Genomic DNA, 72,089 nt, shown 5'->3' with positions numbered 1-72,089 from the left:
TTCTTTGGAACCTAAACCGATTGGGGTCCCTTCATATTGGCGATGACTTCTTTGGACACCTAAATAGGTTGGTTTCACCTTCAATCCTTTCTCTCAACCATGTGTGCAACCACTTTGTCATTGTCCTTTTTCTTGAGCTTGTAATGATTGCTCTTGGTCCTTATCTTTTAGTTGGACTTGGTGTAGAAGTTAGAGGTCTTATTTGATAAGCTCATCTTCTTCTTCTTCTCCTTAGTCTCCTTCTTGACTTGCTTGCATTAGAAGGACTCTTGGCATTTTTGATGAGACTTGAAGCATGTCACGGTAGATCGCTCCACAAGCTTGTTCACCATATTGTCACAGTTATCTTGAGAATGTTGGACATGATTCTTGCCCTTTAATCTTGCTAAGTCTTTCTTATCTTCTCCACTTCTTTCTTAAGCTCGTGGTTCTTTTGTGCAATGAGATCATTACATGATTCTACAATAACATTCTCAACATATGTCTCATTACAAAAAGGTGTGCTAGATAGATCAATTAAATCATCACAAAAAGTGAAAGCATTTATCTTAGAATTAAAATTAAAGAGAGATATAGATTGCTTCAAAAGGACCTTAGGTTGAGATTCAATGCCCTCAAGTTTTACCTTAAGCTCTTCATGCTCCTTGTTTAGTAATTAAAATTTACTTAATAATTGTTTATAATTAGAAACAAAGGAAGCATAAATGTCATTAAGGGAATTAAATTTCTTAAGTTCTTTAGCTTGTTTCTTTAAGACCCTTTGTTGCTCATTAATCAATTTAAGAAGTTCTTAAGAGGGTGAATCCTCATCGGATTCATCGTCAGTTACATCACTTTTCATACCTTTGGTAATAAGGTACTTGTATGATGACGACTTGTGTGATGATGACCTTGAGAAAGCGGTTCTCTTGAAAAAGTGAATGGCGAAGCTCTCATCACTTGAGATTAAATCTTCATCTTCACTCACCTATCTTCCTATGATTGTAAATTTTTTTATCTCTTCCCCTTGTCTCCCTCTTATTCTTTGTCTTCTTCTCCTTCTTGATATGATTAATTGTGTTGACCAAGTTTTCATGGAGATTGGATAATCAATCTTAGTATTGATCCTCTTACAGTATTTCTCTAATCTTGAGATGAGCTTGGTGATCTTGGGATCTATTTCTTCATCACTTAAGGTGTTTTTCTCATATTCTTCATCGCTTTCTTCATCTTCATCACCATCATTTTCACTTGAAATTGACTCTTGCTCTTGCACTTTCATCTTCTCTTTCATATATAGGCTATGAGATTGCTTGCTTGTGAAGGCAAGGTTCTTGGCACTGGATGAGGATGGACCTTCAAATTTTATATTTATGTTCATCTCATGAGCGGTGATCTTGCCGAGAACTTAGCTTTGAGTCATCTTGCTAATGTTGTTGTTGTTGTAGATGATGGACACAATCAACTTGTACTTTGTAACAAGAGTTTAAAGTGTTCTTCTCACCACTTGATCGTCTCTAATTGGCATCAAACCTAGCATATTGATCTTATTGACAAGAATATTAAAGCGTGAGTACATGTCATTAGTACTTTCATGGGAAAGTTGTGTAATGCTATTGAGCTCAGAGACTAGCACATGATATTTGTCATTATGCACATCATTTGTGCCTTCATGTATTTCAATGAGGTTAGTCTAAATATCATGAACATTAGTGAGAGAATATACTCGATTAAATGCATTAATGCTTAGAGATGATAAAATGATACTCTTCGCTAAAGCATCGAATTGCTTTTCCTTAATTGTGGGACATTTCTTCATCCCCTCTTTGGTGACTCTCCAAGCAGTTAAGCCTTTGGCTTTCAAATAACAAGTCATTAGAATTTTCCAAAGGGAAAAGTAAGTGTTGTCAAAACATAGAGCAGTACCGGTATCCATTCCTACCCTGGACATCACAACTCTTTAGGATGTTAAGCCTATTAAGAGCATGAGGTTCTAAAACTAAATGTAGGGTTGAGAAAACTGGCTCTGATACCAATTGTAGGGATCGGTGACGTCCTAAGAGAGGATGGTGAATTAGGACATCTAAAACTAATCGGCTCTAAATGCTTCACAAGATAAACCTACATCGATTTCTATCTAAATATGCTCTTGGTTCATCTAGTGTATCTACTATACGGTTCAAAAAGTTTGCAATCTATAGACAATCATAGCAAACTATTGTAGAAAGGCCAACATGCAAAGATAGATTATAAGTATGTAAATGCAAAAATATAAATAAGATAGAGAGAGCAAACTCGGCACAAGAGATTTTTTTCCCGTGGTATCATGGTATAAACGCCACCCCTAGTCCACTTGGAACAGCCACCTAGTCTATAGCTTCGGGACTGCACCGATCACAGCCCTTAAGCCACCTATGCCTTAAGTAGGTTAAGACACCAAGCCACCAAGACAATGTCTCATCATAAACCTCTCTTCCAGTCATTTGCCACCGTCTTCACTTCGGAGCTTGACCCACCAAGGCAAAGGTCTGCACGTCCCCGTACAAGAATCTTGTTGCCACTTCACACCAAGTCTAAGGGTCAACAAGCATGAGCCACCAAGCCTCATGGTGCGGCAAGTCACTAAGACTCTAAGGTGCCGACGTGCCACTTGGTATAATGTATGATCACTTCTTGATCCTCTCTCTAGGCAATAACATATAGTAACAACTCTATCTAAGCCTATTAGCACTAATCATTCCCTAATCTTATACTTAATTACTTTGGATGATCACTTTTAGCACTTTGGTGGCTTGAATATCTTCTCAATTGTCTATGAGCTTCCCGGGACTCCAGCACACTCAAATGGCCGAGTGGGGGGGTATTTACAACCTCAAACACATGAACTAGCCATTACTCCAATAGCTTAAATAGACTGTGAACACTGGATGATCCAGTGTTAACAATAGTACAAACACCTGACTATCTGGTATGTGCAATAATAGAAACTAGCCTTTGAAACTAGTCGTTGGACCCGCACTCAAACTCATTGTGAACACTGGATGTTCCGGTGTAACCTTGAACTCCATCACCGGACTATCCAGTGTGTATACTTTAGCCGACTAAGCCTCTTCTCATTGTGAATTTGTCCGGTATGTATAATTTTCTGATCACCAAACCATCTGGTGTATACAACTCCTGTCTTCACTGAAAACCTTCTGGAAAATGCTCCGGTGAAACCTCAGATGTAAACTCTTCTTCATCGCCGGACTATCCGGTGTGTATAACTCCTCTGTTACACCTTCGGCAAATGCTCCGGTGTGTACATCACCTCAACTCCGGACCATATGGTGTGTTCTTTAATCTTTTCTTCTGTGTCAAAACACTCCAGCGTGTATACTTGTCTGAGCACCGGACCATCCGGTAAGTGCAATCTTCTCTAAACTCGTCCAATTCAATCTTTTTTGAGTTTGGCTTCGGTTCGCCTTTTCATGTATAGCATCCATGAAACCTACTAAAGCATATAAATGACAAACATGTTAATATCATTGACTATATTTTCATTAATCACTAAAATCACATACATGCCCTAAAAGAGCCATGTTCGCTACACCCATCACTAATGTGTTGCTATTGGACTGGTCAAGACTAACGTCATTAGTGATGGGTTATGAGGACACCCGTTACTAATGTGAAAATTATTAGTAATGGGTGTCCTTATCACCCATCACTAATGAGTGATGTTTACTATTATCCTATGCGCTGAGCAGCATGACCAGACAATGTCTGTCTATCGGCTGCTCAACAAAGGGGCGATTTTTTTTTTGCGATTATGTTAAGGACCAACCAAATCTTGGTTATTTGAAGTTGGATTGTCCCTTGGTCTTTGAAGGTTTGCCCCCCCCCCCCCGCCCCTCTCATCCTACTCTTGCTCATATATGGTGGATTCTAGGGTTTGAGCTGAAATCAACAATTTTGCTTCTTCTCCTAAATCCTAATTCATGTGGATTGTCCCCCTTGGCTTTTGAAGGTTTGCATCCTCCCTTTCCTCCTCCTCTTGGTCCTATTTGCTAGATTCTAGAGTTTGAGTAGAATCTTGATATGTTTATAGTGCAATTATGGTGCTATTATATTCCTAAAAGTGAAATTATGTTGTTATTATGGTGCTATTAGGTGCAAATCTTGATATGTTTATGGTGTAATCATATTAATTATATTCCTAAAACTGAACCCAGTTTACGTAACCTACATCTCCCGTTCGGAAGTGTTTGATTATAAATATGACTTGGCAACTCGTCATATTTATAACAAGATGCTCCTGAATTGTCCATGAAGTTTGGACAATTTGAGGATATGTGGCCTAAGTAGTACGTTTTTGTGCTCTTGTATGGTTCTAGAGAGAAATTCGGTGTCATCTCTATGTTGTTATCCGGATACACACCCTCTCGGCTCCTAATCAAGACATGTATTTGGACAACAACGCGGAGGTGCTGTCGAAATTTTCTCCAGTACCGTAATTTTCTCTAGAACCGTAAAAGAGTATGGAAACCTACTTGGGCCATATATTCTCGAATGAGATTATGACCTATCTTTGCCTATTAGAAATTAGTTAGGATCATTCGCTTGAGATAAGAAATACATCATATTTTCACAAATTCTTATTAAATTGAATATAGTTACTAATACTTATATAATTGTATCCACATATCTGTATCTATTAGATGTTTGCCAACGAGTCTTCATCGGGATCCTTTGACGACGGATGAGCTCCCAGTCAGACGTCTGTGCAACCAGGTCCCATTAGAGAAACAATACGAAGGCCAAGGGCACAAGAAAAGTAGCCGATAGACAAGATTACCGTTACAGAAAATCGATGATGACGACATGGCTATGGAGAAGAAGGCCCTACAGAGGTTGCGGAACCTCACATGCCGTAATGCTCAGGAGACGGTGCCATTGACTATTATGAAGTTCGATGACCTCACTGTGGCTCAAAAGAACATCTTGTTCAATGATGATGTCAATACGTCTCTGGAGTTCCCAGAGACCATGAAGGTGAAGGGTTGCAGGGCTGCCATAAAAAAGATCGCCAAATTTTAGAGAAGCCACAAGAGCAAGCTTGTGAACGAGTATATGGCAAAAGGGTTGGAGCCCTTCAACAAGTACCCATAGATGAAAAGGAAGCACTGAGAAGCTTTTGTGGAGTTGAGGATCTCAGAGGCGTTACAAACGGATAGTTCGGCAAAGAAGCAGCTTTGAGCAAAGACAAGCAGAATCACAACCTGGGCACAGGAGGGTACATGGGAAAATGGGATAAATGGTAGGTGGAGGATGAAAAGTTAGCCAACGAAGGTCATTAGAATCCTTGGTTGCAATTCCCAGAACAATCGCAATCGCATTTGCGAGCGAGGGGTAAGCTGTCAGATAGTGGAGACATCACCTTCAAATCTAGCAAATCCAAGACAGTCGCTTAAAAGGTGAAAGAAATAGCAACCCAATCCACCGAAGGTTCATTCATCGGGATCATGGAACATGAAGAGCTCTCCACAGCACTGGGTAACCCTAAGCACCTAGGTCGCGTGCGAGGCATGTCCAATTTTTAGGGCTGGAAGTTAGGCTTCCCCGAACACATCAGGATGTATAAGAAGAGGAAGAGATCGGGTCCAATCGACGTGCAAGATTTGACCCAGTCAATCAAGGAGAGCATTTATCAAGACCTCATGCAAAGGTTTGCATCACAGAGAATCGTAATTCCTAATGCACCAACGGGTGATAGCCCCCTGGCTAGATAGGAGTAGTCAAGCCTCTAGGGATGTCGAACAAACTGTCTTCTCTCCATCCATGGAGCTAGATACTATAGACCTTATTGATAGACCCACACCATGCTCGCTGGTCATAAGACCTGGTGGTTGCCAAATTGAGGATGCAAAGGGTCAGGTGCATTCAAATGTCCAGGTGTTACATACGTTCCCGATACAGCTTGGTTATGATGTGGTCATCGTGGATTTTGTGCATGCCAATGTTGTGGACATAGATTTGCTCGTCCCCCCAATGATAAGATCCAAAAACTAGGTGAAGTTCGTCTTCAAAGGATCCAATGGAAGAGTAGGGATATCTTGGTGCACACTGAACCATCTAGGAATGATCCGCCTAGACATTCAAGTGCACCGAGTTTCCTAGCCCAAGTTCAGCCTCAAGATGAGATAGCTACATTGCTTTTGCCCACTCTTTCATCTCTAGCTATGAAACCTGAGGGCAACCTAGATGAAAGGATCGGTGACATCGTAAGAGGGGGGGGGGGTAAATTAGGATAATTAAAACTAATCAGCTCCAAAAACTTCACATGATAAACCTATATCAATTTATATCTAAAAGTGCTCTAGGTTCATCTAGTGTGTCTACTCTACCGTTAAAAAGGTTTGCAACCTATAGGCAATCCTAGCAAACTACTCTATGAAGGTAAATATGCAAGTATAGATTACAAGAAGTAAATGCGGAAACATAAATAAGGTAGAGAGAGCAACTTAGCACAAGGGATTTTTATCCCGTGGTATTGATAGCATAAACGCCACTTTAGTCCATGTTGGAGCAACCACCTAAGCTATAGCTTCCAAACAGCACCCGGTCACGGCTCTTGAGCCACCTAGGCCTTAAGTAGCTTGAGCCGTCAAGCCACCAAGACAAGGTCTCATCACAAGCCTCTCTTCCGGTCACTTGCTATCATCTTCACTTCGGAGCTTGAGCCACCAAGGCAAGGGCCTTCATATCCCCATACAAAAGTCTTGCTACCACTTCACACCAAGTTAGAGGATTAATAAGCTTGAGCCACCAATGTCCAAGGTGCCGACGAGTCACCAAAGCTCCAAGGTACTGACGTGCCACTTGGTACAAGTTAGGATCACACCTTTGATCCTCTCTCTAGGTACTAACACCTAGCAACAACACTCTCTATACTTATTAATACTAATCACTCTCTAACTTATGCTTAATTACCTTAGATGACCACTTTTAGCACTTTGAAAGCTTGGATGTATTCTCAAGTGTATAAAAGCTTATCTAGACTCCAGCACACTCAAATGACTGAGTGGGAGGGTATTTATAGCCTCAAACCCACGCACTAGCCATTGCTCCAACGGTTACAAAAGACAGTGAACACCGGATGATATGGTGTTAACACCAATACAAATACCGAACCATCCGGTGTGTACAGAAGTAGAAAATTAGCTGTTGGAACCCCACTTAAAACCATTGTAAACACTGGATGCGTCGGTGTAAACTTCAACTTCATCACCGGACTGTCCGTTGTGTATACTTGAGCCGACCGAGCCACATCTTCTTCACTATTCATTATCTGGTGTTTAGATCTTCAGGATACCGAAGTATCGGGTGTGTACAACCACACCAGGCTAGAATTTGCAACATCTCTTGGAAAATACTCTGGTGAAGCCTCCGATGTTTACTCCTTTTCATCACTGGATCATCCAATGTGTACAACTCTTCTGCTATACATCCTAGGAAATGCTCTGGTGTATACTTCTTCTGATCACCGGACCATCTGGTGAGTTCAAATTCATTCTTTCGCAAACTCCATTTCTCATGTAAAACACTCCGGTGTGCACATCACCTTAGCACTGGACCATCCAGTGTGTTCTTCTGAAATACATCTTCTGAGTAAAAACACTCCAGTGTGTACAAATGCCTGAACACTGGACCATTCAGTGAGGTCATTTTTCCTGTGACTTCTTTAATTCAATCAATCTTTATTTCGACTGCGATGGCTTCTTCATGTATAGCATCCATGAGACCTACTAAAGCATATACTTTATAAACATATTAGTCATATTGATTATGTTGTCATTAGTCACCAAAATCACATACATGCACTAAAAGGCCATGTTCGCTACAATCTTTCCATTTTTGATTATTGATAACAACACAACCAAAGCAAAAGACAAATACTTAAAATATACCAATTGAAAACCAAAAACCAAATGTAAATAACACAAGGCCTTACCCACTTGCTTGGATGTATGGTAAGAAAAAAGCAATGATAGCAATTGTAAGGGAAATATTCAATCTTTGTCATACTTTGTTCTTACCTTCATTTTGTCTCCCTTTTGTTGAGGCCGCCATGAAGACAATTCTCCCCCTATCGCCATTATCTCTCTTGATCGATCCATACAAGAGCTTATTCATTTTGTCCCCCTTTTGTTAATCTTAGCATCCCTAGGTATTTTGCTTAATTGCTTGTTCTTCCCCTAGGCATGTCATCTTGCTTTGGTCATTAAAATTCTCTCCATTTGTTAATAATATAAAAAAGGCTACAAACACATATTGACTACAAGGAAAAATGTTAGAGCAAACGGGAGATAGCTTCATAAATCATAATCCAATAAGATGATACCACTTTTTAGAAATGGATATAGATCACAATTCATGAAACTCATATAATATGGTCTAAACTCCCTCTATGTGTGTGCATATGATTAGACTCACTTGTGATGAACCACTTGTAGGTATGAGACAATACTTTCACACTAAGCAATATATTAAGATGGGAAGTTTAAGACATTATGCATGGAGGCAGATTAAATGTACAAAAGATTTGATAATAGTACCAATTAAAGACTTTAAGCATTGCATACCTCCGGAGACTTGTAGATTATTCTATAAGACTACAAAAGATATGACTTCACATATTAGTCTCAAAATCATAACCCATAGGATACGCTCCTCCTAAATATGTGCATATAGGTGTCGAATACTTATGAGAGACGTGCCTTGTAATTGATAACAATAGGGAATTTATCATGTAAATTGGACTCATTGTATATAAATAAAAGACTTAAAAACAAGTGCTATGAAAAGAACCTACAACTAATAAACTATGTAGGTTGCTCATGTAATAGAGAGAAACATAAGCAACCTACCATATGAAAAATTTATACTAGGTATTGCAAAGAAATGAAATATGCATATGCAATCTTAGACAAGGAAAATGTATTAAATTCAAAACAAAATGCATGAACAAAAATCTAGCTACCATTACCTCTTACCCTTTGGATGGGGGATTTGGGTATATGATGATCAAGGTCTTCATCAATGCATCCAATCTTGTATACTTGACTTCTTTGCTTGAACCTTCACTTCATCTTGTGAGTCAAGTCTCCAAATCCCCCGAGATGACCTGTGGACTTCAAGTATTATTTGAAACCCAAACCAATTAGGGTTCTTTCATGTTGGTGGTGACTTTCTTGTGCACCTAAATGGGTTAGTTCCACTTATAATCCTTTCTTTGTGTACAACCACTTTATTATTGTCCTTCTTATTGAGCTTATAGTGGTTGCTCTTGATCTTGTAGTTGAGCTTGGTGTAGATATTGGAGTTCTTGTTTGAGAGATTCAACGCTTTTTTCATCTCCTTGGTCTCCTTCTTGACTTGCTTGCATTGGAAGGACTTGTGACCTTCTTGACGACACTTGAAATATGTCATAGTTATCTTGAGGAGGTTGAACATGATTATTGACATTCAATCTTGCTAAGTTCTTCTTAAGTTTCTCCACTTCTTGCTTGAGCACATCATTCTCTTGTGCAATGAGATTATTAAATGATTCTACAATGACATTCTCAACACATGTCTCATTGCAAAGGTGTGAGCTAGATATATCAATTAAATCATCACAAGAAGTAGAAGCATCAACCTTAGAATTAAAATCAAAGAGAGATGTAGATTTCTCCAAAGGGACATTAGGTTGAAATTCAATGCCCTCAAGTTTTACCTTAAACTCTTCATGCTCCTTATTTAGCAATTCGAATTTGCTCAACAATTGTTTATAATTAGAAACAAACGAAGCATGAATATCTTAGAGGGCATTGAATTCCTTAAGTTCTTTAGCTTGTTTCTTTAAGGCCCTTTTTTGCTCATTTATCAATTCAAGAAGTTATTTTTGAGAGGGTGCATCATTATTGTATTCATTATCACTTACATCATTTTTCATACTTTTGGTCATAAGGCACTTATGTGAGGATGACTTACATGATGAAGACCTTAAGGAAAAGGTTTCCTTTGAGCAGTAGATGGTGAAGCTCTCATCACTTGAGCTTTAATCTTCATCTTCACTCACCCATCTTCCTATTCTTGCAAATGCTTTATCTCTTTCCCTTATCTCCCTCTTGTTCTTGGTTTTCTTCACATTCATGATATGATCAATTGTGTTGACCAAGTTTTTCATGGAGATTGGATGATCAATCTTAGCGTTGATCCTTTTGAGATCCTTCTCCAATCTTGAAATGAGTTGGTGATCTTGAGATCTATTTCTTCATCACTTTAGGTGATTTTCTCATCTTCTTCATCGCTCTCTTCATCTTCATCACCATCATCTTCGCTTGAGTTTGACTCTTGCTCTTGCCTTCTCATCTTCTCTTTTATGTGTGGGAAAGGAGCGTACTTGCTTGTGAGGGAAAAATTCTTAGCATCAGATGAGGATGAGCCTTCAACCTTCATGTTGATGATCATCTTATGAGCGGTGATCTTGCTCAGAACTTGGTTTGGAATCATCTTGCTAATATTGTTGTTGTCATAGATGATGAATATTATCAACTTGTACTTTAGAAGAAGAGCTTGAAGTATTCTTTTCACCACTTGATCGTCTCTAATTGGTGTCAACCCTAACCCATTTAGCTCATTGATAAGAATATTCAAACGTGAGTATATGTCATTAGCACTTTTATAGGGAAATTGTTTAATGCTATTGAGTTTAGAGACTAGCACATCATTTGTGGCTTCATGTATTTCAATGAGGCTAGTCTAAATATCATGAGTATTGGTGAGAGAATAAACTCGATTAAATATATCAATGCTTAGAAATGATAAGAGGATACTCTTTGCTAAAGCATCGAATTGTTTCTCCTAGTTTGTGACACATTGCTTCATCCCTTCTTCGGTAACTCTTCAAACATCTAAACATTTGGTTTATAAATAACAAAAAAATAGAATTTTCTAACAGGAAAAGTTAGTACTGTCAAAATGTGGAGCACTACTGGTATCCATCCCTACCCCGGATGTCACAACTCACTAGACGGTAAAGCCTAACTGATCAAACTGAGAACATGACTCAAATGCCACTTGAATTGGTATATCTTTGTGAAAGGTGTGAGCCCCGACTTTGATATCAATTGAAAGGATCAGTGACGTCCTAAGAGCAGGGATAAATTAGGGTAACTAAAACTAATAGGCTCCAAAAACTTCACATGATAAACCTATATCAATTTCTATCTAAATGTGCTCTATGTTCATCTAGTGTGTCTACTCTACCATTCAAAAGGTTTGTAACCTATAGCCAATCCTAGCAAACTATTCTATGAAGATAAACATACAAGAATAGATTGAAAGAAGTAAATGAGGAAATGTAAATAAGGTGTAGAGAGAGCAAACTCGGCAAAAGGGATTTTTATCCCATGGTATCAATGGCATAAACGCCACCCATAGTCTATATTGGAGCAACCAGCTAGGCTATAGCTCCTGGACGGTACCTGGTCACGGCCCTTGAGCCACCTAGGCCTCAAGTAGATTGAGCCACCAAGGTAAGACCTCACCACAAGTCTCTCTTCCGGTGACTTATAGTCGTATTCACTTCAGAGCTTGAGCCACCAAGACAAGTGTCTCCTCATCCCCATACAAAAGTCTTGTTGTCGCTCCACACCAAGTTGGAGGGTCAACAAGCTTGAGCCACCAAGGCCTAAGGTGCCGACGAGTCACCAAAACTCCAAGGTGCTAGTGTACCACTTGGTACAAGCTAGGATCACTCATTGATCCTCTCTCTAGGCAGCAAGACCTAGCAACAACACTCTCTAGGTCTATTAGCACCAATTACTCTCTAATCTTATATTTAATTACCTTGGATGATCACTTTTAGCACTTTAGTAGCTTGGATGTCTTCTCGAGTGTCTAAGAGCTTTCCTGGACTCCAGAACACTAGCTGCGCACTAGCCGTTGCTTCAACGGTTACAAAAGACAATGAACACCGGATGATTCGGTGTTAACACCAGTACAAACATCGGACCATCCAGTGTGTACAGCAATAGAAAACTAGCCGTTGGAAGCTCTCTCAAAACCATTGTGACCACCAGATGCTTTGGTGTAAACTTCAACTCCATCACCGGACTTTCCGGTGTGTATACTTGAGCCGACCGAGCTACATCTTCTTCATTATTCATTGTTCGGTGTGTATATCTTTAGGACACTAGAGTATCGGGTGTGGACAACCACACCAAACTAGAATTTACAACATCTCATGGAAAATACTCTAGTGTTTACTCCTCTTCATCACCGGACCATCCGATATGTACAACTCTCATGCTATACCTAATGGAAAATGCTCCGATGATACTCCTTCTGATTACCAAACCATCCAGTGAGTTCACATCCATTTTTCTACAAATTTCACTTTTCCTGTAAAACACTCCAGTGTGCACATCACCTTAGCACACAAATTTCTATAAAGAAGAGTTTTGTTGTCCTCTAGTACTAGAATCATCACTTCTTTCATGGGGACAGCTACTTCCTCATGGGCTTCAACGACTTATACGACCTCTTCAATCTCGATGCCTTGAATGTGGGATTATTACAATGCTTCACATTGTAAGCCCTTTCAAAATAGACATTAATTAATTATTACAATTATTTCTCTAATCTAACTAACTTTTTATCCATAGACACTTGTTGCAAGAAATGAGGAAGAATGAGCCCTTTGGATTCCTTGAATCCCAAATGATGACGGTCTTGGTGATGTAATAAGATAGGGAATCCATTGTGGGATATGTGGCTAGGGCAATGAGCAACTTTTCGAGGAAGGACTACTTGATGGCCTCCTACAACAAGGGTGGCCATTGAATCTTACTAGTCATTGCCCTCAAGTAGAACTTGATCTGGTATCTCGATTTATCAAAACCAGTATTAGGATCTAATGGCGAACGGGAAGAACGTGACTATACTTCGGTCAAAGGAACCCTCGATGAGTAAGTTCTTCATGAATTATATTAAAATTTTCAAACTTTTTCCAAATGTTGACTAATCGATCCCTCTTTGCATGTAGGGTTTTCGACTTGTGTACTCACTCTGATCCAAAGTATGATCCAAAAGTGCCTCGCACACTGATACATAAGAGCGTCTTCGTAGTAAATGCTAACAAATATATTTACAAATACTCTACTATTACCTTTTTTCTTTCGAACTAACTGTTTTTTTCTTTCCAGTGCCACCAACAACCATCGTGCAATGCCTGCAGCTTCTACATTGCGCATCACATGCTGCTAACAATGGCAACAAATGATATGAAATCCCCATATATAAGATAATTGCATAGTCTGTTCATAACTACTAATATATGATGATAAAATGATTTTTCTCACGCTAATTGCATATTTTTTTTCTATTACTATTTTCATTCAGCAGGAATTTAGCTTAACGGACAACAACATCGAGGAGTTTGCACTCTTCAACATTCGAGGATGGATTGCCTCATACATAATGACCTAAGTCGTCTCTTCATAAGGCGAGTTCCATTGTACGGAGGTGCCATACCGACTTATGTAATTTATGATTCTATTTTTAACTAATGTAATTTGTAGTTCCATTCTTAATATGGACTTGTGCCGTTGTACGTTTTGATTATGTATATGTGGATATCTCGTAACTTTGGTCCCTACAATGTGGATATCTTGAAATGCATAGTGATTATGGTATGAATGTTATGAGTGATCTCAATGTGGATATTTGTATGTGTATTACCTTATTTGTAGGACAAGACGGCTGCCAAATCTTAACATTGCTTCAGGATGCAGTAGAAAATAGGTAAAACCCTTCGAGGGATGAGCACATTAGTGACGGATGAAAATGTCACGCATCACTAAAGAGGTCATCAATGATATGTTGTAACCTCACGCGTCACTGATGACTTGATCATTAGTGATGTGTGCATTTACCATCCGTCACTAAATACACCCGTTACTAATGAACAAATCTTCAGTGACGGATGAGGTTATCACATGTCACTGAGACTCGATTATTAGTGACGGGTGGTAACCTCACCCGTCACTAATGACTATTATTAGTGAAGGACAACATGTCTGCTCAGGTCATAGAAGATGCACCTTAGTGACGTGTCTCAACTGTGACCTGTCACAGACCGTCATTAGTAACGAGTCGTCACCCGTCACTAATAGGTCATCATTAGTGGCATATTCAGAGTGACGAGTATAGAACCTGTCATAAATAACGAGTATAGAACCTGTCATAAATAACGATTATCACCCGTCACTAATATGTTATTCTTATATAGTGTATGCTCAAGTGCCTACAATTTGGGACTGAATTATGCCCTCAACTTGCTAGTGTTCACATGCCTAGAATCAAGTTAGAGCACCAACCCTCTAAGAAGTTTCAGATTTTCTGAACTTGTGAATTCTAGTCTGAGCTATCTAATTAGTGTGGGCAACTTGTTTGCGCTATCGATCCAACCGACGCACGGTTCCTGTCATCGCTAACAGTATATGTAGCTTTATATGATCATGCTTTCATAATTCTCACCTGCTGGTAGGTTCTCCAGTGAACACAATCCAGCATTGTTAGATCAGGCAATCCAACAGGCCAACTGTACTAAATTCCTGTATGGATAAGAGAAGAGGAACCAAAAGAAAAAGGAAAAAAACTAAGGAAGCATGTGAGCTGCACATATATGTTCTTGTCATGTGAACGACAAGCCTTTAGGAAACCAGTTTAATTTATCGCTATATGCGCAAAATCTGAAAAATAATATTGTGCCAGGCAATCATTTCGGTTGTTGATAATATATAACGTCCAATATATATATTACTTGCATCCGAGACCGGGTTATTGATCCCGAATCAAAATATCAGAGAAACATTGACTTTACAATCCATCAATCTTTTGGATTAATTATTTCCTGAAAATTCCCAACTTTTCGTAATTTTTAATCGAGACGGCTGAAGAATATTGGCCATATGTATACACAGGTGCAAGAACATAGAGCTTTTTGTTGTTTAATGAAGGCCGAGCGGCCAACAACGAGACGTGAATTTGATATGATATTTCATATGTTCTAACAACCTTAGTGCCGTGCACATGGATGCAATTCTCTATTCAGTTTGAGTTCGTTGTTTGTCTTTGCTTCTCTTGGGGCCTGCAAGAGGCTATTCTTGTTCCACTTGTTGCTAATCAATGTACTTACTCTGATTGCTCTCATCTGGTTACATCACGAAGATAAAACCGTATGAGAATTTATTTCTGATTTCTGTATAACTAGGATGCACAGAACCAACCAGATTATTGATTCTAATTGAAGATTCAGAAACGTTAATTGGTCTTCAAGAATTTAAAAAATAAACTGCACTAGCTAGTTAATTTAGATTATGGATTAGTTAAAAAATGTGTCTGTGTGTGGAGATTCTTATTGTGTGCTGCCTTTCTGTTACAAGCTTCAATAACATGGAGCCCAATGTTAGGGGCACAACTGCCTGCGGTATCCGCGTCCGTGCCTTCTGCCTCCATGCATCCATCGCTCGCACTTTCCCTGCATGCGTCTATAGACCTTGTTGTCCATCATAGATTGGCCTTCCACGCTTGGCTCTCGCCTCCCTGATCTCCCAGGCGATGTTTCCATAAACCGGTGATGAGATATGGCAGGCTCGAGTATATACATGTATGGATTACACAGATCAATGAATCATTGCGCGTATTGCCGATTGTCTCACGCTTTCATGGTATCAGAGGTAGGATCTTCTGCACGCTTCTGCCTTTCTCTTCCTCGGTGAGCCTAGTCATTGTTCCTCCTCCCAATGATCTCGCCCGTCAACACTGCTGCCGAGGCTGCGGCCGCCGCGGTACGCGCTTTCCTTGCACCCACGCCTGATGGGACCGATGCCGCCCGTGACATTGTTGCCTCGTCCACTGCCGTGCGCTCAGCTCTCTCTGCTACTCCTCCAGTCTCGATCGGTGTTATAGCGACCACGCATGTCGCGCCTCCGTACGCTACATCCGGCGCTTCCGCCCTTGCTACGCCCGAGCTTGGGCCGTCCTCCTCGGCTCCAGATGCCATCGCTGCTCTCCATGCTCAAGCAGTGGCTGTCCTCAACGTCAAGGCGCTCATCCCGGTCACTCTCGACTTAGCAGCCTCCAACTACTCCAAGTGGCGCGGCTTGATGCTCGTGGTGCTCGGCAAATATGCCCTCATAGACCACGTGCTCGTCGACGCCCCGGAGCCCGAGCACCTGGACTGGGTCTGCATGGACTATGTAGTCCTCTCCTGGCTCTACGGCACCATATCCGCCGAGCTCCTCGAACTCGTCATGGGTGCCACGGTCACCGCGCGTGTCGTCTGGCGGGGGCTCGAGCATCAATTTCTCGACATGGAAAGCCGCGCGCTGCACTTAGAGGCGGAGTTTCGCACATTCTGCCAAGGCACCCTCTCGATCTCCGACTATTTTCACCGCCTCAAAGGGATGGCTGACACCCTTGCTAATCTTGGCAAGACCGTCAGCGATCGGACGTTGGTGCTCACCGTCCTTCTTGCCCTCAATGAACAATACTCCCACATGGCCACCTTCCTCCCACGTAGCGCCCTTTCCCCATCTTCGTCGAATCACGCTCCCAACTCCTGCTCGAAGAAATCAACTGCTCCAAGCGCCCTACTGAGCAGCAGCAGCCCGCGGCGTTCGTCTCTGCCACTCGTCCCTCAACCGGCCACGGTGGTGGCACCGGCAGCGGCTCAAGTGTGGGCGCCTCCAACGGGTCAGCAAGCGGTGGCAGCTCCTATGACAGGAACAACAATCGTAGCGGTGGGTAGCACGCCGGTGGCAACAACCGTTCGTTTGCTGGCGGTGGCAGCCAAGGCTTCTCCTCTAACAACAGTCGGGTCTCCTCCGCCCCCACGGCCCCGTGGCCTTTGCCTTACAATCCCTTGGCCGGGGCCATCCAGATGTGGCCCGGCCCACGCTCCAACGGGCCTGCCCTGGCTTATTGGGTCCTCGTCCAGGGGTCCCATTCGCTGGCATCATGGGTCATCTCCCACTGCAGCCTCTAGAGCCACCTGCCATTAGCGTGTCTTCTTCTCTGGCTTGGACTCCTCTTGGTGCCTTGGCACACTGGGATCAACAGGCTTTGGTCAACGCCTTCAACACGGCGACATTGCAGCCTCCACTGTCGGGTGAATGGTATATGGATATGGGTGCTACTTCTCATATGACTTCCGATGCCGGTATTCTCTCTGTTGCCCACCCCCTTGCCACCATATTCCCTATTCTATTGTCGTTGGCAATGGTCACTTACACCCTGTCACCCACATTGGTGTTGCTAGCCTTGTTACTCCTACATCTAACTTTCATCTTCGTAATGTCTTAGTCACTCCTTAGCTTATTAAAAATCTTATTTCAGTATGATAATTTACGATTGATAACTCTTGTTCTGTCGAGTTTGACCCTTTTGGCTTCTCTGTGAAGGATCTTTAATCCAAGAACATGATCGCTAGGTGCAATAGCTCTGGGCACCTCTACCCCTTTTACCTCCGCCTGCGTGCGCTGAAGCTCTTGTCGCCCACACCTCGAGCACCACACTTTGGCATCGTCGCCTCGGCCACCTCGGTTGTGAGGCCCTTTCCCACCTTTCTAGTTATGGTATACCTCTAAATAAAGGAGACACTGAGTCCATCTGTCATGCTTGTCAACTCGGCTGCCACACTAGATTGCCTTTTTCTTCTTCTAGCTCTCGAGGAGCTGCAAATTTTAATCTTATTCATTGTGATCTTTGGACCTCTCCCATTGTCAGTGTATCGGGCTACAAATATTATTTGGTCATTCTTGATGATTGCTCTCACTTTTTGTGGACTTTCCCTTGCGTCTTAAGTCTGACATGTTTACTACGCTTTCTAACTTTTTTTCTTATGTTCGCACCCAGTTTTCCACCACCATCAAGACTGTTCAATGTGATAACGGACGTGAGTTCGACAACTCCTCCTCCCGCTTCTTCTTCCTCTCCAATGGTGTCCACCTTCGCATGTCATGTCCCTATACTTCTTCCCAAAACAGCCGCACCAAACGCATCATCCGCACTACAAACAATATCATGTGATCCCTTCTCTTTCAAACCAGCCTTCCCGCAGCCTATTGGGTAAAAGCCTTACACACTACCACCTACCTTTTAAACCGACAACACACCAAAACCCTGAGCTTCCAGACACCGTATTTTTCTCTTCATGGCACACACCTGTCTTACGATCACCTCAGAGTTTTTGGTTGCACTTGCTACCACAATCTTTCTGCTACTACTCCTCATAAACTATCCCCACGCTCCTCTTTGTGTGTCTTCTTAGGCTACTCTTCTAAGCACAAGGGATACCGTTGCCTTGACATCTCCACTAATCATCTCATTGTTTCCCAGCACATTGTCTTTGAGGAGCACTCATTTTTGTTTGCCTTTTTACTAACGGCTAACACTGAGGCTACTAATCTTGATTTTTTGGAGATTGATTGGGCAGACGTGCCTCTTCCTATCGGATCACCTGGGCGCACCTCGGCCACCTCGTCGCCAGCCACGTCCAGCGAGCCCAACAACCCTTCGCACACGGCCCCCTCTACTGGGCCTGCTGGGCCTTCCACCGGCCTCCCCGAGCTGTTGGGCCGCGTTGCGGCGCCCACTCCTGGCCCTCCTACGTGGACAGGGGTCGCGCCTGCCCCTGTCAGGGTTCTCACTCTGGCTACCCAGCCCAACGTAGCTCTTCTGCCATGTCTGCTACACCGATCGTCAACAACCACGGCATGACTACTCGCGGCAAACTCAGCTTTCGGCAGCTGAAGCAACAATTCGACCTCCATGCAGCGACACTCTCTCCGTGCCTCACTCATACCGTGCCGCGCTCTCTGATCCTCATTGGAGAGCGGCCATGGAGGAGGAGTACTCCGCCCTCTGCTCCAATAACACGTGGGATCTCGTCCCCCGTCCACACTACACAAACCTTGTCACTCGCAACTGGATCTACAAGCACAAGTTCCATGCTGATGGGTCCCTCGACTGGTACAAGGCGTGATGGGTTCTTTGGGGTTTCACTCAATGCCCCGGCATTGATTTCTCTAAGACCTTCAGTCCAGTGGTCAAGCCTGCTACTGTCTGCACTATCCTCAGCCTGGCGCTCTCCCGCAATTGGCCCATCAATCAGCTTGATGTCAAGAATGCCTTTCTTCATGACACGCTACAAGAGACAGTCTACTGCAATCAGCCTTCTGGTTTTGTGGATCCCTCTCGTCCGGACTATGTATGATGTCTAAACAAATCATTGTATGGACTCAAGCAGGCTCCTTGGGCTTGGTTCAGCCGATTTGCGACCTATCTTCAGTCATTTGGGTTCTCGGAGGCTAAATCAGATGCATCCCTGTTTGTTTGGCGCCGTGGATCCGACCTGGTCTACCTGCTCTTGTACATGGATGACATCGTTGTCATGGTGTCCACTCCAGCTCTTCTCCAGTGGGCCATCTCCTCCCTTCAGTCGCAGTTTTCTATGAAGGATCTCGGTGAGCTGCATCATTTTTTGGGTATCTCTGTCACACCCCGTCCCAAGGGTCTCTTCTTCTTTCAGCGCTAGTATTGCCTTGACATTCTGGACCGTGCTGGTATGACTCACTGTAAGCCGTGTAACACTCCGATTGACACTCAAGGGAAGCTTTCCACTGACAGCGATACAGTTGATGACCCCACTGATTATCGCAACATTGCCAGTGCTCTACAATACCTTACCTTCACTCGGCCGGACATCACTTATGTCGTTCAGCAAATCTACTTGTACATGCATGATACGAGAGCTCCACATCTGGTGACCATGAAGAGGATTCTACGCTAAATCTCCGGAACCCTTGATCATGGCCTGCTGCTCCACCGATCTTCCTCTGCCGCTCTGGTCGTCTATTCCGATGCGGACTGGGTAGGCTTCCCTGACACGCGCCGATCTACTTCAGGTTATGCCGTCTTCCTGGGAGATAATTTAGTGTCATGGTCCTCTAAGCGCCAGCCCACCATCTCACATTCGAGTGTTGAGGCTGAGTATCGTGCTATTGCAAATGCTGTTGCAGAAGTTTGTTGGCTTCGATAACTCCTCCTCGAGTTACATATTCCTCCTCGTCAAGCCACGGTCGTCTACTGCGACAACATCAGCACCGTCTACCTCTCCATCAATGGACTAAGCACATCGAGATTGATCTCCACTTTGTTCGTGAGGGCGTCGGGCTTGGTGAGGGTCCGTGTCCTGCACGTACCTACCATATCTCAGTATGCCAACATCTTCACCAAAGGACTGCTCGCGTCCATCTTCACCGACTTTCATTCCAGCCTGAACGTGCGGCAAGCCATAGCTCAATCTACGGGGGGTGTTAGTGGCACAACTTCCCGTGGTATCGGTGCTCGTGCCTTCGGCCTCCATGCACACGTCGCCCGCACTTTCCCTGCATGCATCTGTAGACCTTGCCATCCATCATGGATTGGCCTTCCACGCTTGGCTCTCGCCTCCCTGATCCCCCGGGTGATGTTTCCATAAACCGGTGATGAGATATAGCAGGCTCGAGTATATACATGTATGGATTACATCGATCAATGAATCATTGCACGTATTGCCGATTGTCTCACGCTTTCACCCAACATTGTTCGTCATGCACGTACCAGTATGGAGTGCTTTTTTTGTTTAAGATTATTTTTTCAGATTCTTGTTTAAAAAAATGAAAATGGTAACATACATGCAGGGATATCATGTAACCGAAACTAGAATTACCAATAGACGTTTATGGTGTGAAACAGGATCATATTTGATAAATTAAAAAACTTCTGACAGTAAAAAAAATTTAAAGAGCATAATTTGGTATAGGCATTACCGAACCTTTAGGCGATCAATCAGGTATTAAATTCTTAAAAATCCTGAAACTAAGAGTTACTTTTGCCTAACTCTTTTTCCACTAAAAATACATGCATGTTCCACATTCAGTTAAGTGCTGCAATTCAAATGGAAAACTACTTTGTAGGCGACGTAAGAGCTGTTCTTTTCTTCGCTCCAAACATCGATTAATTGGCGTATTAGTCATGTGTTTCGATCGACAGTAATGAAACAAGTCGATTGTTCAGAAACGTGGTGAACCATGAATCTAAAACGAAAGGCTACACATAGGTAGCTCTCAGGATTTCATGTCTGAACTTTACTGCCACTTAATATCGATAAAAAGTACAAAGATATGCAGTAGAAACTAATGTATCTAGCATGAAGTCAAGCTGAAGCTGTAAATAAGAAAGGCCCCCTAGCCTTTTGTTGTTTTGTTAATAAGCCCCTTAGCTTTCAATCCTTACCTACTAGTGTCCTGAAAGCTACTTGCTAACCACCCTTCTGTTCATATGCGTGCCATTGCATGCATGCTCTTATCTTTATCCACACTTTATCTTCGTCGTCCAAAGGAGAACACTGCTAAGTGCTAACATTAAGAATCTCTTGAATTTTCAGCATTGGATTTGCATGGAAGGAGCAGGCAAGGACATGGTGTACGTCTAAATTGAGAGAGATAGGCAGTTTGGTAAATTTTGGTACATGAATCACTCATGCATGCATGGCTGGTAGCAAGCTAGTGCACACAAGTGACCAAGTGAGTAGGGTACATAGACCATTTGATCATGCATTCATGCTGACAAGCTAGTGCAGCGGCCGGTATGGAAACACTTTGATTTCATATCGAACAAAAGTGAGAGCTAGGTAGGGAATTTTTTTTTCAAAGAAAAAGGAGAAAATTGAATCTAGTAGAGGAAAGCAATGTCGTATAAACTGCGAAGGATGGCCAAATGTTCGGCAGTCACTACCAAATAGTTCATCTTAATAGTAAGTTATATATATGTTGGTCATTTGTGAAGAATATTAATACTAACAATGTTATATTAACCGGGTCAAACTACATGACCTCTTGGATTATGATGATATCTGGTGGATTGGTGCAGCTTACCGCAGAAAACTACCAAAATATTCCTGAAGCACTTTTCATTTGATCGATCAAAATATATTTGCATGTACCTTTCTTTTCTGTTATGTTTGGGACATGTAAAGTGTATTAGGACAAACTGAGCTCCATGCGTGTATAACCAGTAGTTGCAAACATACTGGTGAGTAGAACAAAATGGAAATGGAAATGAAACTATGAGTCTAGGATACATGAGTATGAGCAGTAGTAACACATATGTATCATTAGAGAAAAGCATATCCACAATACGCGCACACTATATATGTTTTTTGGGGAATTTATCCCACACATGCATAGAGTGTAAAGTATGAACACTACACAGGATGTTCATACATTGAGGTCTCAATTTCGGCCATGGTAGTGCAGCAGCATGGACAATGGAAACAAACGAATCCCCTTTTCCTTCAGCTCTGCACATGGAACTATACTCCTCTGACTCTGATCAACAAATCTCACTCCTTCCATGGCTGCATCTGTACAATCCATCCCCTCTCTTCCGTGATCATCGCCAATTCCATCTTCCTACATGCAAACAGGGGGAGAGAGAAACAAGGTTAAAGAACAAGAAACAAATTGCTGTTCTGCAAGAAACAGATAAATATTCTCTATCGTACAACTCAAATATTATATATCTTGTCAAGAACAATTCAACTAATTCTTCTGCTATTTCCTCAAAATTCAACTAATTAACAAAAACTATTACCTTGGTGAGGTCCCTGATGCTACACCTCATTTTAGGGCTCAATCCCAGCTGTGACACAACATTGACCTTAAAGAAGCAAAGCAAAGAACACAATAAGCATCATAAGCAGTCTAACTTCAACAACAGAAGTCAATGTAACGCTTACAAATCGTAACTAACCTTTGGGCTGTTTACAGGAGAGCTTGCTGTATCTTCCAGGGAATCATCATGATCCAGGACCTTGAAAGCCTTCTTCTTGAGCTTCTTCAACTCCTTGTACTTGCTAGGCAATAGCACCGCAGTAGGGGCGCGAGAGGCGGCATCGGAAATCGTAGAATCATCCTCTTCCTCCTCATGGCTACGACTTCCATCGCCATCGTCTTCGCCTTCGGTAGCGCAATATGAAGCATCCTGTCTCTTCTTCTCCTCCTCCGATAGCATGAAATCCACAAAGTAATCGGTCCAAGAACTCTCTCCTGATTGAGCAGGCCCTTCGCTAGAGCTAAGGACACTCCTAAGAGATGAGCTACTAACTAAATCCTCCATTGCTGGTGAGTTCACAGGTAAGCAAACAAGCAAAACTGTGAAGGGTATTAAGTTCTGCTAATATGTATGAATGGAGAATGGCTTTTGCAAAGGAATAAACACAGCCTGGCAATATATACAAAGGAAGGGGGGGGGGGGGAGAGAGAGAGAGAGAGAGAGAGAGAGAGAGAGAGGCGCTGCTAGTGCATGGCATAGCGAGGAGGGGAAAAGGGACAGGTAGTTGGGACGTTGAAATCAACCGTTAGATGCACTGTTTCAGTTACAAGAAAACGAAGAATACTTGGTTTGGGAACCACGACCTAATCAGTCACACCCCATACATGATTTTTCTAGAACAATAAAAAAATTATAAATCATCTCATCATTCAAGTCTACAAATTTACAAGCCCTTAATCTAAAACCAATCGAAAAACAACATTCAACATCAATAACACAGTTCAGAGGGTTGTCTAAAACTGAACCTAACAAACAAACCAACACATGCGTTCATCATTACAACCGAGACAGTGGTCAACATAGTACAAATCGCTAGCAGCGAAAGGAGTTTCAATCCAGACAGTAAAACAATAGAAATCCATCAACCACTGATGTAGAAGTCCCCTTGCGATCAGCCGGCCATCATCACCGACCCTTCTAGTTGATTTCGACGATTGCACTAGCTTGAATACTTCCCTTGCCATACATCCTTGCGATTTTTTCAGCTTCATCCTGCTTCTTGAGGTGAAAGAGGAGCACCATCGCCTACAACATCTGCACACCACCTAGCAGCATGTTCTTGTGCTGACCATCTTGGAGACATGTCCAATAGCGAAGAAAAGTATAGACACAACATATAATCTCAATAGGAGATTTAACTGATTTTTTATCAAACACTACCCTATTCCTTATTCTCTAAATAGCGGAGGTCATATCAGCTAAACCCATCGTATAAAAATTTTCTTCTCCAGAAAGAAAATGTCTAACCCCTTACATGATATAGGCATCTAGAACCTGTGCAGAATTCTAGCCGCAGACCCTCTAGCGTTTGACATATTGTTCACTCGCCAAATTGATTCGTGGTTGTTGCATATCAATCATTTCAATCATCAGGCGAATTCTTTAAACCTAGCAATGAATAAACTCAAATGAGCTATATACGCAGGTTAAACCCCATTAATTTGCTAATTTCGTAGAGGTGTACATGGCACTTCGCTAATTACTTACTCGTTGCTACTTACAGAAGGAGGGTTGTAATTAGTTGTTCTATCTTGCTAATTTTGTAGAGGACTAAGGTGTAGATGGCATCTGCTGATAGATGGAAAAATTCCGCTAGCCCTTGTGCACGTATGAGTTATCAGAACCGTTATTTGTGTTGAGATTTATGTGGAGGAGCAGGAAAAAAAATTATACGATAGATGAGATAATCGACAGACGGATATATAGATATCATGAACGGAAGAGATAACTGGTATATCTATACCCCATACAAAATTGCATTTCCCTTTGCTGATGGATCATGAATTCATTATCCATGCTGCAAGCTTTGCACCGCTTGCTGTGCCTGCATTGAAATGGAAGGCATGGGAGGGACGACGACCCTGGTCATGGGGCAGTTGTTGGTCGGTCGCAGCGGTTGTTTACCGTTACTAGCTACTACCGGCGGATGCGCGCACGCAGACGCAGACGGAGACGCAGCAGCAGCACTCGTTAGCGCGCCGCACGTCAGAATATGGATATATTCAGACTAAAACATGTAATCATTCAGACCTCAAACGTATTTCGTACTTGTATTCTCACACTACAAGTACGAAATTCCGTACGTAGGCCACCTTAAACAAGAGCTGATTGGATAAATTCCGACTGCACAATTAACAAGTGCAACCGCCTGTTCTCGCCCTAGCTACAACACGTGCAGTCAACTTCTTGAAACTCTGATCATACTAATAGTCTAATATCAACAGGAGAATTTATATTAATTTGTATATGGGAATGATATTATTATGTATGTCCTTAAATTTTTCATATCGGTATACTTGTCATAATTCTTGTTAGGATACAAATAGAGTTAACGATAGTCTATCAAACAGACTTTGGAAAGATTTTTTTGATAAAGAAAACTTTATTATCTCTTAGTATTACATCAAAATAATACAAGTACATAAAAATTCACTTTTAACTTCTGCATAGTTTAGATACACATAGCCAAAAAAGATCAAAAAAAAAGACAGACAACTCACGGTCTATGGTGAACCTTCAATCCAAAATCTAGACTACCATCCAAAACGGATAAAGATCTCCTTAACTGCTTACACCAAAAGAGTACATACCGTCGTCACCATATGCTGGTGCTCATACCGCTGTAACACAGCCTATGTACACATAGTCCATATCTAAAGTGAACGTATACATGTAAATATAACTGCAAAGAAGAATTAATTTTTCTTAAAAATTCCATCATTTCTATATAACTACAATATCAACAAAATACTACGGTCGCTATTATTATTTTATCTTTCTATTGTTTACTAATCCCACGATTCGACAAGAAAGATTGCTTGCACGGTACTCAGGCTGCAGATTCTGCTTTTGTATTGACATGCAAAAACTCACGGTCTATGGTGAACCTTCAATTCAAAATCTAGATTACCATCCAAACCGGATATAGAACTCCTTAACCGCTTACACCAAAAGAGTACATAGTGCTGCCACCATATGCTGGTGCTCATGCCGCTGTAACACAGCCTATATACACATAGTTCATGTCTAGAACAAACGTATACATGTAAATATAACCTGCAAAGAAGAATTAATTTTTCTTTTATTAAAAATTCCATCATTTCTATATAACCACAATATCAATAAAATACTACGGTCGCTATTATTATTTTATCTTTCTATTGTTTACTAATCCCACGAATCGACAAGAAAGATTGCTTGCACAGTACTCAGGCTGCAGATTCTGCTCTTGTATTGACATGCAAAAACGTGCAGACCACAACACACATGGGATGGGATGGGGGTGTTATGCGATGTGTTAACGTCTCCGGCTTGCCTGATAGAATACTTGTCCGCCTTTTCCATTGATCTTCACAAAAGTTTAGTCGTTCTCCAGCGGATTAAGCAACCTATAATTAATCAGATGATGTTTCAGCAAGCAGTGCTGTGAGGAAATTTTCCGTTACAACAAGTGATATAAGGGCCACTTCGTTATACATTTCTTAATGAAGCAGTTTGTGGGGGCAAATTGCATGCACTGATCTCGAACGATTCTTCTTGTGTTAGATTATAAGGGAAATTGGTTGGTGACCGGGGTTCCAGCGTCCCCATGTTGCAATGTTTCAAAAAAAATCCATAAATTGATGTCGAGATTTTAAAAAGTTAAGTAATCTTGGAAAAAATCAACTCAAATTAAAATTCATCTTTGATATCTAGATTAAAAAAATATCACTAGTTTACATGATGAAAAATGCCAAATTTATTGTTTGCCTATTCTGTTTCTCGACATCTCGGATAGATTTTTTTTAGGTTTACTAAACGTTATATGCAGTACATATGGAAATGGTAAAACCGCATGCCTAGTGGGCAGGAGCTTATCACAATCTTGTACCTCTCCCACGCGGCATTCATACACCATCTAATTCTTCTCGTATATCCTATGATTTTTCCTGTCCTTTTAAAATACAAAAGAACGGCCCTAATAAACCCCATATCCACATGGGCACTAAGAAATTTCGCGTTCTACTACATACATGATTTTTTGATGAGCTTTTGAAACAATGCAAACAACATGCTGAATTCGCAGATGGGGACGCTCACTACGTGAAAAACAGACAAATAAGACACTACATAAGTGACGGGTGATAATATGACCTATCATTTATGATAAAAGTGACATGTTATAGTTGTGACCTGTTATTAATGCCAGTCATTGGTGACGGGTGAAAACTTGACACGTCACCAATAACGACTCATTACTCATATGTCATCGTATGTCAGTCATTGGTGACAGGTCAAAACTTGACCCGTCACCAATAATTAACTCATTGGTGATGGGTCTCATAAGCCTGTCATAAGTGACGGGTCAAGTTATGAACCATCACTAATGACGTTATTCAGAAATACAGAAAATGATCCAAACATTGAAAAAAAATTATTTTAATTTTAATTTTCTCTTATTTTTTCTCACTTCAGAAGCACTACAATATGAATCATTGTACATTTCTGCTCAAGTTTGATATAAGAGGTAACAGCTATGGATACAAACACTCGTTCCGAAAATATTGCAGAAACTTTCGGAGGCGAGAACTCAATTTTCCAAGCCATTTTAGGCCTCAAAAAATTCGCTGAACTCAACAAAGTGGGGGAGAAACGGATGTAACTTTTTCTGTAGATGTCCGTAGAGTAAAAAAACGTCGAAATCGGAGTCTATATGCAAAAGTTATGGCCATTTAACCGAAGGTACTCCGACTCAACTGGTTTTTATGTCTATTGTAAAATTAACATTGGTGACGGGTCATAATTGTGACCCGTCACTTATGATCCTCGGTAAAATAGTTAAAGTGATCTTTTATCCGAGTCCCTTCAGGACACGTGCGAGGTTGAGGTGGTTAGGCAGCTACGCGCACGAGGGGCCGTCACGAGTTCGATTCTCACAGAGCCTGAAAAATAGGTAGAGACACATGTCGAGTGGTGATAGACCTGAGTTGGATTGGCTTAGGTGAAAAATATTTTTTTAACTTTTTTTCACGTCTAAAAAGTGCGAAAATCGCATAAGTCATAAGTGACATGTCACAAACAAATCATAAGTAACGGGTCACAATTGTGACCCAGCACCAATGACCTTATTAGTAACGGATTCTTACCCGTCACTTATTACATATCTTTAGTAACATGTTCGGGATAATCCGTCACCTATAACGGTTATGACCCATCACCTTTGTTCATTTTTCACGTAGTAGCTGGAATCATGGATACAAAATGCGTACTTGATTATAGACACCAATACATATACAGTTCCACTAATTTCAGATAAACATCATAATGGAATTTAGTGGATAATTAACTGTGCATTCATATAGTAATAACAGTGGCCCTTCCATCGTCAACAACGTATGAACTACGGCATTTTGAGTGGCCACACAGGTTCCAAACAGCCTATCTAAAGAATTAGTGCTCAGACTGGATGGCTAACACGCTGTTGAACAGTTCGTGACATGATTGGTGCCCATGTGCCGTTGTTGACAAACAACACTTTCATATTCTCTCCTGTATGGAGTCAACACCATCGATCTCTCCCTGGTTTTCTGCATGATCCCTAGCAAACAAACATTCTCTGATATAGAAAAGGGGAGTGAAAGAAACCTGAATTGATACATGCCCCTAGATGAATAAATGGCACGTAAATGTTCAGAATCTCTGTCCTGGGTCTCAACATGTGGCACTTAGAAGGCTACACATCTCAATATCTAACAGTATACTTGAAAGAGATACAGGTACATAGGACGGGGTGATCTGTCATAGTTGCTAAAGCGACTGCACATACTGTGCTTATTTTGTGGCATTTGGACGGCCCAATCAAATTTCCAATTTCATTGGCCTAGATGAAATGCTTTGAGGAGTGACTGAATCAAGAGACTGGATCATGTCTGGATGAAGCATGATCATCAGATTATATATGGTTCACAGATTCTGCACATGGCTTTTGTTTCCATCAAGATAGAATGATTATGCCGTTGAAAACTTATTATGCTCGAATTCCATGCGCTTTTTGACGACATAATCAACTTAGCATTTCTGGGAGACCTTTTGCCATTTCAGAGGCAAATCATGGAGTTTTCCCTGGTATGTTGAAGAGGGCTAATATAACAGGTCCCCATGTTAGAATCCATGGCAGGAGATCACTGACTTGTCGAGGCAGGCATACAACATGGTGCCAGAGCACTGCCAAGACTTGTAGGCAGGAAAGATGGACAGGACTCAGTCTCAAAGTATATCAGCTATATATCAAGGTAGAAGTCAAAAGGTTGCACTAGAAAGAAGAGAACTACAGCTATCAGGTATTGAAGGAAATAAATCATTTGATGTGCCTGATATGCTGTTCAGGCATTGGACCGAATGAGAATTGTAATATCCTGCTGTGTTTCTTATCATTATCCTGCTAACTAGTGGGATCTCAGCTGTTGCTGCCAGTTTGTTATTGCTTACTGTGGAATCTTGATGAAGCACTGGGCTTAACAACCAGTTGTCCTGTCCATGTTTTAAGCTCGATCGCTAAGTGACCAGCATGCGTAGGGAAACTCCAACTGTACGTAGGTTCATGCTAGAATCGTAGCGTGATTCAGGGACACGAAAAATCAGGGGTACTGTAATTCTCCAACTGGTAAACGCAAACAAGAAAAAGACCCCAAATGTTCAGTATGATTGTGCAAGTTTTTCGGTATGCTACAAATTAAATTAGCAGCATTTCGCTATGTGGAAGGAATATGTGTCCAGGGGCCAACTGCAGCAATTAAAGAGTGTCTAGCAGAGAAGATTTGGAGTCCCGGAACCAAATTTGAAAAATAAACAAATAAATAAAGGTTCCTCCACACGACGGCATGCGGCACTCGTACTCGTTCCATAATTATAAGTTGCAAGTCTCCAAATGACACCGAGGTCACGATGCATCGTCCAAAACCCGTGCTGAAAGTCGCCACGCCTCCAGAGTCCAAATAACGAGGTCACATGCATCGAGAATCTTCAGGCACATATGTAGTAGGCACAACCAAAATTCACTGCACCACCAGCAAGCCTGGTATAAGAGGCGTGTCGGCAGTTTGTCGGAAGAAACAAACAGCACTGAGAGGTAGAACAGCCATAGATGTAAAGAAGAACGTTTTACTAGCTTGCCGGTTGGATCTGCTTGCAATTAGGAGTAGAAATATAGCTCAAGGCTCACGAGCCAGCTCGGGCTCGACTCGGCTCGAGTTAGTGACCAAACCCGAGCTGCCTCCCCACCTCAGCCTCAAATTGAGACGAGCCTAAGCTGGCTCGCGAGGAACTCGGTAGCTCGCTCGCCAGCCCAGCCAACCAGCCGCCCTAGGCCCAGGCGCCCAGCCTAGTAGCCCACGTATAGTTGTCAAGTTTAGGGTTCCACACTTCCACCAGAGGCCAGCCTTCACTCGCCCACTCCGCGTGACATGGACTCCGTGACCGCGTTTGCTACTCTGCATCTCCCGATCCGGCGATTTCCCACTGCGCCGCCACCACTCCCACACTCTTCATGACCCGGTGACCGCATCTGTGATTCTGCGTCTCCCAATTCAGCAATTCCCGCTGCATCGCTGCCACTCCGCCAGAGACACGGCGCGGGCCACCGTCCTCCTCGCAAGGTCCAGCATCTAGGTGTGGCACCAACACTTTGTTGCCGCAGTGCCTCTCCACGACTCCATGCCGCCTCTCCGTCTCCAATCGTGCCACCACAGTCCATGGAACCATAGAGGCAGCAAAGCATCGTCTCCCGCGTCATCGCTGTTGCGCATGGAGGGAAGGGGTGCGCCAATACTGTCAAGGCCGGCGTGAGCGTGAATGGTGGTGCTGGTGCATCCTGATATATAGCCGTGATGGACTCTTCACTGGCAACCGGTGAAGATCAGGTACTCCACTCTGCTTGACTGCTTTTGTTTGGATTGTGGTGCTAGTCGCAAGAGCTGTTGATTGCTATGGTTGAGTGGTAGCTTGGAAGTTTCAACGGACAAGTGCCTTCGTGGTAAAATGTTTGTGATGTAATGTTGTTGGGTTACTTTTTCCTGAAATTGAGCTATGTCAGTCTCATTTAGATCTAACCTTACTGAATGTATATTCACCATTAGCCTTTCTATAACTATCTTGTCTACTTGAGAATATATTGGAAGGGGAATATATTGTTATGTTTCCATCATCATCCTTCCAAACCATGCAATTGTTATGCATCTATGTGGCTGTGACAAAAAATTGGAGCATTCTTGCATATGTGTGGCATTTGTAACAATGCTGTTGTCTTTGTTTATGTTAGTTGCACTGAATTTAAGGCTTGGTATGTGGCTGAGATAAGTATGGATCACAGAGATTTTCTTTAACATATGCATATGCACGTCAGTGGCATCTTGTGGTGTTCAATGTTGGTTACTTTGCCTTGCACAGGGTTTGATTCTGCATACGGGATGGTGATCTTAAACATCTCTTTAAGTTTTTGGTCTTGTGCATATTTTTACTTAAAGGATGCGTGTATAGTAGTTTTTGGTCTCATGCATATTTTTTGCTCTGGTAGTGTTTAGTTAAATAGTTGAACACTCAAAAGTACTGATCAATTGATCCTGAAAATACTAGGTGCTTACATCTTGACTCTGCACGTGCCCTGTATTATACATCTCTTGTTCAGAAACTCATCATTGAATTCCTAGTTATAATTATGTGCTATAAAGAACCATCTGGAAATTAATACAATGATGTTTGATTCAAAACCACTTATGCTCATTTTGTTGATCAGAGTACTTGTCTATTTTGAACCATCATTGAATTTGGTAGTTGTCTATTTTGAACCATCACTGAATTCAGTACTAATCTATTTTGAACCATCATTCAATTCAGTACTTATGTTAAACAAACTTGTCATTGTCAATTTGTTGTGTCACTGCCATTGTTTCTGCATAATCATTTTCTTGATGACTTGCTGTCCTAAGGAGTGATGACTGACGAATGATGACCTTTGTTTTGTATTTGCATCTGTCAAACTCGGACGAGGAGATCAAGAAAAAAATTCATATGACAAGAACTATGATATATCTAATATGTCAATGCCACAAGAGGAAGAACCGATTGATATTTCTGATGATGGTTCGATCCCTCCAAGACGTAAGAAACAAAGAGGGGTGAAGGTTGAAAAGCAGTCTTGATCTTCTTTAGAAGTTTGTAACAACTTTGAGAAGATCAAGATGCTATCGAAGATGGAGAAAGATGTGTTTGTTCTAGAGGCAAAGTGCTTATTCTGCCATAAATTGTATTCGTACACTCAAGGATCAAGTACTTATCATCTTGGAAGACACATGAAGAAGTGTGTTGCGTACTTGAACAAGTTGGTGAAGAAACAAAACCAAGATCTTCTCTATTATGCTTCATCTAAAGCAGATGATTCTAGTCTTCCTGTTGTGGTCTCTCCTAGTGAGTATAATCATGATGAAACTCAAAAATTAATTGCTAAGATTATAATAGTTCATGAGTGTCCATTTAGGATGGTAGAGCACACATAGTTTAATATCTTGATGAAGTATTTAAATCATGCGTATGAGTTTATTGGTAGAAAGACCATAAGAAATGAACACATGAAGGTTTTTGAGTATGAGAGAGAAACCCTTCTGATAGAAATTGTGGACATCCAACCAAGACGGCTGAGACTACTAATTTGTGGACATCCAACCAAAGGTGTGGATAGCATAAGTTTAACTAATGATTTGTGAACATCTAACCAAATACTTTCCTATATGTGTTTAGTTGCACTAGAAATTGGAGTATACAATATCGTGTGCTGAATTTCATCGAGTTAGACTCCCCACACACTGAAACTATGATAGGAAGCTGTGTTTGAATGTGTTGTTGTATGGAAGATAGAGGATAAGATCATCTTAATCACTCTAAATAATGCTTCCAACAATGACGTTGTTGTTCAGGGTTTAAAAGCTAAGTTTGTTGCTAGATAGTTAACTTCTTTCATTGCTAGATATTTTCATGTCTGTTGTTATGCTCACATTGTCAATTTGATCATGAATGATAGGATAGCAATTATATCACCTTTGATAAGCAATGTAAGAGAATATGTGACGTACATAAAGAAGTCTCCTTCTCGCATGTATAAGTTTGTAGAAATTTATAGATCTCTTGCATCAAAAATTGGAGAGGGACTCAAACTTGATTTGTCGACAAGGTGGAATTAGACATACAATATGTTAAAAATAGCTATTTTCTATAAGGAAGCATTAGTGTCTTATGCTGATTCAGATGCAAACTATAGATGAGAGCCTGTTCTGAAGAATGGAAGTTGTTTCAAACCATTAAGCCAATACTTGCATCTTCGGTAGAACTTACTACATCATTTTCAGCTTCAATATATCCTACTTTAAATATATTTTATCCTCACATTGTTAATGTCAAGATTGCATTGAGGGATGCAAGTATTTCTAGTAATGAATATTTGAAGGGTGTGGGCATTACAATGATGGATAAGTTCAATAAGTATCGGGAAGAAAAGAATAATGTCATGGTCATTGCTACTATTCTAGACCTAAGGTACAAGATGAAATATGTTGAGTGGTGCTTTAGGAGGATTTATGAATCTTGAAAAGCTGAAATTGATATAGAAGATGTTCGCAAAGAGTTAGAGAAACTATATGAAAAATATGAGATGGATCAACAACATAAGAAGACGACTGCTATAAATCTGATCATCCTCAACTTCAACTATGGATATAAATACCTCTTACCATCCAGCTCAAGCGAGTTTCAGTTATTCTTGCAATCATCTTCTATGGAGCCTTCTAAGAGTGAGCTTCTCATCTGTCTAGATGAGAAGAATGAGAACTTACAAAATAAGGATTTCAATTTACTTTAGTGGTGGAAGTTGAATGCACATAGATTCCCAGTAGTATCAAATATGGCGAAGAACTTCTTGACTACACCAACCACCTCCGTGTCTTTGAAATCAGGGGTAGAGTTCTAGATGACCATCGGAGTTCTCTACAGCTAAATATGGTGGAGGCATTGGTGTGTGCTTCTAGCTGGATTAGAGGTTCCCATAATGATTTGAGAGCTCCTATGCTCGTGGTAAATTCAAGTGTGATATATCTATATCTTTTAAAAATTTCTTTTATTTACATCATGGCTAATTTGATCACTATGACTATTTAGGAAGAAGATGATGAGGATGATGTCGAGAACATTCCATTTCCTAAGAGCGTGGTAGAGATCAACTAGGATGATGTTGCCATGTTGGACTGCTATCTGCTGTGATGGATTGCCGCTTGTTGTGATGGACTAGCTATTTTGTACTTGTGGCTCAATGGTTTATTGTGATGGACTAGTTATTTTGTACTTGTGGCTCAATGGTTGTGTGCCGGACTGCTGGATGTTGGTGCTGGACTTGTTATTTTGTTCATATGGTTGTGTCATGTTTTCCGGACTGTTGCTGCTGGATTTAAGTAATTTGTGTTAAGTGTTATTGTGTGAGACTGTGTTATTGTGAGTAAATTAGTAACTTAATATGTGTCACTATGAGACTATAATCCTATAACAGTGAGACTAATGTGTGTTATTGTCAGTGCTTGTTTGAATGTTTGGACTATTTTTGACAAGTTATTTTCCAATATCTGCTACTTGGCTCTGCTCTTTTAGGACTTTGCACATATGTTGAGTTTGTTTTCATATGGACCCATGGGCCATGGTCTTACATATTGTGCTGAGATCAAAACTGGAAGTAGTCCAATTGTTGACTTGCTATTTTGCTTCTATTTTTCTATGCTTCTATAGTCATGTTTTGCTTCTGTGCTCAAGTACTCAAGTTGTTGTTTTGCTGAAACAAGAAGACAGTTCACAATTGGTTGCTGAAACAGCTTCCGTCGTGAAGTACTGAAGCTCAAGTTGCCGTAATGCTCTTTCGCTTACACAAGCACTGAAACTCAACTACTCAGGTCATGATAATGAATTATTATTTGCATACATGTATTTTTTTATTTCTGTATAATAGAACAAATGTGAGTGATTGCCTGATTGGATGCTCGAACATGTATCATTTTGCTTCTAATGATTAATGAAGTCTCTCGGTAATAATAAATTTTAGTTTGATCTTAACTTATGCATTGTAAAACTCCTGGCTTGCAAGCCCGTCAAGCTAGCTCGTGGCTCGATCGAGCCTAATTTTCAGCTCGGGAACATAAGCCGAGCCTGGCTTGGCTTGCTCACAGCCGAGCTCACTTGCAATATGAAATTAAGCTACATATTCTCTGGGAAACTGGTGGCTAGTGTTGGGATTGGGAGTGGCACTGGCTGCAAGCCTTTCACCATGCACCAGAGGACATCGAGTTGGGACCCTGGACTGGGGTTAGGCGGGAACAAGATGTCTACGATCTACGTACATGAGAGTGTTTTCAATGATATTATTTGTACGCGTGTGATAGGGGCATACTCGTTGGTGTGTGAGTGTGATGTGCGTATGTGTCACTTTGTAATAAAAAAAAAGGAGGGAACAGGATGCCCAAAAAGAAAAGAAAATGATGCAAAAAAAAAGGCGGTTGAGCCTATAATTCCCGTGGATCGGCTCGGGCTTACAGGCCGAGCTTAGGCCTCTGGACAAGTTGGCATGCCGAGTTTCCTCCAGCAGCGGCCTGATGGACCGGAAAGGGTGGGTACCGGTCCATGTAGTGAAAGCAAGCATAGGCATGACTCGGCCCAAGGGTTTTTGATCCGTTGGTTGGACTTGGAGCCAGCTCGAGCGGGACGAGTACGTGAACGCAGCCCCTGGCGCCACCGGCCGGACTCCACGTCTCCACTCTCCACCCGCAGCTAGCTCCCTGTGGCTACGGGCGTCATACAGTAGCCGGATAGGAATAGGATGGTTGTCCAGTCCATGCCAACACAACAGGGCATACCGGCATACAACCGGAGATGGCACTTTCTAACTACTAAAGTTAACTCATGAACACCAAACACAATTCCTGGATTAAAACCTGGGTCTTCACAACAACCGTACAAAAATGGCCTCGTGCATTGGACCTCTGGATTCGCATTTGTGCTCTGGTCGGTCTGAACCGTAAAAAAATCTAAGATCTCTCTTCTCTTTCTCTTGCAAAGTGTGCAATTAATTTGCCAGAACTCAAACTGTGGTGTTAGTAATAAGTAGGGGGAATGGATGACACTGACAAGGACCAAAATGCCCCTCCATCGGATTGAACTGGCTGGTAAAACTAAGGCCCCGTTTATATAGGTTGTGCTTTTAGAGCTTCTAATTAACTGATAAAGTGGTTGTAACTACTGAATTTTAGTTGTTAATTTTTACAATAAACTTTAAATTTCTCAGCACATCAAAAACCAGAAAAGTTTCTCTCAACTTGTTTCTCAGCTTCTAGTTCATTTTAACCACAGCCGTTTCCTCAGCTAACTAAAAACCACCAGAAACTAAACCAAAAGTTAGCCCCTTAGATAGTTTCTAACTTTTTTTCAGAAAAAAGCCATAAAAAAGCCTATCCAAAGGGGATCTAAGGCATGTTTGTTTAAGCTTCTATAAGCGGTGGCTCCTCCAGAAACTTATTTTTAGTATAAGCACATCAAAACTTGCTTCTGGCTTCTCAGGTTCTATAGTAGTAAAGATTGTTTTTGCTTACAAAAAATTATAGCCATAAGTCAACAAAAACAGACTGTTTGTTTAGACTTCTGATTTCTGAGAAGCAAAAACCAGACTTCTGAAAAATTGAAACCAATAAAAATCCAAACAAACACAGCTTAAGCTTGCTTATGCTGCAATGTGTGTTCTTCTCAACTGGCTAGGTAGTACTACATTAGATTGCAAAAAAAAATAGTACTCTCTCTCTATTTCTTTTTATTTGTAGTTATTGATTTTTTTTTGTGTTTGTAATGCACGTTTGACTACTAATTTATGTAAATTTATACTAATGTGTACTAATAAATTTATATTTGTATAAAAGAATTTCAAAAGATGAATATGATAATATCATTTTCATATATCAATTGTCGTGAGATTTAAACATATTATTGGTAAACCTAAGAAAGTTTGACGGCACAGATCGACTAGGGAAAGAAAGAAACAAGAGAGTGGTACGTTAGTCCACACGACAATCATGCCGTTAAGCAGTAGCTTCACCCTGACCGATCTACAAAGCGTAAAATAGGTCGTGCCAGTTGCCATCCTACGCTCACTGTCATGCACGCCCGCACCATGCTGTGTCTTCATCGGATATGCGCAGTACCTGGACCCCCCGTTCTGCTGCCATGCACGCAGAGGCCGCCACACGCCACTGCAGACACGGCTTGTACTTGTAAAAAGTTGCGGTAGTATGGTGGTTGAAATGTGCATCCGTATGCGACTAAAAAACTGGTGGTAAAGTAAAACTAGTGTTGTACTAACAATCGGTGTTCTCGAGGAAACAACGATTTTGAAGCAACGAGGTAGAGGATTCTCTACCTTATATATTTTCATTGACAATCGGTGGGCAATCACAAAAAGATACAAAGTTGCAAAGAAAGAGATACAAATACAAAAACATTTAAGGAAAGAAGGTAAAGAGATTTGGCAATGTCCCTCCTGTCATTCTGTTGGGTTAAGTTTGTCTACCCAAGTGGCGAGTGCACTCGCTAGCGTCGGTTTAGCTCTATTGCTCCACAACAGGATGCCTTCCTTGATCTTTTGCAGAGTTTCTGCAAGCAGTATTGAGTAATCAGACAAGGCACTAAGTATTTCTCTCAACAGTATTGCTTGTTCAACCTCTCCCTTCAGCAGTATTGCCTGTTCAACCTCTCCCTTCGTCTGGGGCTTTTCGGATCATTTGCTGTAGAACATCAGCCACCAGGATGAATAAATATGGGGATAGCGGATCCCCTTGACGAACACCACGCTTGTAGTGAATTGGATCTCCTGTGTTGCCGTTTAGCAACACCTGTGCTTTACTGATTTTCAACAACAATTCAATCCAGTGGTACGCTACTCAAGTAAGATTCTAAGTATTGATTCACTCTTTCAATTTGGCTATCAGATTTGAGGTGATAAGCTGGTACCTTTTTTTTTCAAACAATGAGCAGGAGCATTGCTCTTTCATTTAAGAAGAAGAATAGTTTGACAAATCCATATGTTGTGATTACATAAGAAAATAGAATAACGCCTTAGAGTGAATTCCATAAGCCATACTGAATTTCAAAGAAATCTTGAGTGCCTTAAAAATTTCAGTGAAAAGTTTTCTTGCAAAAACTTTGTCCCTGTCACAGACAATGGAGATATGCATCCCATGCAGCTTGTAGATGTTTTTCATAAATAATTGCATTATTTGTTTAACTGAGTAAGGATGAGACAAGGCAACAAAATAAGCATATATGATGAATCATTTCACCACCACTAAGATAACATCTTTACCTTTTGATATTGAAAGACCCTCAATGAAGTCTATTGTTATATGAGCCCAAACCATATCTGGTATCTCCAAAGGATCTAACAACCCTGGATTAAACATGTTCAGCCTTGATGACTTGACAAATAGAACATTCTGATATTGATTGTTCCACATCTCTCCTTATTCTGGTCAGTAGAAAACCCTTTTCATCCTGTGTTATGTGGCTCTCATACCAGAATGTCCTCCAAATGCAGAAGAGTGAAAATTATCCAACAACTGAGCTCTCAATTCATTATTTTCTCCCACATAAATCCTGCCCTTGTGGTAAATTATTTCAGCATCTGTTGTGTACTATCTATTTTGGTCAAGATGGTTTTAGATAAGGTCTAGTAATTCTTGACATTTGGCATTCTCTAAATAGCTTTGCTTGATGTCTTGCACCCATTGTAGTTCAACAGAATATATGGCATCACAATTAGTGTCATCCTTCCTTGACAATGCATCTGCCACAATTTTCTCCTTATCCTTTTTATATTCTATAGTAAAATCAAATTCTAATAGCTTGATCAATAGTTTATGTTGTATCCCATCAATGAGCTTTTGTGAGGTGATATATTTTAAACTATGCTGGTCAATTTTTATGATGGCCCTATTGCCTAACAAATAATGTCTCTATTTTTCTAGCCTCTGAAATTGCCATGGCCTCCTTATCATACACTGATTATGTTCTTGCTCTGATGTCTAAGGTTTTACTAAATAATGCAATTGGCTTGCCCTCTTGGATTAGCATGGCCCCCAAACTAGTATCGCAAGCATCAATTTCCAAGACAAAAAGCTTAGTAAAATTCGGAAGAGATAGTACTGGACAATTGGTCATGATCCTCTTGATATTTTCAAAGGTTGTTGTTTGCTCATCACCCCGTTAGAAGACACTCTTCTTTAACAAATCATAAAGTGGTCAGCAGATCAACCATATCCTTTGACAAATCTTATATAGTAGCCAGCCAATTAAACCCAGAAACCCCCTCAACTTTGTCAAATAGGCTTAGTCCACTGCACAATATCAACAATTTTCTTAGGGTCCGTAGATACTCCATCTTTGTTGATGATGTGTCCCAAATATTCTACTTGAGGTATAGCAAAATCACACTTGCTCTTCTTTGCAAATAGAAAGTTGCTCCTCGGAATTTCCAAGGTTGTCTTAAGATGATTTAGATATTCTTCTTTGCTTTTACTAAAAACCAGTATATCATGAAAAAATACCATAATAAATTTCCCCAAATAGGGGGCAAATATGGAGTTCATCAAGTCTTGAAAAGTAGCAAAGGCATTAGTTAACCCAATAGGCACGTACTCATAGCGCCCCAAATGAGTTATAAATGTTGTTTTGCTAATGTCATCCTCTTGCATCCTTATTTGATGATATCTTGATCCAAGATCAATTTTACTGAATATAGTAGCACCATTGAGCAAATTCAGTAGATCTTCAATAACAGGCATGGAAAACTTATTCTTAATTGTTATAGAATTCAGTTCTCTGTAGTCCACACACAGCCTGCAAGGGCTATCCTTTTTCCTGACTAGCACTGCTGGTGAAGAGTAGGGACTAAGGCTAGGTCTGATTTCTTTAGACTATCAATTGTTTGATAATGCTCTACATTGCTTCTCTCTTGTAATGTGGTACACGGTAGGGTCTCAAATTTGGTGAATTTTCTCCTTTCAATGGAATGATACGGTCACATTCTCTCTTAGGAGGGAGTCCTTCTGGATCTCTGAATACTTCACTAAATCCAGCTAACACTTCCTCAAGTTCTAGGATTACTACCCTTTCACTTCTACTTTCTTTTCATGCATAAGGTTGATTTGTACAGTATACCTTGTAGCTCCTTTGCTGAGCATATGTTCCAATTTAGAGGCATGGATAATAAATATGGATTGTGGAATAGTATGGTCTATGAACTTCACAATTGTTCCCTCTTTTGTGATGGTTAAAAATCTTTGTTGCAAGTCTAGATTGTTTGGGCTGTGCTCATAAATCCAATCTGCTGTAAGTATGATATCATAACTTCCTAGCTTAAGAAATTTAAATGAACTCCTAAAGTGATGTCCTTGGATCATATAAGAATTTTGCTCCACTTGGGCATCGGTTTGTAATTCTCCTCCTTCTGCCACAATCACTCTTTTGGCCTTTATATAAGATAGTTTGCAGTTAGCTTGAATAGCAAATTCAAAATCCATGAAAGTGTGTGTACTACCACTATCCACCAGAGCCGCAATTTTGTTACCATTTATGTAAGTTACCAGAGAAAATGTTGTAAGCCCAAGTACTCTAGTGACAGCCTGGTTAGAAATTAGCATAAGCTATTCTTCAGGATCAACTGTTTTCTGTCCAGTACGACTGCTTGGGGCAGTTTTATACACAATTTCATTAGGATCATCATTGTCTCTACACCGATTGTTTCTTGTTCTCTCTCCATCAAGATAGCATGCAGACTACTCTTAACCTTACACTTATGTTGAGGATTCCAAGACTCTTGGCAATACCAACACTTGTTTTTCTCCCTGCTTGTCTTGTTCTGGTTCTGAGGGTATTCCTTCTAGGTTTGTTGCTTGTTCTGCAAGCTTTGAGTAAAATTAGGCCTAGTGTTGATAATGGGTTTCTTGAAACTGCTTGCTTGTTCAATGTGATTTGCATACCAATAGGCCTCTAACAAGTTACCAGGTTGATGACAAGTTACCTAATGTTGAATATGACCCTTTAGTCCCCTAAGGAATCAGCTTAAAAAAAAGTTGCTTGTAAATAAAGGTGCTCCCTCTTGAGGCTAGCCATACAAACCTCAATTTTATCCATGTATTGAGTTAATGTCCCTTCCTGTCTCAAGTTTTGGAATTTGGCCACAGCTTCATGAATACCCATGATTGAGAAATTGTCTTGGACCATTCTGCAAAGTTGATCCTAGCTGGTCAGCTGCCAAGCCACCCCTAGTCTAGTGAACCAATTTTCAGCTCTTCCGATGAAGTGGGCAATAGCTATGTTTTCCCCTTGATCTAGACGAGTGCCAGTTAAATCATAGAACTTTTCACACTGCCTTAACCAGTCGGTTGGGTTTTCACCCTCAAACAAAGGAATTTCCAACCTAGGGCCTTTAATAATAGCTTCTGCATAATGATGAAACTAAGCATTCATAGTATGATTTTTGCTATCTTCCATAAATTGTACCCCAACCAATCATGTCTGACCACTAGTAATCAAAGTACCAGGTCCAGATTAAGATCCACCTAACCCATATGGATTATATTGTGGGAGACATGAATATCTATGTCCTAATATAGGTCTAACTGAAGAAAGCACAGGAGTAGTGTATATAGGTAAACTAGTAGGTCCTGGTAACTGAGGGGGAAGATCATCTATGGGTTCATATCCTGTTGATAGTCCTACTGGGCTCACCATCGATAACCTTGGCACATGAGTTTGAGGGTTACCAGTACTTGTGAGGAGTGTATGATCAATCATCTGGATTGCCTAATGACCATCTCCAGTAGATCTGTTCAACCCCAACTTGACATCCGTTCTTGCCATTAGAAAACTTTCGATCTCTAGTAGATCCGTCTTCAGGTGTCTCTGATTCGTGAGTTCCCTCTTGATCTTGTCAATCTCTTGCCTTCATGCCTCTTCTCCACCAGAACTCATTCTTCATAGCCCTCAATTTGTTGTAGCTTTTACGACAATAACACCTGCCTGAGAAGACGGTCGGAGATGAATCTCTCACTTTAAGCTTCTATAGGATCTACCGCCGCCTAGAGTTGGAGATCAGCCAAGGGATTTTACACACGAATAAATCGCGCAACCACAACCTGAATCCAACTCCCCGCTATCACCGCCATGAGTAAAATCAGCTTCTCACCTTGAGATTTTACACACAGATGAGCTATGAAACCTGGATGATCTGCCGATTTCTCACTGAATCAAAGCCGAGGAGTGTAGAGCTATGATACCCATTTGTCATATCCCAGTTCTTCAAAATCAACTCGCGCGAAATTGATTCAGCAGATAGGGAGAGGATGGAGATGGGGAAAGTAACTAGAACCCTAAAAGTATTCTAAGGTTAATACTTAAAATTAGGCCAATGCTCTGTCTTGCTTCATGACCATGGAGGCTTATATATCCGCCTCATATGAGATTACAGCATACTGATTACATGAGTACGTAAGCAGAGATTAAGAATAAACACAAGTCTTAACAGTGCTTAAGAAAGCGGTAACAATGTTTAGATGGCGGTACATAGACATTTGACGAAAGCCGTTGGATCCACCATCGACGGCAGAACTTGGTGCAACGTTATGTTCCGTGCCGACTCCTCTTTCTCCCGCTCTCTCTTAGCTATTTTCTGAACTTCTCTGAATGTCTGAAAAAACTGAACTTGGAAGATCTGTCAAAACGCCCGCCCGACGATCGCACCAACGGTCAGCAGCGCAACGCGCGCCGCACGAGGCCTGCGCGCGTCGCGACGCCCGACACGGCGGCTGCCACTCGAGGCCGCGGGCGCCCTTGGCCGCGAAATGCGTATCGCGACGAGGGCGAGATGAGCCGACGACGGTCACGAGGAGGCCGCGGGACGGGTGGAGGCCCGCGTCGCGTGAACCGGACGGACGGGGACAGGCAGCCAGGCGCGTGTCGTTGGTTTCGGTCGATCTCCGGCCGTCCGGCGAGTGAGGCCGAGCTAACCAGGCGGCGTTTCGATCGCCGGCCTCTCTCGACCGTCAGATGAGCTCCCCAGGCCAAGTTCCGGTGGTCGTTGCCGGCCGGCATGCATCGCTGTCGACAAGTCTGACCTGCAGGCTGCGGCACGCGAGCGCCGTCCAGTGCGACGAGGGTTTCCTCCTCTTGTAGGTACGTCCTTTTCCTTTGATGGAAATTTGGTATGTGAATTTTGGGGCTTAACATTTCACAGATCAAGATAATCTTTTATTGTGTTCTGAAGTGCGACGATCGGTTGCACAATCACTCGTTCATAGAGATCAAAAGAAGCTCTCATTTTATGTACCATCAATTAATTGCATAATCGCGACGTTTTGCTGACGGATCTCTTAAAAGAAACCGTGGTAAGTTATTAAAAAAAGATTATGGTGATTTATGAACAGATTGGGAAAACGGGTCTATATCTAATTGAGAGTCTGAATAATTGGCAGCTGAAAGATAATTTATTGTTTTTTAACCATATGTTAAATGGTATCCAGCAGGATACGGGCCAGAAGAAGGGGTAGAAAATAACAAGGTTATACGGTATACTTTCACGTGTCACATAGACTTGATTCCACTACTGACTTTTTTTAGAAAAAATATTGTTGTCACAAAAAAGTCGAATGCATGGTTAGAATAATTTGTGGGGAAAACCCCCACTTGGCTATAGTACGAATCTTGAAGGCTACAGTGATATGAAGGCCATGTACTCTCAAATGGAAAAGAAAAAAGAAAACTCAACTACAAGTGGTTCGGGATAAAAACAAGTTCTCCGAAAATGCTAGGAAAATTCTCTTGTCAAATTTAAAACGTGTAAAATTATCAGCAATGCATGTTCAGACTCACCACAACTAATAGTCTACATCAGAAACCAACAAAAAGGTAGTAGTCTCTCTTTGTTTCTAAATGAGAAAAATGTGGAGCTCTGCGACGTAATGCCCTGTAGCGAAAGAAACATGATATATGGACAAAACTATGAAAGAAAATACCAACAAGTAGGTCTAAATAGTCATATGTAATTTAGGAGAAGAGTGCCTTCTGAAGTGACGACATTTTTTTCTCTAAAAAAGGAGAATTAATACGTCATTCGTGTGCATAACTAATATGTTAGCATCATTCCAAACTAATGATTTGTACTGCACATAGACATACGAGAGTTGCAACAATTGGTACCATATAAAAATGAAATACATCAAAACCTAGTGCATACTATTGTTCACATATTTCACAATAAAACAACGTATTTATCATAACATTGATAGACAAATACGAGTTGATTATATAGGACGATGATGTGATGGTATCCATCTGTATTTAGAGAAACACCAAAAGATCTTAAAGTACCATAATAAAACTGTAAAATTGAGGTGAGGTGAAAACAACCAAACACATAACACAATAAAGCATAAGAACACTACAAGAGGGGGGGGGGAATTTTAAATACAAAAGGCATAGCAAAAAAGTATATGCACAAAGTTTCAACAAAATACTTTTTCGCTATAGAAAATTTCTGAGGGGGGGGGGGGGGCGGGGGTTATGTGGACTATGGTGCAAGAATATAAAAAATGGATTGTAAATATAGAAAAATGCAGAAAGAAGCACCTCAGAAACCAGGAAAACCTCCAGGTGAAAAAGGAAAGATCTGAGGAAGAAGAAGAAAAGCACCAAAGTCCAAAACCGCCACCCTTCTCCTTCGCGCGCTCCCTATAAATTACCTTCCTCTCGTCACCTCCCCTCCTGCCATCAGTTCACCACACAGCCGCCGCAGGCGTTTACCACCCTCCGACAAGACCCCAAGAACTCGCCAACCCAAGCCACCCTTCCCGCCGCCACAATGTTGGCCGCCGCCGCCGCCTCTGTCAAGCCGTCCGCGGCCTTGTCCGCGGCCGCCACGTCCAAGCCGGCCTTCAAGCCCCTCCACCTCCCTCCCCTCCCCGCCGCTGCCAGCCCCCGGCCGCTCTCCCTCTCAGTCTCCGCGCGGCCCCTGTACCGCCAGGAGCCGTTCTTGACCGCGGCGGCCCGCAGCGATCGCGCCGCGTCCCCCTCGCCGCCGGCTGCCACCGCGGACGGCGCGCGGCCGGTGGAGGCAGCGCCGGCACCCGCAGAGACAGCGAGGCGTGCCAGGATCGGGGTGTACTTCGCGACGTGGTGGGCGCTGAACGTGATCTTCAACATCTACAACAAGAAGGTGCTCAACGCGTTCCCCTACCCGTGGCTCACGTCGACGCTGTCGCTCACCGCCGGCTCCGCCATCATGCTCGCGTCTTGGGCCGCCAGGATCGCCGAGGCGCCCAAGACGGACCTAGATTTCTGGAAGGCGCTGTCTCCGGTGAGTGTGAAGACTTTCGATGTGCTATGTTCTTGCGAGATTACTCGTCCTGATGCGGATTGTTGGTGGCCGAGCAGGTGGCGATCGCGCACACGATCGGGCACGTTGCCGCGACGGTGAGCATGGCGAAGGTGGCCGTGTCGTTCACGCACATCATCAAGAGCGGGGAGCCGGCATTCAGCGTGCTCGTCTCCAGGTTCCTCCTCGGCGAGCACTTTCCGGCGCCGGTCTACTTCTCCCTCCTCCCGATCATCGGTGGATGCGCACTCGCCGCCGTCACCGAGCTCAATTTCAACATGACTGGTGAGAGACATGCAAATCCCCATTTCCTGAATCTTGGAGATACTTATGTTAGATACATGAGAAATATCACGAGTGATTGTGTCTTCACGTTTAGTGCCATAGACATTTTCAAGAACTCTGAAGAAGCTGAATACTGATCTTGGCACCAATCAAGAATTTTTCTTGTGATTTTGTGATATATTTGACACCTCGTAGTCGCAGTTGCAAACTCTCTCTCTCTCTCATCTCTCTCTCTCTCTCAACCTTTCTTGTTCGATCCAATGTAGGATTCATGGGGGCAATGATATCAAACCTCGCATTCGTCTTCCGGAACATTTTCTCGAAGAAGGGGATGAAGGGCAAGTCGGTCAGCGGAATGAACTACTACGCCTGCCTCTCCATGCTGTCCCTGGTGATCCTCCTCCCCTTCGCCTTCGCCATGGAGGGACCCAAGGTGTGGGCTGCAGGCTGGCACAAAGCAGTCGCCGAGATCGGTCCCAACTTCGTCTGGTGAGCTCACATTGCTCCTTGTACTACTCACGTAGCATTGTAGTGTCACAAACGTCATGCCATTTGAGATTTTTGTGTTAATTGGGAATTTCAAGTACTTAATCACTTTTAAAACAGCAGCATGCAAAACTTCAAATACCTCAGAGATGTCACAAGAATGATGAAACAACCTATGATCTATTGAGTATTGATCTGTCATAAGTACCCAAAAAAATTGTATATTATTAGCATTGCCTCCCAAAAAGAGCACTTTCTTGTGTAGGGACAGAACATGGTAGTGAGATATGAATCCTCTGGTCTGCAATCTTCTGTTCGTTCGGATAGAAAAGAAAATTCGTTGCTTTGATATTTTTCTGTGATAATTCAGTTTGATTCATGTGGCTATTTCCTCTGTGGTTGTAGGTGGGTGGCGGCGCAAAGTGTGTTCTACCACTTGTACAACCAAGTGTCTTACATGTCGTTGGATGAGATCTCGCCGCTGACATTCAGCATCGGCAACACCATGAAGAGGATTTCTGTCATTGTCTCGTCCATCATTATCTTCCACACCCCGGTCCAACCCATCAACGCGCTCGGAGCCGCCATTGCCATTCTTGGAACTTTCATCTACTCCCAGGTAGTTTCACACGTTTCTCCTGAATTCATCACGCCTAGCTAGGAAGGTACTATTTAGTCACTGAATTTTGACAAAATCATTCACCATTGCAGGCAAAGCAGTAAGGCCTCGACATGGAAACGGTCTCAGTTCACCGCAAATCGATTCTGTGCTCGAACATAACCAGTTATGACTTGAGAGAGTATCTAAGGACTCCTTGCATAATATATTAGATCCTTTTTTGTATTGTCTTTCTAGGTCAAGCTTCCAGTGCTCCTGAATCCCTCATTCTTTGTGCTTTTAATTTGTGTTGAACTATTGACGATGTAGAGAGAGATGGATCCATCTAAATAAAGTTGCAAGATTTTTGCTCGACCCTTTTCTTGCCTCCAAATTTTGCGGTCCAAATAATGCGTGGTTCAGAATGCAATGGGCTACAATTCCATTTGTCATGTACCCATGCTTCAAAAGGCGAAGAGCAGCAGCAGTCGTGCAAGCTCTGGTGACCCATTTTGTTTTCTTGCTGGTGACAGATACCGGGGAGCATGGCCCTCACGAGAGGCATTGTGCAATTTGCGCACTGAGATCTTTGCGATGGATTCAGCGTTGGATCGTAGCTCCTTTGCTGTGCCCTTGTTGCCTACTTCTTTGTTGTTCTCTGCTTGGTCCCCAGTTCGGCGGACTTTGTTGTTCAGCTTACAGGATTGCCAATATACCATCGTCGCAAGCAGCATATACCCCTGTTCTTGATCCAAGCTCAACCTTCTAGTGCTCTAAAGGCCGTTGCATTTGGTTTCCAATTCAGACGTTTCTTTCATGCTTTTTCAGAAGATCATGGAGATAGCACTCCTTTGATGTCGTCTACTTGTCAATGTGGCTGCAGCTTAAAATATACACTGCTCTATTTGTAGTTTTTTTTACCTAAGCTGCATCGGAGTAAGACTTTGCTCTGTAGAATAGTGGCCATGCTTATTACATGCATTGCAGGATCATATATGTAGTACTGAAGATAACGCCACTCGGTCAGTGTTGGTAGAACAAACATTATCATTCTAAAATGGTTACCGGAAAATTATTGTGCCAAACAACGTAGCAAAGAATTTCCAGAACGTTAAAGCATATCAACAAACAAAGAGAGCCTGCAATTGTCCTAACTTGATGCAGATCATGATGCATTCGCGTTTCTGAACACAGCTTCCGAGGACTTGAAAGTCCAAGGGTACACTTCTTTTTTAAGGTTTAAATCACCAAGGGGCTGGGATTTGTATAAATAGCAAAGTAGTCCTATATAGCAGCTAGAAAGCTGGGGTGTACTATTAAGACTCTAAAGTCTCCTTTGGAACGCGAGATTTTTTTCAAATCCTATGTTTTTTCTGTGAAATTGAACTGATTCTTATTAAATTCCTGTACGATTCATGTAAAATCCCTGCATTAAGATAACAAGGAACATCAATAGCATTTGTACAAGAAGAGACGGTACAGAGTTCCACCACTTCTGCAGCCTCATGAGCAAGATTCTGATTTTGTGAGCTTCCTGACTGTTCTCTCTCTGAATATAAGTGAATGTCATTTTTTTCCCGAGAACGTGCAACGCACATGTTTCGTTAAGAAGGGGAAACAAACAAGTTACAGAATAGTTATTTTCATCGCCATACCTCAGCCCGTGGCACCTTACAATTTACAACTAATTATACAGCAAGGAATGAACCCTGCATTTTGCAAATCTCTGAAGCAGCAGAGAGGTCTTATCATCCGATGCCCTGTGCTTCTCATTGGGTCTCTTTGTCGCATTGCTTTGACGTGTCAATCAGGGAAGAAACAAGGAATAACAGTCAGGGAATTCCATATTTTTGGCTATGATGTTAGCTTAGCTGAAGTGACATGGCTTCTGTTGGAATTGATCTCAGCACTCAAACGCACTGTAACAGAAGAGATCGTGGGTAAAGGAAGTCTAACTTCGTACTCCCGCTTTGATCGGGAGTTCAACTAATCTATGATTGTGTTCCCACCTTATGCTACGCCATATAAATCAAAGGGGAGAGTCCGGCGTCCGTGCGATCATAATTCTCACATTAGACCTAACCTCCCTCACATCTACTGATCTATCCGATTCTAAGAAGGCACGGTGAAAAGGTGAAGGCTGTTGCCGCATTGGGATCGTCTTCGTCAAGCTTTCCCTCACGCCGGCCGCCTCTACGAGCGTGTTTGGTTCCTCTGCTCCGCTCGTGCAAGCACCGACGCATGCAGTTACGGGCGTGGGATGCATGTTTGGTTGCCTAGACCGTTCGCTCGTGCTTGCATCCGCCTGTTCAGGCGCATCGCTCCAGCCTGGCTCGGCGCGTACGCGGGATTCGGCCGTATCTACCGGGCCTGCTCGGAACAGTGCAAATTCACTGTACACATGAATTTTTTTTATTTAACTCTCAATTTTATTTAAGGGTACAAGAGTGGTCCAAAAATCTAAACATTTTCATAAGCGAACTAGAGCTCACTAGCAACCCATTTAATTAGTTTGATCCATAAAGCCTAAGTTAATATTTAATTAAAATTCTCCAAAAATCATAAAAAATCACTAATATTCTTATCATGTGACGTACTAATTTATAAAAATATTTTCAACCCTAAGTTATTTGGTAAAAAAGTGAGTTCCTTTATATTGCAACATATACTCATACGGGTAACCGAACACAATCTCTTCTCAGTCAGACTGAGCACATGCAGCCAACCAAACAGACTCTACTGTATCTCTCCAACCTATCCTAACTCAGACTGCATGACTCATACGAGTCAAACTGAAAGCATGCGGGTAACCAAACACATCCTACATCGCTGCATCATGCTGGCACTGCGCCAGCAAGCTGCATCGACTCATCTAGGTTGTTCGCTCTCTTCCTCTCCGATCTCGTAACAATGTTGCAACTAGTTGATTTGTTGCAATGGCTCATTCTGGATGTTGCAATATGTTCCAACGAACTAGATAATTTGTTGCAATGGCTCTCTCTGCATGTTGCATTAGCTTTCGTTCGATGTTCCAACAAGTTGTTGCGTTAGTATTTTTTCCGTAGATCTTGCGATATCGTTTTTTGGATGTTGCAGTGGTATTCTTTAGATGTTGCAAAAGTGGATTTGGTTCTGGATGTTGCAGCAGCGTTCTTTGGATGTTGCAGCAGCGTGGATGTTGCAGTAGCATTTTTTAGATGATGCAAAAGTGGATTGGATTTAGTTGGATGTTGCAGCAGCGTTTTTTGGATGTTGCAGTGGCATTTTTTAGATGATGCATAAGTGGATTGGATTTAGTTGGATGTTGCAGCAGCGTTTTTTTGGATGTTGCAGTAGCATTTTTTAGATGATGCAAAAGTGAATTGGATTTAGTTTCTCGACGTTGCAGAAGGGGAGTTGGCTGACATTGCTTTTCTTGAGAGATGATGTAGCGGTGGGGAACTTGATTTTGTTAGAATAGAGACATGGTTCATGCAATTTTTGCCCTGGGGATGGTTCAGGAGTTGAGCTTGCCGATGGACTCCTAGGTGAGCTCGAGGGGGAGTGAACACAAAGTGTGATGTTGCGGTGGGATTTTTTCTGCCTGAATCGAACGGTATTGAGACTGTGCACAACCGAATCGAACATGTGGACGCTAGCAACGCCAAAAAGGGAATGACCAAGATGAGTGAAACTGAAATCGTGAATCCATATTTTGCCAAATTAAAAACATCGTGTCCTGTCGAAGATGCGTCTCACAACCGACTTCTGACTAGGTATAGATAGCGCATCATTTTTGGAAGGCAAATCTCAGACAAGCCGCACGCTAAAACTGCAAATATGCAAAAATTTGCAATCACTGGGCCTGACTTCGGTATTTGCGCAAACATTGTACAGAATTGCTAGATGGTAGGACGCCACTTCGTGCATCCATCTAAATGCGCGAATTCACATTACCTAAACCAACCTTGCGGACTCGCTGTAAGAAGAACCAAGTACTAGAAGACAAACATCGCAAACAGGGCACAAGATCAGCAGGCCAGCGCAAATCGAACAAGCATAATATTGATCAAGGATTCAAGCTACAAAACTTCATTTAGCCAAAAGTTGACCAGTACCCAAGTAAATGTCAGACATTGGAATTTGAATACATAGCACGGTCTTTAATAAAACTCCTAGTAACATCGAATTTCGACCACAGGTTTTAAGAACTGTAGACCCCACAATTTCAGCATCTGACAACTTAGAAAAGAGATGTTCCCTTGCCCTTCTTGTCTCCACCAATCTCAAAATGCTTGCACCTCTGCACACAGGAATAAGAAAGAGTGAGCAAACACGCAAAGAACTACTTCATTTAAGAGTGTTCAGCTCAAGAGAAACGAAACAGTACCTTGATTGCGTGCTGGGAGTAGTGCTTGCAGCTTTGGCACTGTAGCTTCAGCACAATCTTCTTGGTGGTCTTGGCCTGAAATTTGGAACGATTTGTCATGTTAGGAAAGCATAGATAACAAAATACCACAATTGTCTTCACACTTTCATGTTGGCATTTAAACAGGTATATAGCATTCACAGCTCAATCAGACAATCACATGAACTATGTAGCCATACCTTCTTGTGGAAGACGGGCTTGGTCTGACCACCATATCCTGACTGCTTGCGGTCATAACGGCGCTTTCCTTGGGCAGACAGGCTGTCCTTACCCTTCTTGTACTGAGTGACCTTGTGAAGCGTGTGCTTCTTGCACTCCTTGTTCTTGCAGTAGGTCTTCTTGGTCTTAGGAACGTTCACCTGCGTACCATTTGAAACAAAAATGACACTCAGGTTAAAAGGGAGGTTTGATGGGAAGGTGGCAACCGATAAGTAATTCATAGCAACTAAATCAATTGAAAACGGTCCAAACTATATTAGTTCTCCAAATTACTCTGGAAAGAAGTTGAAAAGAGAAAATATAGAAAGTCGTGTTGAAACTTCAATAGGGTCCTCAGAAGATATGCTTATGGCTGTCATCATAAGAATAATCAGGTCTCAAAGATTTCATGCCATCATAGGACCAAGTAATTCAAATATCAGACAACATTTGAAACAAAAGGTAGCAAAAGTATATCAATGTATGGCCAAGAAATATGCTTATGTGCAGAGGGAATGACGGCTTAGTCTAAAGCAAACAACTAATACTACATGGTTTGATGGCCAGGGCAATAGACGCACACAAAGAATCTATTACCAGCACAAACAAAATCCAGCCCCTATTTTACACGAGCTGAATACATCAGAAAGGATTATTCGAACTACATATAACAAAATAACCTGTGCATGTCATGCAGCACTAAGCTCAGAAGTCAACTGCAGAAAACTGAATTGTTGTGACAGACTACAAAATGCCAAGTGCCTCTTACACAGTAGTACACATAGAACCTACAGTCTCCACTTAATCACAAACAATCAGACATTGCGCACGAGGGAGCAAGCTATCAGTTACATGCAAAATTGTGCAGTGCACTACCAACATCTCCAAACATAACTGTGCAAGTGTGTAGTTCGCATCCAACATAGATCTCCTAGACCAGAATCTCAAAAAAACAAAGGAATACAACCAGGTGGCTAATACTGGTCGAAAATTTCCTCATCGTACCATAGTCCACAGATCTAAAAATATCTAGGGGGCAACGTCGCCAATCTGACTACCTCACGCACGGATCCTATCAAACACAACGAAGAAGTACTGGTTCACCAGAACTTGAACACAGCTAGGTCTTGGTACTGCCCATCCAACTTGAGACCGATTACATCGTAAAACCCACGCAACAATCAAGCAAATGGAGGCGAAACAACACGGATCCGCGCAGGCACAACCGAGAAAAATCGAGCTTCTCCAAGCCCTGTGTGCGCGAGCGAGAGAGAGGGGGGGGGGGGGGTGGACGGGGAAGAAGGAGCATTACCATTTTGGCGGCGGAAGGGAGAGCTAGGGCTTGGGCGGCGTGGCTCCCTACCCGGGCGAGAAGCTGCGGCAAGTGGCGGCGGCGTGGGGGAGAACGGTGTGGTTTTATGGTGAAGCGCTCGCGGGCTAGGGTTTTCCCCGGATGGCGTCGTCCGGGCCGTGTTTCTTTCGTGGGCCCGAGCCTCAGATGCTGGGCTGCTCACTCGATCCGCCTTCGATCGTGGAATTTTTTTATCTTTTAAATTAAAAAATTGCAAAAAATATGTTTCAATTTTGAAAACTTGCAGATATAGACTCTCATCGCACAACGACAGGTCTAAATATAAAAAAGTATTACATTACAATGCTCTCGAAATTCAAAAAAAGTTTGAAAACATTATGTGAGATAGAGTATACTATAAACATGGCTAAATGAGCCATTCGTGCCGGCCCAGCACGGGCCCGACTCGACACGGCCCAAACGGCCCATCTACAGTAACGGGCCGTGCCGTGCCGGCCCGCGTGCCTTCCCCTCGGCCCACGGCACGGCCCGTCGGTGATCGTGCCGTGCAGGGCCGGTCCGGGCATGATTTCGGCCCGACGGGCCAAAATAGATAAAAAAATATTTAAAAAATAAAAAATATATATAGAAAATAGATAAAAATATAAAAATTAAAAAAATATATAAAAAATAGAAAATACGTGCCGAGCCGGACCGTGCCGGGCTGGGCCGTGCCGTGCCGGCCCGTCGTGCCGCACGCTCGGCCCAGGCACGGCCCGTGGCCTCGTGCCGTGCCGGGGCGGCCCGTCGGTGATCGGGTCATGCCGTGCCTCGGGCCGGCCCAATAGACACGACCCATTTGAACGTCTTTAGTACACTATCATCTAGCTCTTAAATAACTTTCCTCAAATAATCACTTATGCAATGAGAAATATAAAAGATAAATTTTAAGATGTTCGAAAATTATCCTTTTTTCTCATTGTAAAAGTCATATTTTTGTCTAAATTTTTTTAAGAGCCAGATAATAGCACCCTTTATGTCATAGAATTTTGTCATAATTTTTTATGATTATTTCTATAGTGTTTTGAATTTTGAGAGTATTAGAATATAATATTTTTATTTTTAAATATGTCGCCCATCGAGGGACATGTGGTCTGTCACCGTTTCAACTGGTCAAATAAGTCTAGATTTGCAATTTCTCAAAGCAGTGTATATATTTACAATTTTTTATTTAAAAAATATAAAAATATTATATTTGATAGTGCGAAGCCATGAGCGATATGGTCCAGTTGATCTGCTGCGACTTCACTTGAGATGCTGCTCAATATGGGCCGTCCGTCCGTCTTGCGGCAAACGGCCCAAACGTGTCGGGAGCCTGGTGATTCGAGCTAAAAATGTTTCCTCCACTAAAAAAAAAAAGTTTCTAGTTCGTTCATGCGCCGCAACAGGCGAATAACGAATTTGGTATGCGATGGCAGTATCGCAGGCAGACAGGAAAATAAGTTGTCATGGAATGCAATTTGTGCTTTGTTCCGAAATTAAACCGTGAAATAGCCCCGGAAAATAAACGTGAAATAGACTACCCGCAAAAAAAAGTTAATCGCGAAATTTCTTTTAGATAAAGGAAGCTTTATTCGGTAACTGAAATAAGATCCGGGGGTCTCTACACTGAGCCAGTGCAAGCAGCAAAAAAGAGAGGTAATAGTGAGATGGACTGGTAATCCACTAAGAGCATCTTTAACTATATTCTTTTTATTTTATTTCTTTTTCGATTCCTCTCCTTATTTTTATTTTTTTATTTTCTCTTATCTTCAACAATTTTCGTTCAAAAAAATTCGTAAAAGGTAAAGAGAGAGAATCTCGTCCTGAAGAGAATGGTCTTTAGAATCCCTTCATGGCAGAAACCGTGAAGAAAAAATCGTTGAAACGTTGAAGAGAAAAAAAATCCTTTTATGAAGGAATTTAGTCCCTAATGGGAATATCTTAAAGATGGTCTAATATCAGCGACGATGACAGGACTCGCGGCAGTTTTCTTGCAGACTCACGGTCTCGCGGACGTGTACCCCTCAAGATTCAGCTACCACAAAGGAAAATAAAAGGTGCAGCAACCGAAGTCTAGCTGCAAATTTCTTTGTTAATCTGAACCAAGTGATCCAGCATTATGCTGAGCCTGAACGAAGTGATGGCTCTTGCAACCATGCACTGCAGTACCTGTTAAAAAAAGGGGGCATATATTACATGGATTCCTATACACTGACGAATGTTACACCACACACCTCGTGGTTTTCCCTCTCACGCTCCTGCGGCAGTTCACACGCGCATGCAGGGGCGCTGTCACCTATGTACAAAGGAGTCTTGCCTGGAAGAGGAGGAGGACGACGGGCGTGGTCACTCATGGCTCATGCGCCAGGAGGCGACCAGCAGGATCAGAGCTCGAATAAGAGCCAGCCCGAGAGGAGGAGAAAGCTCGTGAGCATAGTTCGGTTAGAAGTCTATGATGGGCTCGCCGATGGTGAGGTTCCGCTCCACCGTCCACGGCAGGTTGAAGAGCTTGGCCGTGATGAACTTGAAGATCTTGTTCACGTTGATGTTGTGCGTCGTGCTCGAGAAGAAGAGGGTCGCCTTCATCGCTCTTGCGTATGCTCTGGCCTGCAAACCACATCCATCCATCAGAAATACACTACAGCCTGAACTTGACCTAGTACTTGTTTGCGACAGAAAGTGATTTACATGAGAAAAACTAATCCAACAATGCTGCTGCAAAAGTAAGAGATCCCGACTCAACACAGTTAAGCTATAGGCGTTGGGCTCTCATTAGCATTGGCAAATCCATGAAGGAAAGGGGAAACCCCTTGTTTTCTTGATTAGCTGCAACTGCAATGATACCTATAGTCGTTACTACGTTAGCATTTCGGGCGAGGAGTGACCATCAATCTGCATTCTGTAGACTATCTGCATTCTGTAGACTAAGGCCCACAGTGAAGCAAGAAGAAAAATGGACAAGTCATGGAAGGCCAATCCATGCCAAATTTTCATCATTTGGATCCTTCAGTTTGTCGTTCCTGAAGGCGTGTTTGGGCCTACTACTTGGTCACAATGGCTCTGCTCAACCGAGGCTACTGTATTCAATCTACAATAATAGGCATTCATGTACAGTACTCTCAGATTAGCACAGTCTTAACTAGTCACCTGTACTCGGTTCAGGTTTTACTTGGGCCCTCTTGTCGCTTTCGCACGAGTACCCAACTCACGAGATACTTGTGGGGATGCAAGCGAACTAGAAATCTTGGATCTATGGCTGTGGAAACAAGCTCAGAATCTTTGACCTAAAAAGATTAAAGAGTTCTCTAATGTTGGGTTTGGGTAGTTTTTAAATTTCACTTGGTAGCCATGAAAAGGCTCACTCAAGCTTAAAATGTCTGACCTGGTTAAACTGCACAGTTTCAGATGGAACAGACGTGCAACACAGCTCCCCTCGTCAGGACCAAGGCAATGCCTCATCTTTCTATGCCAGTAACAGCTAAACTACATAGGAGATGCTGAAGGCCCCGTATCCAAGAAACAAAGCTACTAATAAGAATGCCATTTCGATTCAAGCAAACTATTGTGAAATGTACTGCTCACCTGGTTAACAATGGTCCATTGCATTTCAAGAGGAAGCTGAGCAAAATCGTCGAACTTTGTCCCGATTAGGATTGGAATAGCCGTCTGTCAGAAAGAAAAAAAGACTGTTCAGCTACAATACCAAGCACAATGAACACTACTATTCATCTAGAGCACTGCTAAAAGCATACGAGCATGTCTCAGAGTTATTAAATTGTTACAAACAATGATCTCCAGGGATGCCATTATATAAGTGGGCACCCCATCTGCTATTGACTGTTTGCAGCAATTTGTAACGATTTTTCCATATGTTCAGTCAGTGTGATATGTTCAGCTCTAGCATCAGCGGCAACACAAAGGAAATCTGAAATCTACAGGAAATTGTCAGCACATAAATGAACCAACCTTATTCCATTTCCTCGCCCTCTCGTACCAATCTATAATACTGCAGCAGCAAAGCGGATAACCAAGAAATGAACACCAAATAAGAGTTTGCTCTGAAGTTCTGAATTTTGTTTGGAATTGATCTGAATACTAACTTATTAAGCGTGCACCGGCTCGTGAGATCGAACATGTACAAGATCGCCACGGCGTCCTTGCACGCGATCGGGACGTGGTCAACGAACTGCCTGTCTCCTGCATCCATTCCACAGTGGGGAAAAAAAAAAACTCATCAATGAACAAAGGTTGGGAACGGCATTTGAGAGAAAGCAACCAGGTAACAGAATTGCTGCTCTGCTTCAATGGTGTGCAGGAGTTACCTGCCACATCCCAGATGCTGTAGGCAATCCTAGCTCCCTGAACCGCCAACGTCTTGTCCATCAGATTCAGGCCCGTCATCTGCAAGCCGTTCTGCTCCTCCCCATTCCCTACATACTTAACCTGCAGAAGAACAGACACAATAAGATGGTTAAATTTACAGCGACGATCTATCTGATTTGATACTTTGATTGCTGAATCTAACAGTTCCATTGTTTGATGGTTGCTGGCCAGAAATAGAATGACACTTCGGTCAAGGAATCGCACGAGTGCAGGAAAGAAGAACGAAATGAAACAAATTCCGTCGAGATTACAGGGCGGAGCAAATCAACAACAGCGACGACAAGACGAAGAAGACGAAGACGCGTAGAAGGTACAGAGGTTATCCGGATTAAATTAACACAGCAGCAAGGAGGTAGCGAAACGACGATGAAGTTGGTTAATGGATTACCATGAAGCTGGTCTTGCCGATCTGGCAATCGCCGAGCAGGCTGACCTTGAGGCAGACGACGTCGTCGACGTCCGGCGCCTCGTAAGGGGACGCTCCTGGCGCGGCGTCGTCGTCCCTAGCGACCGGGGGCAGGACGATCCCGCCGTGGGCTGGCGGGCCGAGCCGGCGGTACCGCCCCCCGCCGCCCCCGCCGCAGGAGGAGCATGCGAGCAGGTGGTCCCTGACGAGGCGGAGGACCCTCGTGACGACGGCGAGGCGGAGCAGGCGCGCCGAGCGCAGGTCGGCCCGCGGGGCGGACCCCGCTGCGGTGTCCGCCTTGCGCCGTCGGCCGCCGCAGAGCTGCGTGGCCGCCGCCGCGTTCATGGCCGTCGTCGTCGTCGTCATGACGCGGCGCCCTCGCCGCCCATGCACGACCCGCGGTGCAGAGGCGCGCGAGGCGGTGGTGGACGAGCTGGGAGTGGAAGAGGTGAGAGGTGAGCCGGAGCACCGCCCCCGCCCGCGCCCCAGCGCGACGTATACACGGAGGCGCGCGGGCGGCCGTGTAAAAATAGGCTCGTGGCCGCGCGACGCTTTTGGGCGCCTGCCTACCTTTTCTCCCTCCTTACAGCGGAGGCGCCATGGATGGATGGATTGCCTCTCTTGGGTCGCCTCGCCTAAGCGGGCGAGGCCGCGGTGGACGTGGGTCTCCTTGGGTTCAGCTGCGCGGTGCGCGGGCCAACTCCGATCCTCGCGTCGAGGTGCCTGATGCGCGCGCCCGAGGACAAAGGGAAGACCGGGGGAGGGGTCTTGTGTTGTGGTGGACGTCACGTTGGCGGTGGTGGTAACGAACGGACGGGGTGGGGTGGGGCGCGTGCGTGCGTGCGTGCTGCGTGGCGGGCGAGGGGGACGCCGGGACGCACCGGGGAGGTGGCGGTTGACCCGTAACGACCCAATGCACTCACTACCCAACAAGATTAGTTTGGGTAATCGCGCTAGTTCGCTCTTAGCGCATGCCCTCGTGTGTTTACGAACACTGATGAAAGATGTGGGTGCATGGGTTGCTACCATGGACGGATTCAATGGGGGCTGGGGGCTTGAGCCTCCCTACTTCGGAAACAGCCTCTTAAGTCTCTCAACGATTTTTAGACATGAAAGAAGAGGGAAAAAAAAGTAGAATTCTCTCTGAAACTTTACTATAGATCTGTTATTATTAGGCAAAAATTTAAAATTAGACAACATATATGAACATATTTACCGAAATAGACAATATGCAGTCGTATTTATTAATTTAGCATCAATGTACCGGAAAAGCAGACGCGACATGATCGTATATCGAAAAAGTGTTTTTCGGCACATGGTGTGTCGAATACGGGCAACAATGCTATATTCGGCACACCGTTTGCCGAAAATAGCTTTTTGGTACACGGTATACCGAGAATCCATTTTTGATACACCGTACGTCGAATACGGATGCTAAATTAATAAATACGATTACATATTATCTATTTCGATAAATACGTTCATATATATTGTCTAATTTTGAATTTTTATCTTACCATAGCTACGTACTTTAACTAGAACTGATATGAGCTATACTGTAGTAGGCTATGCTAGTTTTAACTACTAAAGTAGCCACACATGAACATATCTATCTTGATTACCATGTAACACGTAGAGACATGCATGTAGGATTAAAATGTTGAACCAAAATGTACATGGCAGGTCAGACAACAAGCCAACTAAGTCATGCAATTTCATTTTTAGCTACAAATGTGTACATGCCTTGAACTTTTGTATATGTACTACAATACGAACAAGCCTAATGCAAACAAGTTATCCAAATTATGTTGCACATTAGCATGGCAGTTATCTAGTTCATTTAAATCAAAACTATTCTGCAATTACCAAAGTATTAGTAGCCCCTCCAAGCCAAATTGTCCGCTAAAGTCCATGAACCACATAAAGGGGATACAAATATACAACGAAATATATTCATCTTAAACTGAGATAAAGACAACATGCTCTGTACAGCAAATGATATTCTGAATGATCTCTGATCTCTCCCCAGCACCTAAATGATCTCTCTCAAGCCCGGCAAATGCTGAAGTGATGTAACAGAAAGTTGTGAATGAATAATTTAGCATGAGTGGTTGAGTTCAAGATAGCAAGACCAAATATATAGCAGGCTGATACAAGAATAAATTCGTCATGTGAGGATAATTCCTGAAAGATAGCAAGACCAAATATATTACTTACCTGCTATGCTACTACTTGTAATATGATCTTCTTGGAGAAGAGGATGCAACATTAACAAAGAGTTTTCAATATATTATTATGGCACAAAAATAAACCAGCAAATATTTAACTACTATACAAACAATATAGTAAGTATAATGCAACATTAACAAATATTTAGTAGTACTCTACCTGTTGCTTACATCCAGTCCTGAAGGCAAATCAATGTTTAAATCGTCTTTGTGCTTAATCTACTCCAGAAATCGTTGATCACCCTCTCACCTGTGCTAAATGTTAATTCAGATGCAACGGTTGATGCCAGTGTCGTTAGGACAGCGCATGCCATGCAAGAAAGAAATGGCCATTTTGTAGAGTTTGACTTCCATCGTCCTAAAATATCAAAATCAACTGTTCGAGGAATTGTGTTTTATGCCAAAAATACATTGAGCTCACTTAGATGCCTGATTCCTCAGTTATGCCAATAAGTAAATGAGTCATCGTTTTGAATACTAACTTCAGCATTGCTTGTTTCACATGCTAACTCAGTGTTTGAGTGATTCATTCGAGAAGAATACTCGGTGAAAAGCTTTCAAAGTGTCATCCTTACTTTAGACAAGTTTGGTTCTACATCAGTCCCATAAATTTCATTCAAGCCAAACTCCACAAATGAATACTTGAATCTTAGATCAAGAATAATGGGAATAGACAAAGGTATGTATGAAATATCCCAATAATGCTTAAATTTCTTCTGCTTCTTCTTGACCATATCTGCAATAGCTTGACCCTCATTAGAAGATTATTTATCTATGTTTACTTGATCTTTCAGAGTACATGGAAAGCACGATTGGTTGTGGGGTAAGAGGACCCATATATTATAACAGTAGCATCATAAAAACATTTAGAAAAATGCAAATAACTCTAGATCTTTCCCATTCCTTCATTGAGGGTGCAGTCTCGTAATTCTTGTCTTGCGTGTTTAATTCATCAAATGCTATCATAAATGGAAAGGCAGACTTAGGCATCAGATAAGTTGAGTTCCATCTAGTAGATACATCAAGGTTGGGTTGCTTTCCAAGAGGAATTCCAACTTGTACGATTATTTTCTCAAATTTTTCTTTGCGATATTGTGAGCTTTTTATGTACTTGACACTCTCTCTTATATTATTCATAATACCATTAAAATGTTTAAACCCATCTTGCACAATAAGATTTATAACATGTGTTGTACGAAGGACATGAAAAAGCCATCCTTCACATGGTAGCATTTTCTTCAACAATAAATTAGGTCTCAACAATCTAACCATTGAGTTGTTGACTTTGGTATTATCTAATGTTATACTAAAAAGCTTGTCCTCAATATTACAATCCTGAATGCATTTTAGTATAACATTAAATATGCTTGCGCGTTGTGCGGTGATTCCATCAGTAAGAACTTGATAACTCTTTTTTGAATCTTCTACTCACTAGAGATACAATGGCTAGTGACACATAAATATCCTAAGGTCTTATTTGATGTCCACATATCAGCAGTTAGTGACACTTTTGAAGTGGAATTCTTAAACACCTCTCTCAATTCTGACTTCGCTTCTTTAAAGACTCCCATGCAATCTAGCTTTATAGTTGTCTTTGATACCATTTTAAATACTAGATTTAAACGGTATACAAAGTCTCTAAATCCATCGTAATCAACTATAGAGAATGTAAGTTCATGCAAAACAATCATGCGAACAAGTGATTTACGTGTCAGCTCATAATCCTAAACCCAATCTTCCAAAACATCTATATCAGCAAGCATAGCACCAGCACACAATCTATCTACTATCACATTCACTTTTGATCTTCTTTGCACTATTCCAAATGCTTTTTTAGTGACTCGTTCCAATGCTTTGTCTACCACTAAGAAGATCATGACAGTGAATACACTTGGCTTGTAGGATCTCATCATTTTTAGAAATAGTCTCAAACTCCTTCCAATAAATAGACTTGAGTTGCCTTGACTTATATTTAGAAGCTACATAATTAAAAACAAAAAAAATACTCTTAGTAATAACAATTGGAATTTGGACAAGAACTAATAGTTGCTACATGTGATAAATGTACCAATCCATTATGGGAGAGACAAAAGGCAATAGAAATTGTTATCTTACCACATAATTTTTGGGTTGTGGCGCCTCTAGGAGACCTCAGCACTAAGATGGAGATATCACCATTTGATTGATAAACCTGATTGTTGGAGAACCCACCATGCACCTTGCTTGTTTCTCCTTGCATTTGAAGTAGAAACCCTAGTCCGTTTAGCTGTTCTAGGACTGATGGGTATGGGCATCACTACTTCTACTACTGGAGTTCTCGCTGAAGGAGAACAACTAGGAACTCATCAACTCCATATTGATTGTCCTCATTTTTTTAGGAGTAGCCATATGAGAACTCTCTGTCACAATAGCAGATGGTGTGTGCATCCTACAAGTTGCACATATTCATATAAGTCTCAATTAACAAGTGATTGTAATTTACAATTTAAGATTTCAAATCACTAAATCAATTGATTCTATTATAAGGTGCAATAAAAGGTAATACTTTTTCACTTCATTATGCAATTATATTACTGAGTAGCCTGATGCATAGGTTCTATTAAGTTCAGCCTTAATGCTGTTATGTTGTATTGGTTGTTCAATCGGATCAGATGATCATAGATGTTTTCTTGATCAGATGATATATTGAGTGTTTTGTTCAGGTTGAGCTGAAGCTGTGATATAAATTTCAGCATGTTGTTACTAGAGAAAACTGCAAAATCTTAACCTGTAAATTAGCTGCTGATTGCTAAACTACTATGTGATGGATTTAATCTCCAACACAAACCTAGCTCTTCTTGATTCCTAAACTACTCGAGTCCCGACTCCTTAACTGAGTTTGTGACTGTAAATAGCATGGACAGATCAATTTCTAAACAAAACCTCAGAACACTTCCAAATTCTAACAATAATTTCAGAACATTTCTCCAACACTGGTAAAAATTTCAGACTATTTTCCCATGAAGAAGCTAGACTTGCCATGAAGCGAGTCCCAATCATTGATGGTTTTTTAGGCATTACCCGAAGAAAAAGAACCCAATGATTAGTATCTCTTGTGGCGAGCCCTGCTCATCCAGAGTTTTAGACTAGACAATCGATCAATTTGGGTAGTGAGGGTGTGCGCCCACTTGAATGGTGCACTAGATGGATTAATCAGATGCCGTAGCAATAGATTAAACTCTTTAACCAAGGAAAATCATCAAAGAAAGCCAGGATGAAGGACTTACCAATAAAAGATGGAACAATTTATGTCCAATGGATCTCAGCTGCACTATAGTGAGAGAGGAGTGGTGATGTGCCAGGAGGGTGCGGTGATGGCGACGGTGACATCACGCTGGCATTCGAGGAGGAAGTTGTGACGATGTTGTGCTTATGGTCGTGAAGGAAGCGTTGGCAGCAACATAGTGGCGATGGAGTCGAGGTCTCGAGGCAAACTCAAGAAATTGGATTACCCAACTATACGAGTGTTGAACCCAATTTTGATTCAAAATTTTAGTGGGTTGGCCAATAAGATAATTACCCCACGTTTTATATCGGCGGGCGGCACGTATCCAATGTCGCGTTTTGCTCCTCTCCAGTGGGGTGTGTCTCTCGGTCCAAAATCTAAACCCAAAACTCTAGAGCAATCAGATAAAAAATTCGGGGAACAAGTCAGCCTGCAAGAAGATGCATTTTTCATCCACGCATGCATGTCGAAAATCTTATTCGTACGACAAGTCAGCTGACTTTCCAAACAAGGTCGAAAAAAAGAAAGAAGAACAAAAGAATCTGAACGGTGGTCGTTGAATCTTTGCGGATTTGATGCAACCCAACTACTGTATTACCGAATTAACTCAACGCACGCTTCATGGACGTACGACTCGATCAGCCACATCACATCGCTCGATCGTATGTAATATTCGTCGTCCGAACCCACGTCCTCACGTCGATCTTTAAATCCTCCGATCCTCTCGTTTGATTAATTACTCCTCCGTAAAGCTAATCCTCGCAAGAAGAAGCTGAACTGTGATCCTGGATTTAATCACCATTAGCTAGGTGGTTAGATCTGTGATCCTGGATTTAACCGGACAATCCAGATGCAATCAGGCCTGTAAATTACAGTTACTTACTGCTGCTGATCAGTTAGCGTGTGATTGATTGATCGTATGGGGTTTTAGTCGTATATATGGATTGTATATGCAGGTCGAAGGAAAGTGGAGTTGTGTTAAAAAGAAGATTGTTAGATTGGTTGTGTATGTCTTAATAGGATGAGTTGAGTTTCTGTTGGGTTGATTGAATTTAAGGAGGTCGTATGAGCGGATGTGAGAGTTGAGATTGTGATTTGTTGCTCGTATGAAAATAATTTTATGATATTAACAAGTGGGTCTGATTTCATGAGAGGATGCAGGAACTTGCATCCATCGGGTTAGACTATGGAGTGAAGATCGAATAGAAGTTCACTCTTAGACCATACTAAAGAAGTATATTTATATCTGTAAAATCAAACTAAAACAGTAGATACGAGCAACCAAATATGTTACTTTATCATATTATAGCCAAACCATGATCACCCAATGCGGGCAACGAATCAGCCCATGTAAACTGGGAAAATATTCGGTGCAAATCCTCTTCTCGGGGGAAACGTGAAAAATCCTAAAAAAACATGTTTAGATGCACTAAAAATTTTAAGAAAATATCACAAATGTACATGAGGTGGTAACACATATACATATAAAATTCAAGACTAAACTCGATTTAGTGCATGAGATTTTTCATCTCATGGACTAAATCGAGTTTAGCCTTGAATTATTATATGCATGTGTCTCACCACCTCATGTACATATGTGACATTCAAATTTTTCAGTGCATCTAAATATGGTTTTCAGAGTTTGCACTGAATATTTTCCCTGTAAACTATGCAGCCGGCCTCTGTATTCTGTAACCGTATAGTACAGCTGCCATGGTGCCACGTCCGGACAAAAGGAAACAGAAGAAAAATGGCGTGGCTTGGCAGCAGTGTCCAGTGGCAGGTGAATCTTGTACCACGCGCACGGCGATCGACGCCCGATCTGATCTGCCGGTGCAGTAGTAATAATCCGGAGCAGAACGAGCTTATCGGTTGGGGTTTTCAGGTGAGTCCGGATCCGCGGGGATGCATGTGATCATCGCGAGCGAGCACAGAAACGCGCGGAGCAGATGTCGTCACGGACTTGGCAGGCGACTCTGAAACCACCTGGAAGCTAGTAGCTAGCTGGGTGCACTTTTCCGCGCTCGTGTTACGGGAGGTGTTGTCTTATTCGCGGATCGTGTGCTACTTCTTCTGGAAAAGCTAAAATTATCTTCCTCATTGCACGATTTTGCATTACATTGCTAGCTCAAGGTCCTTTCCAATCTACGGACTGAACCATCATTGCGCCGAGTTTCGATCCTCCAGGATCTCTCTCAGTGTGTTCTGTGTTGTGTGTGCTGATCCCACCTGCAGAGAAAACTGAAGAGAGAGAAAGAATTCTAACACGGGGAAGACCAGTGAAAAAAATTGGAAATTATATCTTAAAAAACGTGAAGTGTGAAAAAAATAAAATAGTTAAAAGTGACTATTATTGAAAAACGGAGGAAGTATATGTAGAGATGCCGCCCCTCAATTGGTTCCGTTCACCGATAACGTACCATCTGATTAGGCCGCGCATGTGTGCATGCCGCCCCTCAATTGGTTCCTACACAGGGTTTTACTTACTGTTTTTAAATGATAACCGGTCCCTAACGGTAATAGAAAATACGTGATTATCGTAATAATCATTCGAAATTCGGTTGAAATTTGCACAAAATTTATGTGCTAAAATTTAAAATTTGGATAAAAAATACCAGATTCTCCGTTCGGTAACCCATCGAATCGGATCGGTTATCGAGCGATTTTCTCGATTTATCGAGCGATTTTCTTGAATTTTTCGCATTATCGGTGGCCACTCGATTTTATCAGTAACCGCTCGGTTTTCTTGATTTATCGAGCGGTTTTCTCGATTTTCAATGAAGTTCAACAACAAACAAAAAAATTAGCTCAAACTTGTAAAATCAATAATTAATTCATCTTAGCTTCAAATCAAGTGAAACAAATTTTGTTGGTTTTCTTGTAATATGATCTACATGATAAAGTATTTATACTCATAAAAAGTTGAAAATTTTCTGTGAGAAAATGTATTTGTCAAACCAAGCTAAATGCATAGTTTACTCTTTGCTAATCCAAAAATTATGAAACTAATTTTGTTAGTCTTCTTACATGATCCTATGTCTTTTAAAAATACATGAACTCATGAATTAGTTATTATAACATGTAAGATTATGTAAATGTGTTGCGACTAGATTAGTTTATAACTGACTCATCACACCTCCAAAATTAGTGAAACCACTTTTATTTGTAGATATGAAAAAGTTAATTACAGTGATGTTTCTTAACATATTCACTTTATGTTTGTAAACTTTGTAAAAATTATGGAGAAATTAATAAAACTCTAAATGAAGTGAAATTAATTTTAAAGATACTCTTAAGATACATTCTATATAAGAAAAATATGTGTTTATATATTAAACTTTTCCTTAATATAAGTTAATAACTGAGCCGTATACTTTAACTTTTTTTATTTTTTTAAATTTCCTCTCTATATTATATAATGCAAATGATATTATTTTTGAAAAAAAAATCACAGAAGGGTGCTCGAGCCACAGCGCTGCATGAAACCGGTGCCCAGTCTAGGAGCAGCACAGGCCTGCACTGCACACCATATTCGCGAGCTTTCTAGGAGACGTGACTACCAGTGTTGGTTTTTCTTCTTCCCACCCCTTTTCTTTTGGCATTTTGCTTCTGCAGATCTTGCAGTCATGTGTTCCGGCATGGCCGAACGTACGGTAGTAAGAGCTAAGCCACAACACGCAAGCATCTTGTGATCGATCTGTGGAGAAAAGGATCGATGGGTTAACGGCGTGCTAATCATCTGGTGGTTCGATTAGCCTTTGCCGCTAACCACGAGCAGAGTAATTAAAGAAGGTTTTAAGATGTGAGGCTAACTAATCACTGATTGAGCTGTGCACACCTCGCAAGTGACAGTGTACCTTGAAGTTGGTTAATTCATGGCACAAGCAGAACAGAGCACAGCACAAACGGAGTTTGGAGACTCTGGGCCAATGCCGCTGGGAGATGCCTGATTTAACATATTCCTCTTTGTTTTTTTTACATGGGTCAGGATCTTTGGGTATGGGATCAGAGGCTGTTTGCTTGTTTAGAATTCTGTTTTGTGTTTTTTAAAAGCTGTGTTTTTTTTCCTTCTGAAAAGTTACTTTTAAAATAGGACGTTGACTTCTATAATAAATTTTCAGCTTCTTAATACGTAGCTTATCAAAAAACGTTTTTTAGCAAGTTTCTTAAGTTTAGTTTATTTTTCTTAGAAGCAGACTTCTGACTTTTTCAGAAACCACTTTTGTAGAATCTCGTTTGTTATATTTATAACTTCTGACTTATGACATCAGCAGAAATAAAATCAGAAATAGAAAATAAATAGATCTAGTATTGAGTTCAGAGAGAAGTAGCCAAATAAGTACGGCTCATATTCTTTTCATTCACTTTTATTACTACTACTACTTGATTCCTGATTGCCTCGAGTAACTTACTAGAGCGTGCATGCTATATTATCACATGATTCCTGATTGCATGATCTTTTTCAATCAAATGTAGCAAGCTATTGATGACAAAAATTGACATAGTGTGGAGAATTTCGGAACTAGAGAATTCAACGGGTCGGAACATTCGGGTATAATATCGGAACTTCTAGTTTTTATTAACACTGGATGCTCCGACGTTTAGAAATTTGTTTTTACCAGAGTATTTATTGGAACATCCGGTTTTTGGATCGGAACTTCTTGTTATATATTTTTGTCCAACCCGAGAGCCCCATGTTTAGATGAAATCGGATACTTCGGCCAACGGAACTTCCGAGTAAATATTTTTGGCCAAACCGAGAGGCCGGTGTTTGAGCAAAACCGGACTTTCTGACTATATCGGATCATCCGATCGTAGGATCAGAATATCTAATTAAATATTTAAAACCAAACGGAGAGTATCATATTTGGGGAAACCCGGATATTCTGGTACAATCGAAACTTCTAATGTTCCTGATCGAAACATCCGACCAAACTCAGATCCGAGATTTTGGGAAGAGATAGAGTCGAATTTGGATAGAAGTTTTAATAGATTCCGATTCAAAACGGGGCAAGACCATCCCTCTTTATAAATATGAAGGGCCATGGCCGATTGAAGAGGACCATTATACAATCGAATCAATACATTTACCTTTATCTCTCTTTTTATCCCTTTTGCCCTAATTCATTTTTCCAATCTATTTTGCTTCCCGTTCTTGATCTCCACGACCAAGGACAAGCCGCCAGCCAACTACGCTCTGACGAGGTCCCTCCCGAGCGTTAGTGACGATGAAGGCTCAACGACGTGGTTCCACGATGACGGTGGTGCCCATTGAGTACACAGGCCGGAACTTCCGATCAGGAAGGCCGAAACTTCCGGTCCTTCCAAGAAAGTTTCGGTTCGATTTGCACATGAGGTGCTCGGTGTTTGGTATGATCACTTTTCGCGTCAACACACTTTTTTGCGACTCCACTGGGGATGAAGTTTTTCAGCTATCTCTTGACCGAATTCAAAAATCCAAGGCATGTCTACTTCGACAATCGACAAAGACAACATCATCATGGCATCCTACAACGAGTTGTTGAAAGAAGTGCGTTTAGCAATCGAAGCCGACTTGGAACAACATTGGCAACAGTTGCTCTCTCGTTATGTAAAGACTTGGCAATGTGTGTTCAAGAAAAAAGATTCTCCACCGCCCGTCGACCAAACCCCTAAGGTACCAACTAATGTAAGTGTTCAACCCTCTCCATCACATGAAGAAGTTTCTAATATGATTAATCAATCTGTTGGTGCAACCATGACTAATAGTGTTCAAATGGTTGATGATATATTGACTAAAAATATTCGGCCTTTAGTTTTACAAATTTATGAGGAGAAAAATTATAAAACCTTTTACTAGTAATGTTAGCACTCTAATTATTCCTACTGTTGTTAGTACATTAACTAGTGCTTCAATTCCTCATGATGGCTAAAATTACATGGGTAGTGTTGCACCTAATCATGTTCTATCTTATGCTATTAAAAATGATGTGACACAAAACCCATATCAAACACCATATGCTAGGCACCATACTTCAATTTCGGCTCAAGCTAATAGAGCCAGAAGTTATCCCAATATACAAATAACTTATTATCAAACTGTAGCATATAATGTTCCGCCTATACCGCCATAAGGATCAGGAATCCCTTATGGATCGATACCTGAACAAAACTTTACTACACCACCTCCTATCATTTCTTATGTGCCGAATATGCCTACACCACCGCTTGAGCCAATAGCTAACCCTAATTGGATTGTGGCCTACACTGAAATCATGTGAGAGCAAGTAGCTAATGTGCTAAGAGATTAATTCAGCTTAGAGGTTAGGAGGAAAGCTCATCCATACCAAAAACCATATCCTGAGCACCATGAGACAATACCATATCTCCGTGGTTTTAAGATTCCTGGTTTTGTAAAATTTACTAGGGAGGATAATAGAATGACTAGAGAGCATGTGGGTCAATTTCGTGCACAATTAGGTGAAGCTAGTTCCAATGATTTACTGAAAATTAGATTATTTTCTTTGTCATTATCTGAAACTACTTTTATTTGGTTTACATCTCTTGCTCCTAATTCTGTAAATATGTGGTCTCAATTAGAAGAAAAGTTGTATGAATATTTTTATAGTGTTGATATTGAATTGAGGTTCTCACATTTAACGTCGGTTAAATAAAAATACAATGAACCCAAGCTGATTATATTAGGAGGTTTAGAGATATAAAAAATTGATATTTTAACTTGACACTTTCTGAAAAAAGATTTAGCTGAATTAACTTATTCGGGTTTGTTGTCTCATCTTAAGAAAAATCTAAAAGGTTATGATTTTCAGGATGTTAGTCATCTTGCAAAGAGCTCTGATATAGGAAAACCGGGCTAAAGAGTCTAGAATTTTTCAGAAATCGCATGATAAATCTAGAGTTGATCGTCCCAATGTTCACATGCTTGAATATAAATCTGTAAATTCGGACGATGATGATGATGTTGACGTATGTGTGGCTGAATGAGTTTGGTCATCTAAGTCTAAACCATTTGTTTGCTCTACTCTTAAGCCGATGCCTTCTAAGAATCGGCAAGAGGAAATTAAATTTACTTTTAATGTAGCAAAGTGTGATAGAATTTTTGATTACTTGCTAAAAAAAATTAAGCTATCTCATGGTCATGTAATTCCTCCATTAGATGAATTAAAGAGGTGAGATTATTGTAAATGGCATAATTCTTATTTTTATGCTACTAACAATTACAATATTTTTCGTCGACAGATTCAATCGGCCATTAATGAAGGGCAATTAAATTTACGGAGATGCAAGTAGATAGGCAACCATTCCTAGTTAATGTGGTTGGTCTCCAATATAAGAGCATTCTAATTCGACCAACTCAATTCGAATCAACAACCTGCTAAGAGAGGTGCTACATGAGAAGACTCCCAAAGGCAAAGACTCAATTAAGATCATGGTGAACACTTCAACCACTGAGGGGTATGTCAATGCTAAACCAAAGATGATCAAACCAAAAAGCCTAGAGTTTGAAAAGTGGAAGGTTAATAAAGCAAATGGACGTAACTAAGTTGAAAAGCTCAAGCCTACTTTCAGACAACTTTTGTCTAAATATGAGAAGAATAAGGCCGTTCAAACTCATGTGAATTGGCCAAGTGGGTTTAAGCGGTTAGGATCACCTTTGAAGTAAGAAGTGTGTGATCATCATCAACCAAAGGAGGACCATGCTACTACTATTTACCCACCACTTGGGCCAGCGATATGGCCATGGATGCCTCCTTCGATGCTTTTTCCTTCTTGCCCAACTTGAGGCTTTAACGGTATGTGGATGCCTCCTCCTCATATGCAATTTTCTCTATTTCATCCGGGGTGAACAACACTACATAGGCCGGTGTTTGATAGAATATCACATGCTGTCCATGACTGATTGGGGCATACAAATCGGTCTAGTGATGTTAGACATGCCAAAAATGTGAGGAAGGAATACTAGGTCAAGGAGACTAGAGTTTCTATTCCAAATTCAGATTCTAATTTTGATGAAACGAGGATCACTACTGTTGATATTATTGAGGTTGGCTCAATAAAAATGGTCACTGAAGAGCTTGGTAAGGGACTGATTGTTATTAACAATAATTTGATCAAATCTGAAAATGTTCATACTACTGTCCATGTTGTTCCAAAGGCTAATAATCATGAAACAAGTAGTAGCAAGCCACTTTCTAAATATCTACAGCCGAGGTGGTATCCTTCTGACTTATCTCACACAAAAAAGAGATGATTGCAGTGGCTGCGCAAGCAAGAATTGATGAAACAACAGGTTGAAAAATTGTGGGATGATACTTTCAATGAGGTTAAACCAATGCAACCAGAAAACCAAGTTTGGAGGCCAAAGCTAGATGTCATAGTAGCTTCTACAGCAGCCCTTTCATCAATAACAACGCTGACGCCTATGCAAGACGACAAGGAAGACGAAGAATAACTTGATTATGATGAATCACCAGTGCACGCTCATGACGCTTTACCTACCGAAGGTATGGATGTCAATATGGTTTATATGTTACATTTGGAATTTCGTGTTATGGATGAAGGTGAAGTGGCTTAATTGGATTTGGGTCTAAAAGAAACTATTTTTGAGAAGCTAAAAGAGACGGATCGACACTTGAAGCCCTTATATGTAAAATGTCACATTAATGGGGAGCCAATTTCTAGAATACTTATTGATGGTGGAGCTGTAGTAAGTTTGATGTCATATTCGATTTTCAAGAAACTTGGTAGAGATGATAATGAGTTGATGAAGACTAATTTGATGCTCAATAGATTTACGGGTGATTCTAATGAGGTCAAATGTGTTATCTCTATAGAGCTTACTATTGGAAGCAAGACATTATCTACCGCTTTCTTCATCATTGAAGTGCAAGGTAAGTATAGTGTTATTCTTAAACTTGATTGGATTCATTCAAATAGTTGTGTTCCTTCTACCTTGTACCAATTTTTAATTCAATAGGTGGATGATGATGTGGAAATCATATATGCTGATACTTCGGCCCATTTTGCTTTGGCCGATGCTTCGGTTGATTGGCGATACGGCGATGCTAAGTGCTTATG

At 41.7% G+C, this 72,089-nt stretch overlaps 4 protein-coding genes and 1 non-coding gene across 6 annotated transcripts; 1 reads left to right on the top strand and 4 right to left on the bottom strand.

The window, feature by feature from the left end:
• Window positions 1-22,200: 22,200 nt before the first annotated feature.
• Window positions 22,201-23,335, bottom strand: LOC133890979 (vascular-related unknown protein 1-like). Its single transcript, XM_062331647.1, has 3 exons — window positions 22,867-23,335; window positions 22,708-22,773; window positions 22,201-22,526 (listed from the first exon to the last, which is right to left on the bottom strand). The coding sequence occupies exons 1-3, from the start codon at window positions 23,230-23,232 to the stop codon at window positions 22,347-22,349; spliced, it is 612 nt and encodes a 203-aa protein (XP_062187631.1). The 5' UTR covers window positions 23,233-23,335; the 3' UTR covers window positions 22,201-22,346.
• A 21,369-nt stretch (window positions 23,336-44,704) lies between these two features.
• On the top strand, window positions 44,705-47,165 carry LOC133890321 (glucose-6-phosphate/phosphate translocator 2, chloroplastic-like; the record flags this gene model as incomplete). Its single annotated transcript, XM_062330727.1, has 5 exons — window positions 44,705-45,403; window positions 45,481-45,706; window positions 45,973-46,195; window positions 46,598-46,811; window positions 46,904-47,165. Coding segments are annotated over 5 exons (1,374 nt in total), but the record flags the coding sequence as incomplete, so codon positions are not given.
• A 3,651-nt stretch (window positions 47,166-50,816) lies between these two features.
• LOC133891617 (large ribosomal subunit protein eL42z/eL42y) lies at window positions 50,817-52,849 on the bottom strand. The gene is made up of 4 exons (XM_062332345.1): window positions 52,709-52,849; window positions 51,378-51,557; window positions 51,160-51,234; window positions 50,817-51,072 (listed from the first exon to the last, which is right to left on the bottom strand). The coding sequence occupies exons 1-4, from the start codon at window positions 52,709-52,711 to the stop codon at window positions 51,013-51,015; spliced, it is 318 nt and encodes a 105-aa protein (XP_062188329.1). The 5' UTR covers window positions 52,712-52,849; the 3' UTR covers window positions 50,817-51,012.
• On the bottom strand, window positions 51,747-51,819 carry LOC133891815 (small nucleolar RNA R66). Its single transcript, XR_009904273.1, has one exon. It is a non-coding gene; the product is annotated as a small nucleolar RNA R66 (small nucleolar RNA).
• A 1,931-nt stretch (window positions 52,850-54,780) lies between the features above and the next one.
• LOC133891466 (septum-promoting GTP-binding protein 1-like) lies at window positions 54,781-58,305 on the bottom strand. 2 transcript variants are annotated; one of them, XM_062332182.1, is made up of 7 exons: window positions 58,089-58,305; window positions 57,501-57,951; window positions 57,052-57,172; window positions 56,830-56,926; window positions 56,696-56,735; window positions 56,312-56,395; window positions 54,781-55,336 (listed from the first exon to the last, which is right to left on the bottom strand). In XM_062332182.1, the coding sequence occupies exons 2-7, from the start codon at window positions 57,882-57,884 to the stop codon at window positions 55,172-55,174; spliced, it is 891 nt and encodes a 296-aa protein (XP_062188166.1). In that variant the 5' UTR covers window positions 57,885-57,951; window positions 58,089-58,305; the 3' UTR covers window positions 54,781-55,171. The 2 variants fall into 2 exon arrangements, with proteins under 2 accessions (XP_062188166.1, XP_062188165.1); XM_062332181.1 differs by having other exon boundaries at window positions 57,501-58,305.
• Between the last annotated feature and the right edge of the window lie 13,784 nt (window positions 58,306-72,089).

This window comes from Phragmites australis, chromosome 14 (assembly GCF_958298935.1).
Source record: "Phragmites australis chromosome 14, lpPhrAust1.1, whole genome shotgun sequence".
NCBI classification, from domain to species: domain Eukaryota; kingdom Viridiplantae; phylum Streptophyta; class Magnoliopsida; order Poales; family Poaceae; genus Phragmites; species Phragmites australis.
This window is presented reverse-complemented; position numbering and strand designations above follow the sequence as displayed.

Excerpts from the sequence above, each read along its gene's own strand:
- LOC133890979 (XM_062331647.1), bottom strand. The coding sequence starts at position 23,232 with ATGGAGGATTTAGTTAGTAGCTCATCTCTTAGGAGTGTCCTTAGCTCT. Across the intron at positions 22,774-22,866 it reads CTCCTGTAAACAGCCCAAAG|GTCAATGTTGTGTCACAGCT; the intron begins GTTAGTTACGAT and ends TGCTTCTTTAAG. Across the intron at positions 22,527-22,707 it reads GCATCAGGGACCTCACCAAG|GAAGATGGAATTGGCGATGA; the intron begins GTAATAGTTTTT and ends GTTTGCATGTAG.
- LOC133891617 (XM_062332345.1), bottom strand. Across the intron at positions 51,235-51,377 it reads AGCCCGTCTTCCACAAGAAG|GCCAAGACCACCAAGAAGAT; the intron begins GTATGGCTACAT and ends TCCAAATTTCAG. Across the intron at positions 51,073-51,159 it reads ACTCCCAGCACGCAATCAAG|AGGTGCAAGCATTTTGAGAT; the intron begins GTACTGTTTCGT and ends TCCTGTGTGCAG.
- LOC133891466 (XM_062332181.1), bottom strand. The coding sequence starts at position 57,884 with ATGACGACGACGACGACGGCCATGAACGCGGCGGCGGCCACGCAGCTC. Across the intron at positions 56,927-57,051 it reads CAGCATCTGGGATGTGGCAG|GAGACAGGCAGTTCGTTGAC; the intron begins GTAACTCCTGCA and ends GAATGGATGCAG. Across the intron at positions 55,337-56,311 it reads AATGGACCATTGTTAACCAG|GCCAGAGCATACGCAAGAGC; the intron begins GTGAGCAGTACA and ends TGTGGTTTGCAG.